The 72,089-nt window shown below is 37.9% G+C and overlaps 5 protein-coding genes and 1 pseudogene across 5 annotated transcripts; 1 reads left to right on the top strand and 5 right to left on the bottom strand.

Annotated features, from left to right (window-relative positions):
• Positions 1 to 9,788: 9,788 nt before the first annotated feature.
• LOC122124324 (olfactory receptor 12-like) lies at positions 9,789 to 10,733 on the bottom strand. The gene has a single exon (XM_042699049.1). The coding sequence runs from the start codon at positions 10,731 to 10,733 to the stop codon at positions 9,789 to 9,791; it is 945 nt and encodes a 314-aa protein (XP_042554983.1).
• An 8,816-nt stretch (positions 10,734 to 19,549) lies between these two features.
• Positions 19,550 to 20,497, bottom strand: LOC122124325 (olfactory receptor 12-like). Its single transcript, XM_042699050.1, has one exon. The coding sequence runs from the start codon at positions 20,495 to 20,497 to the stop codon at positions 19,550 to 19,552; it is 948 nt and encodes a 315-aa protein (XP_042554984.1).
• A 14,460-nt stretch (positions 20,498 to 34,957) lies between these two features.
• On the bottom strand, positions 34,958 to 35,905 carry LOC122124326 (olfactory receptor 12-like). The gene has a single exon (XM_042699051.1). It carries the CDS (start codon positions 35,903 to 35,905, stop codon positions 34,958 to 34,960), a length of 948 nt encoding a protein of 315 aa, XP_042554985.1.
• Positions 35,906 to 44,384: 8,479 nt separating this feature from the next.
• Positions 44,385 to 45,332, bottom strand: LOC122124328 (olfactory receptor 12-like). Its single transcript, XM_042699052.1, has one exon. The coding sequence runs from the start codon at positions 45,330 to 45,332 to the stop codon at positions 44,385 to 44,387; it is 948 nt and encodes a 315-aa protein (XP_042554986.1).
• An 8,669-nt stretch (positions 45,333 to 54,001) lies between these two features.
• LOC122124405 (olfactory receptor 9K2) lies at positions 54,002 to 54,994 on the bottom strand. Its single transcript, XM_042699156.1, has one exon. It carries the CDS (start codon positions 54,983 to 54,985, stop codon positions 54,002 to 54,004), a length of 984 nt encoding a protein of 327 aa, XP_042555090.1. The 5' UTR covers positions 54,986 to 54,994.
• A 4,603-nt stretch (positions 54,995 to 59,597) lies between these two features.
• On the top strand, positions 59,598 to 60,837 carry LOC122124329 (annotated as a pseudogene).
• Positions 60,838 to 72,089: the final 11,252 nt, after the last annotated feature.

Here is a 72,089-nt window from a genome sequence, read left to right on the forward strand (position 1 = left end):
CAAAATAAACCAAACAAAAAGCTGGTTCTTTGAAAAAATAAACAAAATTGATGGCCCGTTGGCAAGATTAATTAAAAAAAGAAGAGAGGAAACCCATATTAATAGGATTAGGGATGCCACGGGAAACATCACAACACGTACCCAAGATATCCAAACAATTCTAACAGACTACTTTCAAAAGCTATACTCTCTAAAGGAAGAAAATCTGGCAGAAATGGATGCATTTTTAGAGAAATACAAGTTACCCAAACTGAGCAAAGAAGAAGTTAACCAATTAAATAAGCCAATATCCTATAATGAGATACAGGAAGCTATCAAAAGTCTTCCAACAAAAAAAAGCCCAGGACCAGATGGATTCACAGCAGAATTCTATAAGACCTTTAAAGAAGAACTAATACCCATACTCCTCAAGCTCTTCAGAGAAACAGAGAAGGAGGGAGCTATCCCAAACTCATTCTACGAAGCCAATATCACACTCATCCCCAAACCAGGCAAAGACCCAACCAAAAAGGAGAATTACAGGCCAATCTCCTTGATGAACACAGATGCAAAGATCCTTAACAAGATTCTAGCTAACAGAATCCAGAAACACATTAAAAAAATAATACACTATGATCAAGTAGGCTTCATCCCAGAGACACAGGGATGGTTTAACATACGTAAGTCAATAAATGTAATCCAGCATATCAACAGAGCCAAGGTCAAGAATCACATGATTATCGCCACAGATGCAGAAAAGGTCTTTGATAAAATTCAACATTCATTCATGCTAAAAGCTCTGGAGAAAATAGGAATAGAAGGAACATTTCTAAAACAATAAAAGCCATTTATGACAGACCAATAGCCAATATTATACTTAATGGGGAAAAGCTACAACCAATCCTCCTAAAAACAGGAACAAGGCAAGGATGTCCACTGTCTCCACTCCTCTTCAACATAGTCCTAGAACCCTTAGCCAGGGCAATAAGGCAAGAAAAAGACATTAAAGGGATCCGCATAGGGAAAGAAGAAGTTAAACTATCCCTTTTTGCAGACGACATGATACTATACCTCCACGATCCCAAAAACTCCATCCCCAAACTTTTAGAAATCATAAGTCACTTCGGCAAAATAGCAGGATACAAAATAAACCCACAAAAATCAGTTGCCTTCCTATACACTGATAATGCACAGGAAGAGAGGGAAATAAAGGGAGCAACCCCATTCACAATAACCTCCCAAAAAATAAAATATTTAGGAATTAACCTAACCAAAGATGTAAAAGAACTATTTAATGAGAACTATAAAAAGTTAAAGAAAGAAATTGCAGAAGACACTAGGAAATGGAAAGACCTCCCATGCTCCTGGATAGGCCGAATTAATATAGTAAAGATGGTGATACTTCCAAAACTAATATACATATTCAATGCAATTCCTATTAAAATCCCAATGACGTACATCACTGAAATACAGAAAACAGTCCAAAAATTTATATGGAACAACAAAAGACCTAGAATAGCCAAAACAATTCTAGGGGATAAAGACAATATGGGAGGGCTATCCATGCCGAACTTCAAACTCTACTACAGAGCTATAATCACAAAGACAGCATGGTACTGGCACAAAAATAGACCCGAAGACCAATGGAACAGAATAGAAGATCCAGATATAAATCCACAGGCCTACAGCCAGCTGATATTCAACAAAGGAGCCAAAGACATACAATGGAAGAAACACAGCCTCTTCAACCGCTGGTGCTGGGAAAACTGGGCAGCCACATGCAGAAAACTAAAAGTGGACCCCAGCCTATCACCATGCACCAACATCAACTCAAAATGGATTAAAGACCTTAACATTAAACCTGAATCTCTGAAACTACTACAGGACAGAGTAGGAGAGACACTTGAACTAATAGGCACAGGAAGGAACTTCCTGAACAGAGTCCCAGGGTCACAACAAGTTGGAGAGAGACTCGACAAATGGGACTACCTTAAAATAAAAAGCTTCTGCACAGCTAAATCTATCGCAACTAAGCTAGAAAGACAACCAACGAATTGGGAAAAAATATTTACCAGCAATATATCAGACAAGGGGTTAACATCCTGTATATACAGGGAACTCAAGAAACTAATCCCTCCCAAACCTAACAAACCAATTACTAAATGGGCAAGGGAACTAAAGAGGGACTTCTCAAATGAAGAAATAAAAATGGCAAAGAAACACATGAGGAAATGTTCATCATCCCTGGTGGTGAAGGAAATGCAAATAAAGACAACCCTGAGATACCACCTTACCCCAGTCAGAATGGCCCACATCCACAAATCAGCCAACGACAAATGCTGGAGGGGATGTGGAGAAAGAGGAACCCTATTACACTGCTGGTGGGAATGTACACTTATACAACCACTTTGGAAAGCAGTCTGGAGGGTCCTTAGAAAGCTAAAGATTGACCTCCCTTACGACCCAGTCATGCCACTTCTAGGCATCTACCCTGAACAACAGGAACCAATATACAAGGACACGTGCACCTCCATGTTTATTGCAGCACTGTTCGCAATAGCTAGGCTATGGAAACAACCTAGGTGCCTCACCACAGATGAATGGATCCAAAAATTGTGGTATCTATACACAATGGAATATTATGCAGCCATTAGAAATGACAAAATAATGGCATTTGCAGGGAAATGGATGGAGCTAGAAGGAATCATGTTGAGCGAGGTAAGCCAAGAACGAAGAGACAAACGGTACATGGTCTCCCTGATAAGTGGATGCTAAATCCCAAAGGTTAGGTGATACGACAAAACTAACAGGACTTAAGAAACAAAGAACTCCCGCTCATCTTGTTGAACCACTACTAAATATCCCCATGCTGCTGATCACAAATATGGTATATAACATGTGAACACTGTTATATATTACAGACTGTGGTAGACAATTTGCTCCAGGGAAGTTAGAATGAACTTGTGACTTTGAAATTATGTAATCATTTAATCACAATCAAAAAAAAAAAAAAAGAACCTCGGGGAAGGGAGGGAGGGAGGGGATGGTAGGGGGAAAACAATGGAGGGGGTAACAAGGTTCAAGAGGAAGTGTACTCATAACCTCACTCATGTAACTGTAACCCTCTGTATAGTAGCTTTACAATAAAAAAAAAAAAAAAAGAGAAACCGTGAGACCTATGTTTCTTTGGATCTGGCTTGCTTCACTTAATGTAACTTTTCCCAAGTCTTTTAATTTTCTTTTTTTCTTTTTTTGGATCCGGTCGTGGGCCTGAACTCTCAGTCTGGGCATTGTCCCTCAGCTCTTCAGCTCAAGGCTAGTGCTTTACCACTTGAGCCACAGTGCCACTTCGGGCTTTTTTTTCCCGCTTATGTGGTACTGAGGAATCGAAGCCAGGGCCTCATGCATGCAAGGCAAGCGCTCTACCACTGAGCCACCTTCCCAGCCCCGTCTTTCAATTTTCTAACAAATAGGGTGGTGGCATTCTTTCTGATAAAGGCATAGAATTCCATTATATATATATTTATATATATATCACATTTTCTTGATCCATTTATCTACTGAAGGACATCTGGGAATATTAATTCTTTCTGGTATAATTGATCCACTAAAATTTCTACATGGCCTTCTGCTTATATTTCCTAAATGTAAGGAAATGAACTTTTGTATTTGTTCCTTTCTTCTTTCATTTTTTCCTTCTTGACATTTTCCCTTCTTTCTTTGCTATTTGCCTACCTTTAATTTGATGAATAAGTTTAAGTATAAATTCAAAGGAATACATGTAATTTCATAATTGTCATTACTGACATTGCTCCCTATTTTCCCTTTTTTTTGAGCTCACATATGCACATGGAGCTTCCTAAAATCTTGGCAGAAATTTTACATCCTATTTAGAAAAGTAATTACAAATATAAGAAGACACACACATGGCAAAGGGAAGGTATTTTGTACAGTTCAAAGACAGATTCACAATAAAATGAAAGGAAGAAATATGTACTTAAAAATATTTCAATTATATTTATCTAGCCTTGTGTTATTATTATGCCTAAAATGCATTTTTAAATTGAAACCAATGGAGACATTTTAATTCTAATTTTACAATGTAGGAATCTAAATGGAACTAAATAGTAAAATGGATCTAAGCAACTTAACTAGGTTACATTCAGTAATTTACAATAAAATGGCAAGGAAACATGCACAATAGTCAATCAATTCCATAATATTTGAATATTATATTATCAGTATAGACAATTGTATGAATTCATAGTAACAGGTTTATTCAAATGGTGTAATTATACCAAAATTATATATTTATAACATTTAAATTATATACTTTAAAAACATAAATTCTAAAATACATAAAATTTAAAAACATAAATTAGAATAGTAGTTTTATAACTTTTATTGTTATTATTGTAATAGTTGAACTAATTGGACATTGTTAGGTAGTTTGTGCATTTAGAAGTATGCTATAATCAAATTGGTTTAGGTACAATTGTTAATCCTCAAGAAAAATGGTTGGCCAATATAACTGCTGTTCAACATTAGATGGCAAAGAGCAGTACACAATTATCTGTAGCAAGAGAAGGACACAATTATCTGTAGCAAGGCCTCCTGACTATAAAACCGCATGTTTTCTTTAATTTATGTTTCACATGACCAAGTTTCTGGTTTCAGTAGAAGTACTGGAACACAGTTTAGGATTGTAGCCCAGGCTATATAGAAGACCGGGGTGTGGACAGGTTGAGCCTAATGTCAGGTGTCTATAATCCAAAGCATTCAGGAAAGAGCTGAAGGATTTTGCTTCAAAGTTAACATGGGCATAAAAGCTAGAAAACCCCATTTCTTCCTGTAGGATGAATGGTGGACTGTGTTTGCTGAAGATGTAGATAACTGGCTCTCAATATGAGGTCATCCTGAGAAAAATGCAAGGTGCTCTCCAAAAACAACTACAGCCAAAAGGGTTGTTGTTCAAGTGGTGAGAGTGCCTGCTAGCAAGTGCTAGACTCTTGAGCGCCTTTCAAGGGATGAAGACAAAAATCTAACATCTAAAAATGCTGATAGGAAGCATTCTCCATCATTTTTATTGCTTACCTAGTAAATGCCATACCATCTGTGAATTCAAGCACATTCCCCAAAATTAAAGAATGATGGGAGGCAAAAAGAACAAACCTTTTTCTTTTTTAATGGGATATTTTCCTGCAGCAGATTACATCTCCTTCCCGACTAGACTGAAATTTAGTAGCAACCCAAATGATAGATCATGTCTTACTCATACTGTGCTTCTCATTTCCTGTTGGAGTTCATGGAACCAATGAAGAAATAGACCTGGGATGAGTCCTTAGAGAAGAAATTCTCTCCTGGGGATGGAAACAATAGAGGTGGGCATTCCTTCCACCAGGGAAGGCATTGGCTGGGAATTCAATGTCCCTTTCCTTGGTAATGTATTTTATGTAATAATGGGGGGAGAAAGAAAAATAATCATAGATCACCTTGTAATTTCTGAATGTGCCAGATTGGTAGGTAGCATTAAAAAGGTAAAAGTGCTCTCAGGAGGATAACCGGATTAAAGTTCTACACAGAACACAGACACTGTTCGTTGAGAATTTCTCTATATTCCTGAGGTTTCATGAATCCTGAAATTCCTGGAAATGGGAGATATTCTGAACCCCAGGGAAGCATTTTCATTGATGGGCTCTCTCACACTGTTCTCCAGATTATAATTTATGCAGGGAATGGAATTGTATGCATTGTTGTTGAGCAATTGTTCTGGGTCTGTGGTCAAAAGTCCACAATCCAACAGAGGAGAGAAGTGGTGGAACACAGTGTTAGGGGTGAGGCCAATGTGTGTGTGGGGGGGGGGGCAAAGAGGGGGGAGGTTGGGGAAGGCAGAGCTATAGAGAGAAGAAGCCTGTGGCCTGGTGCAGTCATCATAGTCAATGTACATCTGTCAGAGTGAAACCAGAAGCTTAAGGGGATGAAAAATTTGGGAGAGATGGAGGAGAAAGATGGAAGGGGGCCTTGAGCAACATGCATTTCTCTCAAACTGACAGGTTGAATTGAAACCTATCTGCACAGCTACTTAAAGAAAGATTTTTAGGGCTGGGAATGTGGCTGGTGGAGTGCTTGCCCTGCATAAATGAAGCCCTGGATTTGATTCCTCAGTACCACTTAAACAGAAAAGGCTAGAAATGGCACTGTTACTCAAGTGGTAGAGTGCTAGCCTTGAGCAAAAGAAGTTCGGGGACATTGCTGAGACCCTGAGTTGAAGCCCCAGGTTGGAAAAAAAGATTTTTTTTTGGTGGGGGGTCCGGTCGTGGGGCCTGAACTCTGGGCTGGGCACTGTCCCTCAGCTCTTCAGCTCAAGGTTAGCGCTCTACCACTTGAGCCACAGCACCACTTCCGGCTTTTTTCTTTTTGCTTATGTGGTGCTGAGGAATCGAACCCAGAGCCTCAGGCTGCATGCCTGTTAATCTTAAAGGTTGAGAAAACACTAGCAAATGAATACAAATGACACATATTTTACAAAGAAAAGTTGATGTCAACAACAGATAATAATGATGACGTTAATTCTCTATTTTAAAGGAGTGGCATTTGTTTTTTAAATTTTTATTTATTTTTTATTGTGAAAATACTGTACAGAGGGGTTACAATTACATGGGCAAGATAATGAGTACATATCTTATCAAGCATTGTAGCCTCCTCCTTTGTTTCCCCTTCCCATCCCTTCCCAACCTCCCCCCCCCCCCCCAAGGAGTGGCATTTGTGTTGGGAAGGGGAAACTTGATTTTAAAAGGTTACAGGTATAACGTTTCATAAAAAAGAAAAATCAACAATTAATGTGGCATATGATGGGTGAAACACTACTTCATATTTAAATATAAGAGATGTCCCTCTTCCTTTGATTTTTCTGAATAGTGTTTGATGGTTGAGGTAAATATTTTAATCCTGCCTTCTGTGGTTATAGGATGTATGTAGGCAAATTATTAAGAAAATGGCTCTATAAATCACAAGTTTTCATGAGGAGAGGATATGATTTTGTGCTACAATTTTTATCTTGCTTAAGCTGTTATCTTCAAAGATGCAGGCAGTAAGATAATATATTTCAGAATAATATCATGCCAAGCAGAACATGAAATAGCACACAGGAATTGTGAACTAGAATATGAAGACTGGACAATGAGCAGAGAACAGGAGGCCCCTGTTCTCTGTAATTTTAGTTGCTTTGGAGGCTAAGATGACAGGGTTGCTGTTTAAAGCCAGACCAGGCAACAAGCTGGGCTGGAGGCGAAGCTCAAGTGGTAGAGTTTTAGCCAAGCATGTGTGAGAGACCTTGAGTTCAAATCCAAGAAAAGGGGTGATGAGAAATAGGTCATCACATTTATTTACTTATTTATTTTTTATACTTTAGAATAAAGAATCCTTGTTGGAAATGAAATGTTTTTCATTATTTTCCATGATCATTGAAGTTAGAAAATTCAATACTTCCCTCTTTACTGGCATTGTGAAGTTAAGCACATGACTTTTTCCCTCTAAGCTGTAGTAAACATACTAGCAAAACATGTCAATTGGGGAGAATACAAATTAATATAGTAATCAAGAAAAATAATATCATGTTTCTTTAAACAGTTAAAAATGCACTATTAATTCTAGTTATGTTTACTACTAGGAATAAAACCAAAAAATGAAATGCACATGACAAAAAGATACCTGCCTTCTACATATTTTAAATATTGATACTAATTTATATTATGTATATAATTATTTATTTACTAATTTATGCTAGTTTATATTAGTTGTGCAAAGTGTGAGCTCTAGTGATATTTTTGTAAATGCAAATAATTATAATTATCCATTCTAAAATTATTAATAGCTGTTTCCTTTCTTATTTTCTTATATATGTTACTTGGGTCTTATACAGAAATACAAAGGACTTTAATGATCTTCTTCTCTTCTCTTCTTCTCTTTTCCCCCTTTTTCCTCCCACTATTTTGATCCCACTAACCTACATTCTTGTTGAACTCTTCCTGCCTCTCTACATTAAGAATTCACATCTTTTAAAAAGACCATGTAGCACTTGTCCCTCTAAGTCTCAATTATTTTCCATCCATGAATAATATAGTATAACATAATATCAGTGTTCTTTAAACCTGATAATAATTCTTCATACTGCATTTATCATTTCTACTGACCAGTGATCTGTGATGTGCACCTACACTAATTATCTAACTTGTCTTTTGTAAATAATGCTGCAGCAAACAAGAATACGTTTATTGAAATATTCTTATATATAAACATACATATTAGTGGGCGTGTGTATATACAAACACAAGAAAAATAAGATAAATGTCCTATACCCTATCTCTATGTTTGGGGGAGTTGAACTTCAATTCAAGCTTTAATCATAAAGAAAAACAAACCTTTAACGTTAAATTTAAGTGAAGACACAATAATGATGACAGTACTTTCAAATTTGTTATGTTTCAGAGCTCACCCTAAGTCATTACATTGATTCAGAAGTAAACATTTAAAGGTTGCACAGTCATCTGACTATTCCACAGTTACTAGAATATGAATGCATAAAAATAACTGAATATTGAAAAGAAAACTAAAAATTTGGAGCCAGGCACTGGTGGTTGATGCCTATAATCCTAGCTACACAGGAGGCTGAAATCTTAGGATCATGGTTTAAAACCAGACAGGAAAGTCCTTTAGACTCTTATTAATCAGCAGGAAACCAGAAGTGGTGCTGTTGCTCAAGTGGTAAAGGCTTCACCTTGAACTGAAGAGTTGAGGGACAGTGCCCAAACCCTAAGACCCGCCCACTCAAAAAAAAAAAAGATAAAACCAAAATTTGGAAGCATGCTGGAGTTAGTTTCTTCCAAGTTAATTCAGCTGTTGACATCCAATTTCCTCACTTGAAAATAGCAATAAAAACTCCTGTGGTATATATTTTGTGCTTACTGTGTAGCAGGGTTTTATTTAGTTTTTAACCATATAATGTAATATTTGAGGCTCATGCAGGTGCTGTAGAATGCTATTGTCAAAATATATAATGTGAATGTGCCTCTTGTATCATGGGTCTGTGGGTCTGCTGTGAACATATGAGCTTTCTCCAAGGATGAAAGACTGGAAAGTTTGGAATTCTGTGCTGTTAATTCAGAAGTGTGCTAAATCACCATTACCCTTGCACTTTACAACACATACAGTGCATTTCAACTTGTAAGAAGGATAAATATTACACATGGAGAGATGCCTTTAATATAATAACAAGTAATATCTGTTAATCAATACCTTATCGGATGGTCAACAGTGGATCATGCCTATAATCCTAGTTACTCAGGTGGCTGAGATCAAGGATCACAGCTCAATTCAAAGCCATGCAGGGCAGATAGTCCATGAGACTCTTATCACCAATTAACCACTAAAAAGCCAGAAATAGAGCTGTGGCTCTAGCAGAGCTGAAGGCTCTGCCTTCAGCAGAAAAAGCTCAGGGACAATGTTCAGACGCTGAAGTCGAGCCCCAGGACGGAGTCCCTTCCTAACAGCCCCTATAAAAGTATTATTCCATTGATTCCTACTGACACTAACAATACAAGTAATTGTAGTTACTATATCAAAAAATGAGGGTATTTATGCTAGGAAGGCAAAATAATGATGTTGCATCTATATTATTAGAATTATTATTTTATGAAAAGAATTATATTTATTACAATAGATAAAATCTTTGATAGCCTATAATTTCATAAGAATGAGAGTACAACTATTACAAAATAAAATTTGTAAACAACATAATGGCTTTGGAAAGATCACTGAGAGAACCCTTTTCCACATGCGATTCTTTTCAGTGCTTCTTTCACATCTCTGTTTCTCAGACTGTAGATCAGAGGGTTCAGCATTGGTATTATAAGTGCATAGAACACAGCTACAATCTTGCTTTGCTCTGGAGAGGACAGGGCTCCAGGCTGGGTATACATGAAGAAGATAGTTCCATAGAAGATGCTCACCACGGCTATATGGGAGCCACAGGTGGAGAAGGTCTTTCTCCTTCCTTGGGTGGAGGGGATCTTCAAGACAGTGGAGAGGATGTACCCATAAGACACCACGATGACCGTGGTGGTGGAGATGATGAGAGCAGAGAGAATGAACAGCACCATCTCATTCACAAAGGTGTCAGCACATGAGATCTCGATCAGGGCAGAGACATCACAGAAGAAGTGGTCCAGTCTGTGTTCCCCACAGAAACGCAAGGTGAGAGCAAAACTTGTATGTATTGCAGAATTGATGCATCCACAGATATAGGATCCAGTGACCAGCTGAACACAGACTTTGTGGGACATGTTGACATGATAAAGGAGAGGAGAGCATATGGCTGAGAATCGATCAAATGCCATTACAGACAGAAGAAAGGCTTCAGTGGTGGCAAATAAAGCAAAGAAGAAAAACTGAGCCAAACACTCATTGTATGCAATTTTCTTTTCACTACTCAAGAAGTTGACTAACATTTTGGGAGCAATGACTGTGGAATAGCAGAGATCTAGACAGGACAAGTTTTTCAGGAAAAAGTACATGGGTGTTTGTAGCTTAGAGTCCATGGAAATGACAAGCACCATGCTGACATTGCCTACTACAATGGCCATGTAGATGACCAAGAAGATGAAGAATAAGAGGATCTGTAGCTTGGGAGCAGTTCTAAATCCCAGCAGAATGAACTCAGTGACCTCTGAGTAATTCCTACCAGACAAATTGTCCATAGTGTCGTATAGGCAAAGCTGGTGGAATGGAAAAGTGACGTAAATGAGTGACCCGACTGCTGGGTTTAGTACAAAGGAAAAACACGTAATGAAACAATGTTGATGACAATATTCTGCATTCTTATAATAGTGTCAGTATTTTATAAAGCACCACTGAATATAAAGAGTGTGTTACTGTTTTTAAAAAGTGTTACTATTTTTAAAATTTCTTCCTAATCAGGTAGATGTGATTGTTCCTCCTTTTCAGTTACTCTTACGTGCAAGTGATGGAGATCAGTTCTCAGAAAGGATGTTTGGGGAGAAATCAAGATTTTAGGAATGCGTATGGACTCAGTAGGAATAAATGATTTCTTCAGCATTTATCATGAGTCGCGATTAACTTCCTTCACTTAGTTAAAGTTATTTCAATTGATACAGTAATCTGCCTCAGAACATACAATTTAGCACCAAAAGATGATTAATATTTTATCAATTGTATAATTTAATATACTTCACAATATTAAATGAATTCGTAAGCTCAATGGTAACCTAGTTTTTCCATTTAGTGTAAAAAATATGGCATTCCAACATTTTTTTTTTTCAGTCGTGGGGCCTGAACTCTGGGCCTGGGCGCTGTCCCCCAGCTCTTCAGCTGTAGACCAGTGCTCTACCACCTGAGCCTCAGCCCCACTTCTGGCTTTTTCTGCTTATGTGGTGCTGAGGAATCGAACCCAGGGCCTCCTGCACACCACTGAGCCACCTTCCCAGCCCCAACGTATTTTTTATGGAAGTAGAACCCTATGACTTTGATCAAAGATTGTTTTTTTGTACATTTATCTTTCATTGTTCTTTTTTCCATTATTTTAATTCCTATAATGATATTAATTCTTTCTGGTACAATTGATCCACTAAAATTTCTGCATGGCCTTTTGCTTATATTTCCTAAATGCAAGGAAATGAAGTTTTCTTCCTTTCATTTTTTTGTTCTGACATTTTTCCTTCTTTTTTTCCCCCCTATTTTCCCACCTTTAATTTGGGCAATAAATTTAAGTATAAATTCAAAAGAATACATGGAATTTCATAATTTTCATTATTGACATTGCTCCCTATTTTTCCTTTTTTTGAACATACATATGCACATACAGCTTTCTGAAATCTTGGCAGATATTTTACTACCTATTTAGAAAAGTAATTACAAATATAAGAATACACACACGTGGCAGAGAAGGTACTCTGTACAGTATGAAGACAGTTTCTCGTTAATAATGAAAGGAAGAAATACGTATTTGTCACCAGACAGAGGTGAGGCTTAGTGAAGCTCCCCTTTAAATATAAGAACTTTCCACTTAGGGTCCTTGACTTCGATTGCAGAATAAGAATTTCTGGACAATTCACAATGGTAAGAAAACTTGGCAGAGCTTTATTAAGTAAACAAGCAAGGAAACAGACCAAAAAAGCAGACAAACAGAAGGGCAAAGGCACACTCTAGCAGATTGTGTGTGCTCTCATAGGGATATAAAGATGCAGACACACACAAGGAAACACCCAGGGAGACACACAGCTCCTTGGGCTGTTGGGTATTTATAGGGTAAAGGCAGGGGGTCTGGCTTTAAGTTATGCAGAGCGAGATGCTTTGTCTTGGCTTTAACTACACCTAGTGTTATTCTCTGAGTTTCCAGGTAAGAATGCATCCTGCCATTAAACAGATCCTTATCCTGGAAACAAGGAAACACCCTGCCCTGCTATACGCATTTTAGGGCATCCTGTCTGGCAATCGTGAATTCTTGGGTGAGAAATGCATCCCTTAGAAAAGAATGCATTCAGTTGCCTCTCTTTGAAGTAAAGATAGCATTTCTAAATTTTTAGATACCATATTTCTGAGTTGCCTACACCGGGCCTCAGTTTCCCTAAGTTATCCTGCTTCATTTCTCCCAAAATTAATTTTGTTCCCTTAATCTTTTTTTTTGGGGGGGGGGAGTGGTCCAGTCATGGGGCTGAACTCTGGGCCTGGGCGTTGTCCCTCAACTCTTCAGCTCAAGGCTAGTGCTCTACCACTTGAGCCACAGTGCCACTTCTGGCTTTTTTTCTTTTTATTTATGTGGTGCTGAGGAATCGAACTCAGGGCCTCAGGCATGCAAGGCAAGCGCTCTACCACTGAGCCACCTTCCCAGCCCTGTTCCCTTAATCTTAAGGGAAGTACATGAAGGAATATCTCCTATATTTGCTGTTAGCTGACAATACCTCATTTTTCCTAGTTCCAGGTTCATTTACACAAATTTCAATTATAGTTATTTGGTCTTGTGTTATTATTATTATAACTAAAACGTATTTTTAAGTTAAAATCAATGGAGATATTTTAATTCTAATTTTACAATGTAGGAAACTAAATGGAAATTATATAGTAAAATGTCCTAAGCAACTTACCTGGGTTACATTCATTAATTTACAATAAAATGGCAAGGAAACATGCACAATAATCAATCAATTACATAATATTCAAATATTATTTTACCAGTATAGAAAAACTGTACAAATTTATAGTAACAGGTTTATCCAAATGGTGTAATTATACCAAAATTATTTATTCACTTAAATTATATATATATTTAAAAACATAAATTCCATTTTAGAATAGCAGTTTTATAATTTATTGTTATTATTGTAATGGTTGAACTAATTGGACATTGTTAGGTAGTTTGTGCATTTGGAAGTATGCTATAATCAAATTGGTTTAGGTACAATTGTTAATCCTCAAGAAAAATGGTTGGCCAAAATAGTTGCTGTTCAACATTAGATGGCAAAGAACAGGACACAATTATCTGTAGCAAGAGAAGGACACAATTATCTGTAGCAGGGTCTCCTGACTATAAAACCGCATGTTTTCTTTAATTTATGTTTCACATGACCAAGTTTCTGGTTTCAGTAGAAGTGCTGGAACACAGTTTAGGATTGTAGCCCAGGCTATATAGAAGACCGGGGTGTGGACAGGTTGAGCCTAATGTCAGGTGTCTATAATCCAAAGCATTCAGGAAAGAGCTGAAGGATTTTGCTTCAAAGTTAACATGGGCATAAAAGCTAGAAAACCCCATTTCTTCCTGTAGGATGAATGGTGGACTGTGTTTGCTGAAGATGTAGATAACTGGCTCTCAATATGAGGTCATCCTGAGAAAAATGCAAGGTGCTCTCCAAAAACAACTACAGCCAAAAAGGTTGTTGTTCAAGTGGTGAAAGTGCCTGCTAGCAAGTGCTAGACTCTTGAGTGTCTTTCAAGGGATGAAGACAAAAATCTAACATCTAAAAGTGCCGATAGGAAGCATTCTCCATCATTTTTATTGCTTACCTAGTAAATGCCATACCATCTGTGAATTCAAGCACATTCCCCAAAATTAAAGAATGATGGGAGGCAAAAAGAACAAACCTTTTTCTTTGTTTTTAATGGGATGTTTCCCTGCAGCAGATTACATCTCCTTCCCGACTAGACTGAAAAATTTAGTAGCAACCCAAATGATAGATCATGTCTTACTCATACTGTGCTTCTCATTTCCTGTTGGAGTTCCTGGAACCAATGAAGAAATAGACCTGGGATGAATCCTTAGGGAAATTCTCTCCTGGGAATGGAAACCATAGAGGTGGGCATTGCTTCCACCAGGGAAGGCATTGGCTGGGAATTCAATGTCCCTTTCCTTGGTAACGTATTTTATGTAATAGTGGGGGAAAAAAGAAAAATAATCATAGATCAACTTGTAATTTCTGAATGTGCCAGATTAGTAGGTAGCATTAAAAAGGTAAAAGAGCTCTCAAGAGGATGACAGGATTAAAGTTCTATGCAGAAAACAGACACTGTTTAGTGAGAAACTGTTTTTTCTTCCCCTTAATATTCTTGAGTTTTCATTAATCCTGAAATTCCTCGAAGTGGGAGATATTCTGAACACTGGGGAAGCATTTTCCATGATGGACTCTCTCATACTGTCCTCCAGATTATAGTTTATTCACGGAATTTATTTGTATACATTATGTTGAGCAATTGCAGCATGTCTATGGCTGTATTTCAAAAGCCCACAATCCAATGAAGGAGAGAAATGGTGCAACACAGATGTAAAAGTCATGTTGTATTGAGGCCAAGGCCAATGGGAGGGAAGGTAGAGGAATTGAGAAAAGGAACAGGTGGGCTGGTACAGTCATCATAGTCAATGTACATTTGTAAGAGTGAAACCAGAAAACTTAAGGGGATGAGAAAATTTGGGAGGGATTGGGGAGAAAGACGGAAAGGTGCCACTGAGTAACATGCTTGTACTGACAAACTGTTATACTGAATTAAAACCCTTCTACACAACTACTTACAGAAAGATTTTTTAAAAGGATCTAATACAGATTTAAAAATGGCATAATGAATATTTCAATCAAGATGTAGATAGGTATAATCAGATAATGAAAAAAGGAGTGAGATTCTGAAAGTGAGTGGTTCTCTATCAAGGAAACTTTACTGACAACATTTGTAAAAATAGCATTTAGCACAATGAAATATACAGTTTTCTATGAAAGGAAAAGAACTACTGTAACTGCATTGTGATTTAGGTGAAACCTAATACCTTATTGTAATAGACAAGGCAGGGAGAGAAAATATTAAACAGAAAATCCATGGACATCACACAGCATGTATGATGAGGGAAGGAGCAGGGAATCCTGTAGAAAGACTCAGTGTAGAAAGATTAAGTCTTTACTAAGTTGGGAGGGACTTGATATTGTGAAGACAGAAATAAATATAACCCTCCAAACAAGTGAATTTTAAGATTAAGGAACATAATTCTATAAAGGGTGATTTAACTCTTAAGGAATAAAATGATCATTGCTGTATATATGAGCCTACAAAATATATGTTATTGTCTATATTGTTGAAGTCATATTTGTCTTTTGTTAAATGATATGATAATGTTTCTGGAAAATATGCATCATTCTCTAACCATAAAAACTAAATGATAGGTAGTTTTGTAAGGCAAAATTACACTACTCCTTATAAACAACAAGCTACAGGTATGTGTTAATCTTAAAGGTTGAGAGAACACTGGCAAATGAATACAAATGACACATACTTTACAAAGAAAAGTTGATGTAAACAATAGATAATAATGATGACATCAATTCTCTATTTTAAAGGCGTGGCATTTGTGTTGGGAAGGGGAAACCTGATTTTAAAAAGTTACAGGTATAACGTTCCATAAAAAAGAAAAATCAACATTTAATGTGGCATATGATGGGTGAAACACTACTTCCTATTTAAATATAACAGATATCCCTCTTCCTTTGATTTTTTTGAATAGTGTTTGATGGTTGAGGTAAATATTTTAATCCTGCCTTCTGTGGTTATAGATGTATGTAGGCAAACTATTACAAAAATGGCTCTATAAATCACAAGTTTTCATAAGGAGAGGATATGATTTTGTACTAAAACTTTGATCTTGTTTAGGCTATTATCTTCAAGGATGCAGGCAGTAAGATAATATACTTTGAAGTAATATCATGCCAAGCAGAACATGAAATAGCACACAGGAACTGTGAACTAGAATATGAAAACTGGACAATGAGCAGAGAATAGGAGGCCCCTATCAGTAATTATAGCTGCTTTGGAGGCTAAGATGACAGGGTTGCTGTTTAAAGCCAGACCAGGCAACAAGCTGGGCTGGAGACAAAACTCAAGTGGTAGAGTTTTAGCCAAGCATGTGTGAGAGACCTTGAGTTCAAATCCAAGAAAAGGGGCAATGGGAAATAGGTCATCACATTTATTTATTTATTTATCTATCTATTTATTATTTATACTTGAGAAGAAAGTATCCTTGTTGGAAAAGAAATGTTTTCGTGATTTTCCATGATCATTGAAGTGATACAATTCAATACTTCCCTCTTTACTGGCATGTGAAGTTAAGCACATGACTTTTTCCCTGTAAGCTGTAGTAAACATACTAGCAAAACATATTGGTTGGGGAGAATGCAAATTAATATAGTAATCAAGGAAAATTATATCATGTTTCTTTAAACAGTTAAAATGCACTATTTGTTCCAGTTATCTCACTACTAGGAATAAAACCAAAAGAAATGAAATGCACAGGACGAAAAGATACCTGCCTTCTATATATTTTTAAAATTTATACTAGCATGTATTAGTTCTGCAGAGTGTGAGCTTTCATTGTGATATTTTTGTAAATGCAAATAATAAATTTTCATTATAATTATCTACTCTAAAATTATGAATATATGTTTCCTTTCTCATTTTCTTATATATTTTACTTGGTCTTATACAAAAATACAAAGGAGTTCAATCATTTTCTTCCCTTCTCTTCTTCTACCTCCCACTGTTATGACCCCACTAACCCACATTCTTTTTTTTTTTTTTTTTGGTTGGTCTTGGGGCTTGAACTCTGGGCCTGGGCACTATTCCTCAGCCCTTCAGCTCAAGGCAAGTGCTTGAGCCACATCGCCACTTCCGATTTCCAAGTGGTTTATTGGAGATAAGAGTCTCACGGACTTTTCTGCTGCTTTGAACTGTGATCCTCAGATCTCAGCCTCCTGAGTAGTTAGGATTACAGGCGGGAGCCACCAGCACCTGGCTAACCCGCATTCTTGTTCAACCCTTCCTGCCTCTCTTACATTAAGAAATCTCATCTTTAAAAAAATAATCATGTGGCATTTCTCCGTCTGAGTCTGAATTATTTTGCATTATAGGAGTTTCTCTAGTTCCATCCATTGCCCCATAAATAATATAGTTTCATTGTTCTTTAAACCTGAAAATAATACTTCATTGTGTAGGAATGTATCATTTATTATTTCCACTGACCACTGATCTGTTGATTGGCACCTACACTAATTATATAACTTGGCTTTTGTAAATAGTGCTACAGTAAACAAAAAATGTTTATTGTAGTATTCATTTATAAAAACATATATGTGTATGTGTTTGTATAAAACACAAGGAAAATAAGATTAATGTCCTGTACCCTATCTTAATGTTTGAAGACATTGGTGGACTGAAAATGAACTTTGAGTTTTAACCATAAAGAAAAATAAACCTTTGATGTTAATTAAATTTAAGTGAAGTCACAAAAACAATAACATACTTTCAAATTTGTTATGTTTCAGAGCTTACTCTATGTCATTACATCAATTCAAAAAACAAACATTTCAAGGTTGTGCAGTTATGTTTTCTTTTTTATTATTAGTAAGTTTTTTATTATGAAAACACCATACACAGAGGTTACAATTACATAAGCAAGATAATGAGTACATTTCTTATCAAGTATTGCAGCCTCCTCCTTTGTTTCCCCTCCCATCCATTCCCTCCCATCTCCCAGCCCCCACCCCCCAAAGTTGTAAAGTTCATTTTTCGACAAAATGTCTTGTACATCTCATTGTATCCCTGCTTAAACAATTTGTTTTTTCCCTTCCCCTCCACAAATTATAACAACATCAAATACAGTGAAAACAGGGGTTATAACATGGGGGAGGGACAAACAAAGCAACAAAGAAATCATCTTATAAAAGTGTTAGAAGCAATAGCAAGAAAGAAAAACCATTTGAGTCCTTATCTTGGGGTTCATTTCGCCTAACATCAACTTATCTGATCATTTCTGCTTGTCTCAGACATATACTAGTTATTGCAAATAAGGGAAACCATGGGACCTATGTTTCTTTGGGCTTGGCTTACTTCAATTAATAGAATTTTTTCCAAGACTTTCCATTTCCTAACTAATGGGGCAATGTCATTCAGGTACTAGAATATGGATAATAGAAATAACTGAATACTGAAAATAATACCAAAAATTTGGAAGAATGCTGGAGTTAGTTTCTACCAAGTTAATTCAGCTGTTGACATCCAATTTCCTCACTTAAAAATAGCAATAAAAACTGCTGCAGTAAATATTTTGTAGTCATTATGTATGCTTTATTTTTTACCATATAATGTAACATTTGAGGATCATGCAGATCCTGTAGAATGTTATTGTCAAAAATTTTTAGCATGAATTCGCCTCTTATACCATATACTTTAGGTCTGCCGTGAACACATGAGCTTCCTCCAAGGATAAGGAGCTCTGGAAACGTTGGAATCCTGTGCCTTAAGTCAGAAGTGTGCTAAATCACCATTGTCCTTCCATTTTTCCACACACACAGTGCATTTCAAGTTGTAAGAAGGTTTAGCTACTGAAGTGGCTGAGATCTGAGGATCACAGCTCAATTCGAAGCCATGCAGGACAGATAGCCCATGAGACTCTTATCTCCAATTAACCACTAAAAAGCCAGAAATAGAGCTGTGGTTCAGGGAAAGTGCCCAGGCCAAGCCCCAGGACTGGGTCCCTCCTGCACACCTCCTGTAAAAGAATGCTTTCATTGATTCCTACTGAAACTAACAATACAAGTAATTATAGTTATTATATCAAATATAAATTTATGCTGGAAGCCAATAAAAGAATGTGTGGATCCATATTATTAGAATTATTTCATACAAAGAAAATTATATTTATTACAATAAATCTTTTTTATTTATTTATTTTTTTGGGTCTGGTCATGGGGCCTGAACTCTGGGCCTGGGCGCTATCCCTCAGCTCTTCAGCTCAAGGCTAGCACTCTACCACTTGAGCCACAGTGCCATTTCCGGCTTTTTTCTTTTTGCTTATGTGGTGCTGAGGAATCGAACCCAGGGCCTCATGCATGCAAAGCAAGCACTCTACCACTGAGCCACCTTTCCAGCCCCATTACAATAAAATTTTTGATAGCCTATGATTTCATAAGAACAAGAGTACAACTATTACAAAATAAAATTTGTAAACAAAATAATGCATTTGGAAAGATCACTGAGAGAATCCTTTTCCACATACGATTCTTTCCACTGCTTCTTTCACATCTCTGTTTCTCAGACTGTAGATCAGAGGGTTCAGCATTGATGTTATAAGTGTGTAGAACACAGCTACAAACTTGCTTTGCTCTGGAGAGGACAGGGCCCCAGGCTGGGCATATATGAAGAAGATAGTTCCATAGAAGATACTTACCACGGCTATATGGGAGCCACAAGTGGAGAAGGTCTTTCTTCTGCCATGAGTGGAGGGGATCTTCAAGACAGTGGAGAGGATGTACCCATAAGACACCATGATGACCATGGTGGTGGAGATGATGATGAGAGCAGAGAGAATGAACAGCACCATCTCATTCACAAAGGTGTCAGCACATGAGATCTCGATCAGGGCAGAGACATCACAGAAGAAGTGGTCCAGTCTGTGTTCCCCACAGAAACGCAAGGTGAGAGCAAAACTTGTATGTATTGCAGAATTGATGCATCCACAGATATAGGATCCAGTTACCAGCTGAACACAGACTTTGTGGGACATGTTGACATGATAAAGGAGAGGAGAGCATATGGCTGAGAATCGATCAAATGCCATTACAGACAGAAGAAAGGCTTCGGTGGTGGCAAATAGAGCAAAGAAGAAAAACTGAGCCAAACACTCATTGTATGCAATTTTCTTTTCACTACTCAAGAAGTTGACTAACATTTTGGGAGCAATGACTGTGGAATAGCAGAGATCCAGACAGGACAAGTTTTTCAGGAAGAAGTACATGGGTGTTTGCAGTTTGCAGTCCATGGAAATGACAAGCACCATGCTGACATTGCCCACCACAATGGCCATGTAGATGACCAAGAAGATGAAGAATAAGAGGATCTGTAGCTTGGGAGCAGTTCTAAATCCCAGCAGTATGAACTCAGTGACCTCTGAGTAATTCCTACCGGATAAATTGTCCATAGTGATGTGTAGGCAAAGCTGGTGGAATGGAAAAATGACGTATTGGAGTCACCAGACTAGTTGATTTAGTATTAAGGAAAACCATATACTGAATCAATGTCGATGAAAATATTCTGAATTATTATATTAGTGTCAGTATTTTATAAAACACCACTGAATAACAAGAGTGTGTTACTATTTTAAAATTTTTTCCTAGTGAGCTCAGTGTGATGGTTGCTCCTTTTCAGTTATTCTTACCTGCAAGATGACGCCTTGAAAAGGTACTTTAAGAGAAATCAAGATTTTAGAAGTGTATATAGAATCAGTAGTAATAAATTATTTTTCCAACATTTATCCATGCTTGAAGTTTCCTTGCTTAGATGAAGATATTTTAAATAGATACAGTAATGTACCTCAGAATACATAATTTATAAATATAGTACAGTAAATATAATTGACACAATATATTATAGTATGATTAATATTACCTGTATAACATTATGTACTTCACAATGATAGAAGAAAATCAATGTATTTTATTTTATTTGTAAAGTGTAGACAATTTTTCCATTTAATGCAGAAAAATGGTATATGGCATTATAACATATTTTTATTTAAGTAGAGCCTTCAGGTCCTCAGCCAATATCCACTATTTTATACATTTTTCTTTCATTGTTCTTTTTTCATGATTGTTATCCTCATGCTTATATTAATTTTTTTCTGGTATAATTAATCTACTAAAAATTCTTTTTGTTATAATTATTCTACCTGGCCTTTGTTATATATATGTAGTTTCAGATTTCTTCCTTTATGCTTTCATTTTTAAAATTCCTGGCACTTTTCCTTCTTTTCTTCCTATTTGTCCACCTTTCATATGGTGAATAAATTACATTAAAATTCATAAATATAAATTGGCTCTTAATTCTTACTGCTGACATTTCTCCCCATTTTCCCTTTATTTGGACATGGAGATGCTCAAGGAGGTTTCTAAAATCTTGGCAGAGATTTTGCTTCCTTCGGAAGAAAAGTAATTACAAATACAAGGTAACATGCATGTGGCCAAAAGAAGGTACATGGTACAGCTCAAAAACAGTATCAAGGGAAAAAAATTAAAGGAAGAAATCAGTACTTACACAAATTTCAATTATATTTAGTTAGCCTTATAATTGTGACTAGCATGTATTTTTAAGTAATATATAATGGAGATATTTTTATTCTAATTTTACAATGTAGGAAAGGAAATAGAAACTAAGTAATAAAAAGCCTTAAGCAATTTCACTAGGTTACATTCATCAATTTACAATAAAATAGCAAGAAAACATCAACAATAGCCAATCAATTACATAATATTGAAATTTTTACCTTTGTAGAAAACTGTACAAATTTCTGACAACAGGTTTATTCAAATGGTGTAATTATAGCAAAATTATATATGTAAACAAAGTGTATAATTTTAAAAATGTAAACTGTGTATTAGAATAGCAGTTTTATAACTTCTTTTTTGTTGTTGTTGTTGGTCATGGGACTTGAACTTTGGGCTTAGATGCTGTCTCTGAGCTCTTCAGCTCAAGGCTAGTGCTCTACCAATGGAGCCACAGTGTCACTTCCAGTTTTCTGGTGGTTAATTAGAAATAAGAGTCTTATGGACATTTCTGCTGGGGCTGGCTTTGAACTACAATCCTCAGATCTCAGCCTCTTGAGTAGCTAGGATTACTGGAGTGAACCACCAGCTGTGGCAGTTTTATAAATTCTGTTGCTATCATCATTGTAATTATTGTGTGAATTTTGATATTTTAAGACAATTTGTACCTTTGGAAGTATGCTATAATCAAATTGGTTTAGATACAGTATTAAATCTTAAGAAAATGGTTGCCAGATATAATGGCTGGTTAACACTAGAAAGCAAAAAGATGGACACACTTACCTGTAGCAGGGCTTCTTTACTATGTACCTGCATGCTTTCTTTAAATTTATGTTTGACACAAATAAGTTTCTGGTTTTAATTGAAATGTTGAACACAGTTTAGAGATATTGAAATGCAGTTTAGCAATGTAGCAAGCTCTGTAAAAGAATACGGGTGTGCAGTGGTCCAGCCTGGTGCCACATGTCTATAATCCAAAGTAGTTAAGAAAGAGCTAAAGGATCGTGAGACAAGGTCCACATGGGCATAAAAGTTAGAAAACTCCATTTCCACCTGTAGGATGAATGGTGGACTGGGTTTTCTGAAGACCTAGCTAGATAAGTGGCTCTCAATGTGAGATCATCCTGAGAGAAATGCAAGGCATTATTCAAAAACAACTACAGCCCAAAATTGTTGGTATTCAAGTGGTGAAAGTGCCTGCTAGCAAGTGCAAGACTCTTGAGCTCCTATCAAGGGATGAAGACAAAAACATCTAAAAATTCAAGTAGGGGGCATTCTCCATGATTTTTTTGGGGGAGGTCCAGTTGTGGGGCCTGAACTCTGGGCCTGGGCGCTGTCCCTCAGCTCTTCAGCTCAAGGCTAGCGCTCTACCACTTGAGCCATAGCACCACTTCCGGCTTTTTTCTTTTTGCTTATGTAGTGCTGAGGAATCGAACCCAGGGCCTCATGCATGCAAGGCAAGCACGCTACCACTGAGCCACCTTCTCAGCCCTCTCCATGTGTTTTATTGCTTATCCTTGTGAAAGCCATATCATCTGTGAATTTAAGCACATTCCCCTAAAGAAAAAAATCCCCTAAAGAGAACAGAAAGAAACAAACCTTTGTTTAATGCGATGTGTTCTGCAGCAGATTACATCTCCTCCTGGACGAGACTGAGACTGAAACTTGGTAGCAATCAAATGATAGATCATGTCTTACACTTACACTCTTACACTTATTTCCTGTTGGAGTTCATGGAATCAGTGAAGAAATAGACCTGGAATGAGTCCTGAGAGAAATTCTCTCCTGGGGATGGGAAGCAAAGAGGTGGGCATTCCTTCCACCAGGGAAGGCATTGGCTAGGAATTCAGTGTCCCTCTCATAGGTAACATTTTAGGTCAGGATGGGAAAAAGGAAGAAAAGTAATCAGAGACCAATTTCTAATTTGCAAATGTGCCAATCTTGGTGACATTAAAATGGTAAAAGAGCTCTCTAGAGAATAACAGGACTGACATTCTATGCAGAAAATCTAAAACAGAAACTGTTAGACAAGAAATTCTTTTTTAAAAAATCTTTATGAAAATGAATTCCAAAATTTTTGTATGTTTTTTGTTGTAAAAATACTGTACAGAGGGGTAACAGTTACATGAGCAAGGTAATGAGTACATTTCCTATCAAGCATTATTACCTTCTCCTTTGCTTTTCCCCTACCATCCCTTCCCTCCCACCTCCACAACTACATCCCCCCCTTCCCTCCCTCCCCCCCTGGCTAACTTGTAAAGTTCATTTTTCTTTTTTTTAAATACATATTTTTAATTGTGAATATATTGTACAGAGGGGTTAGAGTTACATGAGCAAGATAATAAGTACATTTCTTATCAAGCATTGTTGCCTCCTCCTTTGCTTTTCCCCTACCATTCCTTCCCTCCCACCTCCTTAGCTACACCCCTTCTCCACTACACCCCCCCCCCCACCTAAATTGTAAAGTTCGTTTTTCAACATAGAGTCTTGTACATCTCATTGTTGCTATGGGTCAATCTGTATCTCTATTTAAACAATTTGTCTTTTCCCTTCCCCTCCCCTAATTATACCAGCACCAGATACAGTGAAAACAGGGGTTATACCATGGGGGAGGGACATATAAAGCAACAAAAAAATCACATAGTATCTTATAAATACATTAGAAACAATAGCAAGAAAGAAAAAAAAAACACTTGTTGGGGTTCATTTCGCTTAACATCATCTTAGCTGACCTTTTCTGCTTGTCTCAGACATATACTAAGGTTCATTTTTCAACAGTGTCTTTTGCATCTTGTTGTTACAATGGGTCAACCTGTATCCTTATTTAAGCAAGAAATTCTTTTTTTTCCTTTATATTCCTGAATTTCATTAATACTGAAATTTCCCCAAGTAGGAGATGTTCTGAACACCAGGGAAGCATTTTCAATGACGGGTTCTTTCACACTTTCCTCCAGTTTATAATTCATGGGCCAAGTTGATTTGGACACATTATTGTTGAGCAATTGTGGCTGTACTTCAAAAGCCCACAATCTAATGGAGGAGAGAGATATAAAAGCCATGTTGTGTTAAGCATGAGGCCAAGGGGAGGGAAGGCAGAGGCATAGAAGGAAGGAGCCAATGGGCTCACAATGTACATATGTGAGAGTGAAACCAGGAAACTTAAGGGGATGAGAAAATTTGGGAGAGATGAGGAGGAAAGATGGAAGGGTGCCATTGAGTATCATGCATTGTACTCACAAACTGACAGGTTGGATTGAAACCTTATGCATATAACCATATAAAATGATGCTTATCGAAATGAACTCCAAGAAATGGAAACAAGATATTATTTTCATTGTGCTGCTTGGAGTCATTTCTTCTTCTTCTTTTTAAAATCTCTTTGGTTTATTCCCTGTTATCACTGTTTTTGGTTTCTGTGTACTTTGTCTTGTATACAGGTTTATCTGATTTGGTAAAGAAAAGAGGAATCACAGAATTGGTGGGACAAAGGGTGAAACAATTCAACAGTGATACTCACTAGACACTATGTTGGAAATGAACATTACATCAGTGGTACTCACTAGACACTATGTTGGAAATGAACATTACAACTTGGAGGGGTGGGGAGTGAGAGGAATGTGGGAAAAATGATGGTAACGGTAACACTGTTTAAAAGAAAACGTGTTCTTTACCTTGCTTATGTAACTGTAACGCCCTCAGTACATCACCTTTACAATAAAATTTAAATAAAAAATAAGAATAAGAAAAAAAGTTTAAGTAAGCTGATGCAAATTTAAAAGTGTCATATTATGAGCATATAAAACAAGATTTAAATAGAAATTATTGGAAAATAAAAACTCAAGTAAGTTTCTGAAGGTGGATGCATCTTCATGATCAAGGAAACTTTCCTGAGAACGTTTGTGTAAATAGCCTTGAGCAAAATGAAATAAACAGTGTGAAATATATTTCTTTAATCTTCACCATGAACAAACTTTTCTGAGGACATTTGGATAGATAACATTAAGCAAAATGAAATATGCAGCAAATTAGAATATACATTGTGATTTGGGTGAAACCTAATTCCTCACTGTAATGGTCAAAGCAGAGAGAGAAATTAAACAACAAATCCATGGATATCACACAAATATGTATGAGGAGGAAAGGAGTGAGGGAATCCTGTAGAAAGACTTAGTTTGGGAGGGACTTGGTGTTGTGAAGACAGAAGGAAATGTAATACTATAGAATGGTATGTTTCAAGATTAAAGAATATGATTCTATAAAGAAAGATTTAACTCAAGGAATAAAATAATTATTGTATATATGGGTCTATAAACAATATATTGTTTTCTATAAAATTATGGTAAAGTCCTATTTCTTATCTGTTAAGTAACAGAATAATGTTTTCTGAAAAAAATGCATCATATGCTTACGATAAGATAACTAAATGATTCTGCTAGGCAAAAATACACTACTTATAAAAGACAAGCTATAAATATTTGTTAATCTTTAAGGCTGAGTGACAGCTGGCAAACCAACACAAATGACACGACATATGTTTTTCAAAGAAAGGTTGATAAGAAGGTAGATAAGAAGGTAATAGCCCAGAGAGTGCCAGTGGCTCATACTTGTAATCCTAGCTGTTAGAGCAAATTAGACTTTGCCAGAAAACCATACAGACATCCAGGTACAAAGAACAAAAAAGGTTTATTGCTGGTAAAGGGACTGGCAAGACCCTTTCTCACAAGAGAGGAGTGAGAAGTGCTGGCTCCTGTCTCAGGTGACCTTTATAACCTCCAAGATTTGGGGAATTTTGCTGTCTTATATGGGTATAGCTGCCCCAAAGGAGTGACCTCTCAGGTGACCCATATGACCTATGAGATTTAGGGGATCTTATTACCTTATATGGTTATAGCTACCCCAAAGGAGAGTGCCCTCAGGGAAAGGGGGTAGGTAAAGGCTAATGCCTTTACTACTTGGGCTTAGTATTGCCTAGGGAAAGAGCATGCTAAGCTATCAGAGAGGAGGCTTCTGGATAATAATAGCTAATTAGGAGGCTGAGATCTGAGGATCACAGGGTAAAGCCAGCCTGGGCAGAAAAGTCCACTCAACTCTAATCTTCAATAAACTACTCAGAAAAAGCCAGAAGTGGCTCTGTGGCTTTAGTGTTAGAATGCTAGCCTTGAGCACAAAGAGGCTCAAGGACAGTGCCCAGACCCTGAGTTTAAGCTCCAGGACTTGCAAGAAGAAAAAAACAGATAATAGCAATGGTATTAATTCTCTATATTAAATGAGTTGCATTTCTGTTGGAGAGGAGGAAGCTTGACTTTAGTAATGATAGCTATATTGTTGTGATGTAATTGATCAGAGAAGCCACATTTTCAAGGATTGAATCTTGGAGTCTTTATTACACAGCAGTCTGCAGGCAGCCCACTGTCAGTAACAAAGACCTGCAGCCCATAAATCCACTTAACAGGGTTAGGAAACTGGCCAGAGAAGAAAGAAAGAACAAAAACAATACCAACAAATGCTATGGTGACCGGAGAAGAACCAGGAGACAGGACACCAGATGGAACAGGGAGACGTGGCATGGTGTAATGGTGCCTATGCTCTAGCTCTAGGCCTAAATAGGGTGAGGGCAGGGGCACAGGAAATTCCTAGTCCTGTCACCAGACAGAGATAAGGTTTACTGAAGCTCCCCTTTAAATATAGGAACTCTTTGTAAGGTCCGCTCTTGGATGGCTAGCAGACTCCACCCTCCTCGCAGCAAAGTCTCCACCCATTACCTGCGTTACCTAGGCAACTGGGACACCTGGAAGAGGTCACATCTGCATCCGCTGAGGTCACATCTGAATTTGATGTGGCCACACCTTTCTCCGCCCATACCCTACATAAGGCCTAGCCCAGGCCCAGACTCTCTCTTTTTCTCGCTCTGTTCTTTTCTAGCTCTTGCTCTTCTTTTCTAGCTCTCTCTCTGCTCTAGCTCTTCCCTCTCTCTTTCCCAGCCACGTGGAGTGCCAACCTTGCCTGGTCCCAGCAGGTCTACTGGATAAACCTACCCCTTACCCGAATACCACGTGAGTGCTACTGTTCTTACCCCTCTCTCTGCTCTTTTCTAGCTCTTTCCTCTCTTTCCCAGCTCTCTCCTTCCCAGGCCTTTCCCAGCCACGTGGAGTGCCAACCTTGCCTGGTCCCAGCAGGTCTACTGAATAAACCTACCCCTTACCTGAATACCACGTGCGTGCTGGTGCTGTTCTTACTCAGCTACCTCTTTTTAAAAACCTAACATAAATGGTGCCGTGACTCGGATAAAGGCTTATAGTCAGGAAAGCTGGGATTTCTGTTTTTTTCCTCTTTTTTCTTTTTTTGTTCTTCCCTTTTTGCTCTGAGGAATACCCACAGTTCTGACGGCCTTTTGCGAACCAGTCTGTCTGCGGCGGAATCAGTGCATCGATACCATTGCTGCCTTCACATCCACGTCCACACCACTTCTCTACTCTGGTGAGTGAAACTACTCTACGGCTCTCTGTTACTCAGTCTCTGTCCAGACGTGGCGCCACGCCAGAGAGCTCCTACGGCCTTTAGCTGAAAGGCCGGTCACCTCTGAAGCCGAGGACGCTTGGTTTTGGGGGCTTGGCCATTTCTCTCTAGAGGGCTCTGGGGGAAGTCGGGACGCCGCTTCTGCCTGGTCAGCTCTCCTTCACTCACCAGACTGACTCTACTCATTTAATGGGGTGCTACGAATCACACCTGAGCCGTGAAACCCCTTTGAAATGTCTCCTGCGCTCCCTGGAAAGCCAGAGAGCCTCATTTTTATGCCATTCTCAGAAGTACAGTTTTTGCTACTGCAATGGTAAATGATCAGAAGTCTGTTTACTTTCGGGCTCTCTTTGCTCTCTGCCATTCATGGGCAAGTTTCTACCCTTTTTTTTCTACAACTTTTTGGCTTGTGCCTTGAAGAGTGCGACGCAGGCTGGGTCCCAGGGACCACCCTCTAGGTTCCCTCTCAAAGGCTAGCCAATGTAGGCTTAATCTATTCAGGCTTTCTTTGCATTCTTTCAGAAATTCGCCATCTTGAATTCGCCATCTTGGCCACGTGGTGGGTTAAGGGTTTGGCCCCATCTGACCCTTAACCTTCCACTAAGTTTACTACTTCATCTATTCTAAGGTGCCTTGCTAACAAGTTGCTCTTTTCACAGGCCCTGGTAACCGAGGCCCAACCATCTAATGTGCTTTGTTAGCAAAGATGTCTAAACGTCAAAATTTTAGGTTTTGAGTTTTGCCTTTTTTGTTCTGTGTTGTGTATTCTACTACTGACTACATGGTACTAAAATACTGGGCATACCTATGCTAAAATTCTCATCACATCTAATGAGTTTTGTCATTGCAGAATATTTGTTGGTCAATTCTTGATAAGAACCAGGTAAGCTCTACTTATTCTACTTGATCTCCTTGTTGCTTTAATTGGAAATAATAAAGGGCTTTTGAGGCAAAGACTGCAGTTCAAAGCCAGCCCAGGCTGAAAAATCCCTAAGACTCCATCTCCCAGCTAAACTCTGCAAGTGGTACTATAACTCAAAGTGGTTCAGTGCTAGCCTTGAGCAGAAGTGCTCAGGGACAGTGCCCAGGCCTTGAGTTCAAACCTCCTTAAATACTAGTGGTACTATAACTCAAAGTGTTTCAGTGCTAGCCTTGAGCAGAAGTGCTCTGGGACAGTGCCCAGGCCTTGAGTTCAAATCTTGAATACCAACTGGGACAAGCCATCCCAGCAATGAGCACCTAGACTCAGCCAGTCTGGGGAACAAGGGAACATGGAGAAGAGTAAGAGGAGATAATGTCACATCAGCTACTTTGTGCCTGCCCTTTCAAAATTAACCAGAGCCTGGAGGTCAGTGGAAGTAAGAAGCCTACCCAGCCAATGTCTATACCTGTCTACCTATTAATGGAACAGGAATTTATATTCTTGCCTTTGTCCCCTGACTTCTCTACCTAGTCGCCAGATGTCAGAAGTATCTAGGGACATTTCTACCAACATTTTCAGCCCCAAGTCCTTCCTCTTGTCATTTATTTGCTGCTTAGTATTTTTTTTTCCAGCCCCTCAATGCTCATCAGACTTCTCCAGACTTCACCTAAGGACTCACACCACCAAGGGACAGCTGGTGCTCACTGCCTTCTCTGGGAGGAGACCAAATTCCAGCCTTTTACCCCTATTGTCGACGCCCCTTGTCAGCAGGAAGTAGCCAGAGAGAATCCGCGCCCTATTTCATGATTATTAAAAGGCTGGAATGTAAGGTCCGCTCTTGGATGGCTAGCAGACTCCACCCTCCTCGCAGCAAAGTCTCCACCCATTACCTGCGTTACCTAGGCAACTGGGACACCTGGAAGAGGTCACATCTGCATCCGCTGAGGTCACATCTGAATTTGATGTGGCCACACCTTTCCCCGCCCATACCCTACATAAGGCCTAGCCCAGGCCCAGACTCTCTCTCTTTCTCGCTCTGTTCTTTTCTAGCTCTTGCTCTTCTTTTCTAGCTCTCTCTCTGCTCTAGCTCTTCCCTCTCTCTTTCCCAGCCACGTGGAGTGCCAACCTTGCCTGGTCCCAGCAGGTCTACTGGATAAACCTACCCCTTACCCGAATACCACGTGAGTGCTACTGTTCTTACCCCTCTCTCTGCTCTTTTCTAGCTCTTTCCTCTCTTTCCCAGCTCTCTCCTTCCCAGGCCTTTCCCAGCCACGTGGAGTGCCAACCTTGCCTGGTCCCAGCAGGTCTACTGAATAAACCTACCCCTTACCTGAATACCACGTGCGTGCTGGTGCTGTTCTTACTCGGCTACCTCTTTTTAAAAACCTAACACTCTTCACTTAGGGTCTTTGACTTTGTTCGCAGAATAAGAATTTCTGGACAAGTCACAATGGTAAGAAAACTTGGCAGAGCTTTATTAAGTAAGCAAGCAAGGAAACAGACAGACAAAAAAGTAGACAAACAGAAGTACAGGGGCACCCTCTAGCAGATTGTGGGTGCTCTCATAGGGACCCAGACATAAACACATGAAGAGAAAGACAGAGAGACAGACATATAAACAAGGAGACAGCCAACGGGCTCCTTGGGCTGTTGGGTATTTATAGGGTAAAGGCAGGGAGTCCGGCTTCAAAATGCAAAGCTAGGTATTTTGTCTTTGCTCCAACCATACCTGTGTTATTCTCTGAGTTTATAGGTAAGAATGCATCCTACCATAAAACAGATCCTTATCTTTGAAACAAAGAGATGCCCTGCTGTCTGTATTTTGGGGCATCTGTCAGGCAGTTGTGAATTCTTGGGTGAGAAATGCATCCCTCAGGAAAGAATGCATTCAGTTGTCTCTTTTTGGAGCATAGATAGCATTTCTAAGATTCTGAACACCATTTCTGAGTTGATTTCACCAGGCCTGTTTCCTTAAGTTATACTGCTTCATTTCCCCTAAAACGACTTTTGTTCCCTTAATCTTACGCACAGCAAGGAATATTTCCTGTATCTGCTGTTAGCTGACTGTACTTCATTTTTCCCTAGTCTGTCTGGCTTCATTCCCAGGCACTGGACTGACAGGTCCAGGAAGCCATCAGCCAAGTGCTAGGTATGCCCATCACCTGAGGTCAGGGTGTTGCATTCGCACCCCTTTCTCCCTCAATTTCCCCTCACCTCCCATGAAGACAAGATGCCAGACCTTAAATTGACATACTCAAGTACCAGCAGAACTTTTCCATCTAGGAAAGATAGGCCTCATCCTTCCATATAGGGTATACTTAGAGGCTAATCAGAGGCTGGTGATTCAAGCCATTTAGGGAGTTAATCAATGCAGAACCAGAGCCTTCTCTATATCAAAGCTTTCCTAAGGCTATGGCCTGGGAAACCCTCCTAGTTCACCTTGAGCTAGGCATCTATATTCAATGAATAGCACTGGGCAGAGAATTCCTTCCACCCAGAAAGAGGCACCAGGATGGCTGCAAGAAATGACTTAACTCAGCCTCCTCACTTCAATATCAAGTTACATAAAAATTAAAAATCAGTATTTAATATCTCATATCATGGGTGGAACACAAATATAACAGATTTCCCTTTTGTTTTGATTTTTTTTCTGAATAGTGTTTAGTAATTTCTAATTAATCCTACCTTCTGTGGTTCTAAATGTATGTAGACAAAATATTAAGGAAATTGCCCCATGAATCACACTTTCATAAGGGGAGGGATATGGTTTTTGTATTAAAACGTAATGAATTATTTAGGTTTTTAATTTGCAAAGAGGAAAGAAGCAGGATGGTATGTTTTGGTATAATATCATACCAAGCAGAATATGAAATAGCTCATAGAAAGTGAGAACTAGAATATGAAGAAGACTGGATGACCTGCAGAGCACTGGTTTGCTATCAGTAATTTTAGCTGCTCCAGTGATTGAGATTTAGAAGGTTTCCATTCAAAGCCAGACCAGGCAACAAGCTGGGCTGAAAGCTTGGTAGAGCTCTTGTTAAGCAAGGGTGAGAGACCTTAAGTTTAAATCCAAGAAAAGGGGTCATGAAAAATAGGCCATTGAAGGATTGACCCCACTCTATTGTCACAGGTCCATACAGAACTGTGTGATGTGCTGGCAGGGCAATCCTCCTAAGCCCAGCTGTAAACACCCCATTGTGGGCCCAACTGAAAAGCCCCCACCTCCCTTGACCTAGTGGCTTTTTCATTAGCCTCTGCCTCCTTGCTTGGACCTCCTATAAAAACCCAGCTCCTGTCCCACCTCTCTGGCACGACCTCCAAACCCTCAGGAAGGTCTATACCCCCCCCCCCCCCCCTGCTGTTTCTCAATAAACAGTCTTCGCCTGTTGATGATGGAGTTGGGTCTATTCCTTTTCTGTTCGCCTCCATTTTCCCGTCAGTCATCACATTTATTGACTTTAGAATAAAGTATCCTTGTTGGAAAAGAAATCTTATACATTTTTTTTCTAAGATCATTGAAGTTAGAAAATTTAATAACTCACTCTGCTCCAAACTTTACTGACATTGTGAAATTAAACATATGACATTTTCCCCTAAGCTGTGGCAAACATATCAATTGGCTAGAATGCAAATTAATATAGTAATCAAGGAAAATAGTATCCTGTTTCCTCTAAACAGTTGTCAAACACACTACTAGATCCAGTTACCTTACCACGAGGAATAAAACCAAGAGCAATGAGATGCACATATTGGAGAGATTCCTACATTCTATATATCTTTAAATTTTTAATAGTACATATTAATTGTACAAAGTGAGAGCTTCTATTGTAATATTTTAATAAATGCAACTAATGTATTTTGATTAAAATCACCCAACTCTAACATATTATTATGTGTGTCTTTTTTCATTTTTCTTAAAAAATGTACTCAGATTTTATATGCACATCTAAAGGACTTCAATTATCTTCTTCCTTTCTTTTTTCCCTCCTCCCTCCCACTGTTGTCACCCCACTAACCCACATTCTTATTCAACCATATATTTATATTCAGAATTCCTATTCTTAAAAATATCATGTGGCATTTGCTCCTCTGAGTTTGAATTATTTTGCATTATATCTAGTTCCATCCAATGCCCTAAAAATGATATAGTGTCATTTTTCTTTAAAGCTGGTAATAGTACTTCATTGTGTAGGTATACCACATTCATTTTTTCCAATGACCACTGATGTGTTGATTGGCACCTACACTAATTATATAACTTGGCTTTTGAAATAGTGCTACAGTAAACAAGAATACGTTTATTTTAGTATTCACACAAATTTGCATATATACATATGTAAATAAACACATATGTAAATATACACATATATACATATACACATATGTACATATATATGGTTTGTGTGTGTGTACACAAACACAAGAAAAATAAAATAAATGCCCTGTACCCTATCTCTATGTTTGAAGATATTGGTTAAGAGTGAAAATGAACTTCAATTCAAGCTTCAGTTGTAAAGAAAAATAAACCTTTGATGTTAATTAAATTTAAGTGAAGACACAATAACTATGGCAGTACTTTCAAATTTGTTATATTACAGATCTCACTCTGTGTAATAACATCGACTCAAAAAAAAACCATTTTGGGCTGGGAAGGTGGCTCAGTGGTAGAGTGCTTTGCCTTGAATGCATGAGGCCCTGGGTTTGATTCCTCAGTACCACATAAGCAGAAAAAACCAGAAGTAGCGCTGTGGCTCAAGTGGTAGAGTGCTAGCCTTGAGCTGAAGAGCTAAGGGACAGTGCCCAGGCCCAGAGTTCAGGCCCTTTGACCAAAGTAAATAAATAAACATTTCAAGGTTGCACAGTTATGTTTTCTGACTATTCTACAGGTACTAGAATATGGGTATATGGAAATAACTGAATATTGAAAATAAAACAAAAAATTTGGAAGCAGGCTGGAGTTAGTTTCTATCAAATTAATTCAGCTGTTGTTATCCATCCCCCCCTCCTACTCCCCAAATAGCAATAAAAAAAGCCTGTGGAATCTATTTTGAGGCCCTTATATATCTGGGTTTGTTTTTCTTTTTTTACATATAATGTAACATTTGAGGATCATGTAGAATTATGTCTTAGACTGTTAATATCACAATTTATAATGTGAATACTCCTCTTGTATCATACAGTAAGTATGGGTCTGCCACAAACACATGATAAGAGGCTCTGGAAACTTCGGAATCCTGTGCTTTTAATTCAGAAGTGTACTAATCAGCATTGTCCCTGCATTTTTCCACACACACAGTGTATTTCAACTTGTAAGAAGTATAAAGTTTATACATGGAGAGATGCCTTTAATATAGTAACTGTATAATAACAACAAGTCTTATCCATTAAGAAATAAATTACCAGCTGGTCAACAGTAGATCATGTCTATAATCCTAGTTATTCAAGTGGCTGAGATCTGAGGATCACAGCTCAATGTGAAGCCATGCAGGGCAGATAGTCCATGAGACTCTTATCACCAATTAACCACTAAAAGCTGCGGCTTTAGCAGCTGAAGGTTTTGCCTTCAGCAGAAAAGCTCAGGGAAAGTGCCCAGACCCTGAGGCCAAGCCCCAGGACTGGGTCCCTCCTGCACACCCCCTATAAAAGAATCCTTTCATTGATTCCTACTGAAATTAACAATACAAATATTTATAGTTATTATATAAAATTGAAGATATATATACATATATATATATATATGCTAGGAAGGCAAAATAATGATGTGTGGCTCCATATTATTAGAAGTATTATTTCATAAAAAGAAAATTATAATGCAAATGATAAAAATCTTTGATAGGTTATACTTTCACATTTTTGTATACATACAAAATAAACTGTGCACAACACAGTGGCTTTGTAAATATCACTGAGAGAACCCTTTCCTACATACAATTCTTTTCACTGCATCTTTCACATCTCTGTTTCTCAGACTGTATGTCAGAGGGTTCAGCATTGGTGTTATAAGTGTGTAGAACACAGCTACAATCTTACTTTGTTCTGGAGCAGACAGGGCTCCAGGCTGGGCATACATGAAGAAGATAGTTCCATAGAACATGCTCACCACAGCTATATGGGAGCCACAGGTGGAGAAAGTCTTTCTCCTTCCATGGGCAGAGGGGATTTTCAGGACAGTGGAGAGGATGTACCCATAAGACACCACGATTACTGTGGTGGTGGAGATGATGATAAGAGAAGCAAGAATGAACAGCTCAATCTCATTCACAAAGGTGTCAGAACATGAGATCCCAATCAGGGCTGGAACATCACAGAAGAAGTGGTCCAGTCTGGGTTCCCCACAGAAACGCAAAGTGAGAGTGAAACTTGTGTGTATTACAGAATTGACGGTTCCACAGATATAGGATCCAGTGACCAGCTGAACACAGACTTTGTGGGACATGTTGACATGATAAAGGAGAGGAGAGCATATGGCTGAGAAACGATCAAATGCCATTACAGACAGAAGAAAGGCTTCGGTGGTGGCAAATAAAGCAAAGAAGAAAAACTGAGCCAAACACTCATTGTATGCAATTTTCTTTTCACTACTCAAGAAGTTGACTAACATTTTGGGAGCAATGACTGTGGAATAGCAGAGATCTAGACAGGACAAGTTTTTCAGGAAGAAGTACATGGGTGTTTGCAGTTTGGAGTCCATGGAAATGACAAGCACCATGCTGACATTGCCTACTACAATGGCCATGTAGATGACCAAGAAGACGAAGAATAAGAGGATCTGGAGCTTGGGAGCAGTTCTAAATCCCAGCAGAATGAACTCAGTGACCTCTGAGTAATTCCTACTGGACAAATTGTCCATAGTGTCATATAGGCAAAGCTGGTGGAATGGAAAAATGACATTAAGTGAGTGGCCCAACTACTGGGTTTAGTACAAAGGAAAACACACAATGAAGCCTGTCGATGAAAAGATTATTATATTAGTGTCAGAATTTTATAAAACGCCACTAAATATCAAGAGTATGTTACTATTTAAAAAAAATTTCCTGATGAGTTCAATCTGATGGTCCCTCCTTTTCTATTCTTACCTGCAAGGGATGGAGATCAGCCCTGTGAAAGGTTGTTTTGGGAGAAATCAAGATTTTAGAAATGTATTTGGAATCAGTAGAAATGATTTTTTTCCAACATTTGTCATCAATTGCCATTTAGTTTCCTTGCTTAGATGAAGATATTTCACATCGATTCAGTAATCTACCTCAGGGTACACAATTTATAAACACGGTATAATAAATATTATTGACACAGCATATTATATTATCATTAATATTACCTGTATAGCATAATGTCCTTCACATTTTTTAAAAGTGATAGAATTTTTCCATTTAGTGTAGAAAAATGGCATATGGCATTATAACATGTTTTTTTAAATAAGAAGAGCCCTGAGGTCCTCAGCCAAGATCCACTATTTTGTACAGATATCTTTCATTGTTCTTTTTTGATTATTGTCCTCCCTATGATGATATTAATTCATTCTGGTATAATTACTAAAAATTCTTTTTGGTATAATTATTCAGCATGGGCTTTTTTTGATATTACTTAAAGGAAAAGAAATGTAGTTTCAGATTTCTTCCTTACTGCTTTCGTTTTTTTTTTTTCTTCCTGGTAATTTTCCTTCTTTTCTTCCTATATGTCCACCTTTAATATGGTGAATAAATTACATTATAAATTCATAAGTATAAATTGAGTCATAATTCTTATTGCTGACATTGCTCCCCATTTTCCTTTATTTGGACATGGCAATGCTCAAGGAGGTTTCTAAAATCTTGGCAGAGATTTTGCTTCCTTCTGAAGAAAAGTAATTACATATACAAAATAACATGCGAATGGCAAAAAGAAGGTACATGGTACAGCTCAAAAACAGTATCAAGGTAAAAAATGAAAGGAAGCAATCAGTACTGACACAAATTTCAATTATATTTATTTAGCCTTATTATAATTATGACTAGCATGTATTTTTAAGTAATATACAATGGAGATATTTTGATTCTAATTATACAATGTAGTAAAGTAATGGGAAACTAATAAAAGAAATTTAAGCAACTTAACTAGCATTGCATTCAGTAATTTACAAGAAAATGGTAAGCAAGCATCAACAATAATCAATAAATTATATAATATTGAAATTTTTACCTATATAGAAAACTGTACACATAAGCCGGGCTGTAATCCTAGCTACTCAGGAGGCTGAGATCTGAGGATCGCGGTTCAAAGCCAGCCCGGGCAGGAGAGACCGTGAGACTCCTATCTCCAATAAATCACCAGAAAACCGGAAGTGGCGCTGTAGCTCAAGTGGTAGAGCGCTCGTCTTGAGCTGAAGAGGCCCCACGACCGACAAAAAAAAAAAAAAAAAAGAAAACTGTACACATTTATTCAAATGGTGTAATTATACGAAAATGTTTATAACATAAGTTATATATTAAAAACATATTATATATTTTAAAAGCATAAATTCTATATTAGAATAGTAGTTTTATAACTTTTATTGTTATCAATGTAATGGTTGCACTAATTTTGACATTTTAAGGTAGCTTTGTACCTTTGGAAGTATGCTATAATCAAATTGATTTAGATACAATATTAAGTTTCAAGGATTTACTTGACAGAAACAGTGGCTGGTCAACATTAGAAGGCAAAGAAATGGACACAGTTATTTATGGCAGGGCCTCTTGTCTATAAATATGCATGTTTTCTTTAAATTGATTTTTCACACGACCAAGTTTCTGGTTTCAGTAGAAATATTGAAACACAGTTTAAGAATGTAGGCCAAACTATATTAAAAAAATGGGGTGTGAACAGGTAGAGCCTGGTGTCAGGTGTCTTTAATCCAAAGCATTCAAGAAAGAGTTGAAGGATTTTGGTTCAAAGCTCACACGGGCATAAAAGTTAGAAAACCCATTTCTACCTGTAGAATGAATGATGGACTGCATTTGCTGAAGAAGTTGGTAAGTGGCTCTCAGTGTGCACTCATCTGGAAAAAATGCAAGGTGCTCTCCAAGAACAACTACAGCCAAAAGGGTTGTTGTTCAAGTGGTGAAAGTGCTTGCCAGCAAGTGCAAGACCCTTGAGCTCCTATCAAGGGATGAAGATAAAAACGTAAAAATTCAAATAGGAGGCATTCTCCATCATTTTTATTAGTTGTCCTTATAAATGCCATGCCATCTATGAATTCAAGTACATCTCCCTCCCACTAAAAAAAAAAATCATGAAAGTAAAACTAAAGAAACAAACCTTTGTTTAATGGGATGTTTTCCTACATCTTCTCCTGGACTAGACTGAGACTGAAACTTAGTAGCAACCCAAATGATAGCTCATGTCTTACTCTTTCTGTGCTTCTTGTTTCCTTTTGGAGTTCATGGAATCAATGAAGAAATAGATCTGGGATGAGTCCTAAGAGAAATTCTCTCCTGGGGAGGGAAATCGAAGGCATGGATATCCCTTCCTCCAAGGAAAGCATTGGCTGGGAATTTAATGTCTCTCTCTTTGATAACATACTTTATGTCATAATGGGAGAAAAAGGAAAAATAATCAGAGAAAACTTCTACTTTGTAAGTTTGTGAAAGTTGGTAACATTAAAAAGGTAAAAGAGCTCTCTGGATGATAACGGGACTGAAGTTCAGCAGAAAATCTAAAATAGACACTATTCAATTAGAAATTCTTTTCCCCCTTCTTATTTTCCTGATTATCATTAATTCTGAAATTCTCAGATGTGGGAAATGTTCTGAACACCAGGGAAGCATTTTCAATGACGGGCTCTCCCACACTTTCCTCCAGTTTATAATTCATGAACCAAAATAATTTTTATGTCATATTGTTGAGCAATTGCTCTGTGTCTGTGTCTATGTCCATCGCTGTACTTCAAAAACCCACAATCCAATGGAGGAGAGAAGGAATAAAATAATCATTGTATATATGGACCTATAAAATATATATTATTTTCTAAAAATTTACAGTAAAGTCCTATTTGTCATCTGTTAAATGATAGTATTATGTTTTCTGAAAAATATGCATCATTTGCTTATCATAAAATAACAACTAAATGATAGGTAATTCTGTTAGGCAAAAATACACTACTTATAGAAACAAGCTATAAATATTTGTTAAACTTAAACGCTGAGTGACAGCTGGCAAACCAACACAAATGATGTATATCTTTCAAAGAAAAGTTGATATAAAAATAGATAAGAAGATAATAGGGCTGGGCACCTATGGCCCAATCCTGTAATCCTAGCAACTCAGAAGGCTGGGATCTGAGGATCAAAGTTTGAAGCCAGCCTAGGCAGAAAAGTCTATGAGACTCTTTCTTATCTCCAATAAACTTCTTAGAAAAAGCCAGAAGTGATGCTGTGGCTCAAGCGGTAGAGTGCTAGCACTGAGTATAGAGAGGTCCAGGGACAGAGCACAGGCCCTGAGCTCAAGCTCCAGGAATGGCAAAAACAAATACAAAGATAATAGCAATCACATTAATTCTCTATTTTAAGTGAGTTATATTTCTGTCAGAAAGGAGGAAACTTGACTTATTAAAGTCATAATTGTAACATATAACTGTGGCTATAACAAGTTACATAAAAATTAAAACTCAGTATTTAATATGGTATAGGATGGTTGAAAAACCACATCATATGTAAATATAGCATATTTTCCTTTTCCTTTGAATTTTCTGAATAGTGTTTGATGATTGAGGTAAACATTGTATTCCTGCCTTCTATGGGTCTAATGTTTGTAGCCAAAATTTTAAGAAAATTGCTCTGTAAATCACAAGTTTTTATAAGGGAAGGATATCATTTTATTTTATTTTTTTTGGGTCTGGGGCCTGAACGCTGGGCCTGCCCGCTGTCCCTCAGCTCTTCAGCTCAAGGCTAGCACTCTACCACTTGAGCCACAGCGCCACTTCTGGCTTTTTTCTTTTTGCTTATGTGGTGCTGAGGAATTGAACCCAGTGTCTCATGCATGCAAGGCAAGTGCTCTACCACTGAGCCACCTTCCCAGCCCAGGGAAGGATATCATTTTAAACGTATTGTCTTATTTAGGTTTTTAGCTTTCAAAGATGAGGGCAGCAAGATAATATACTGTGCAATAATATCATACCAAATAGAACGTGAAATAGCACATGGGAACTGTGAGCTAGAATCTGAAGACTGGACAATGAGCAGAGCATTGGTGGCTCATATCAGTAATCTTAGCTGCTTTGGATTGAGATTACAGGATTACTATTTAAAGCCACACCATGCAACAAGCTGGGCTGGAGGCAAAACTCAAGTGGTAGAGTTCTAGCCAAGCAAGTGTGAGATGCCCTGAGTTCAAATCCAAGAAAAGGAGTGATGAAAAATGGACAAGAGTCTCATATCTAACATATACTTAGAACTCAAAAAATTAAATCCTCCAACAACAAATCCTCAAAGAAACAGCTGACTGATAAACAAGTGGGCTAAAGACTTAAAGAGAAACTTCTCTGGAGGAAATAAGAATGGCCAATAGACACATGAAGAAATGCTCAGCTTCTCTAGCCATAAAAGAAATGCAAATCAAAACAACATTGAGATTCCACCTCACCCCAGTTAGAATGGCTATAATCAAGAAATTGAACAACAACAGATCCTGGAGAGGAGGTGGCCAAAAGGGAACCCAACTGCATTGTTGGTGGGAGTGTAAACTTGTTCATCTACTTTAGAAAGCAGACCCAGCAATTCCACTTCTGGGCATTTACCCAAATGATCACAAACAAGGTTATACTAAAGCTACCAGCACAACTATGTTTATCACAGCATTATTTACCACAGCTAAGATATGGAAGCAACCCAGATGCCCCTCAGTAGATGAATGGATCAAGAAAATGTGTTTATATATATATATACATATTGGAATTCTCTGCCTCTATCAGAAAGAATGACACTGCCCTATTTGTTAGGAACTGGAAAGACTTGGAAAAAATTATATTAAGTGAAGTAAGCTAAGCCCAAAGAAACATAGGTCCCATGGTTTCCCTTATTTGCAATAACTAGTATATGTCTGAGACAAGCAGAAAAGATAAAAAGCTATGTACATATGACATATAAGATAATGCTAAGGGAAATGAACCCCAAGGTAGAGACACAAGTGCTTTTATCTTTCTTGCTGTTGCTTTTAATGTATTTATAATGTACCATGTGATTTTTTTTGTTTCTCTTATATGTTCTTCCCCCATGGTATAACCCCTGTTTTTACTGTATTTGATTCCAGTGTCCTGCATCTTGTATATACATTTTTCTAATTTGGGGAGGGGAAGGGAAATAGCAAAATGCTGAAATAAGGATACAGGTTGACCCATTGTAACAATGAGATGTACAAGACACTATGTTGAAAATGAAATTTACAACTCAGGGTGGGGGGGGAGGGAGGTGTTGAGGAGGTGGGGAGGGAAGGGATGGTAGGGGAAAAACAAAGGAGGAGGTAACCATGCTTGATAGGAAATGTACTCATTACCTTACTCATGTAACTGTAATCCCTCTGTACACTATTTTTACAATAAAAATATATACAAAAATAGGTTATCACATTTATTCATGCTAGAATAAAGTATCCTTGTTGGAAAGAAAAATTAAAAAAAAATTTCAATGATCATTGACATTAGAAAATTCTGTACCTCTCTTTGCTCCAAACTTATTAACATTGTGAAGTTAAGCACATGATCTTATTTTTGCTAAGCTATAGTAAACATACTGAAAAAATACATCAATTTGTGGAATGCAAATTAATATAATAATCAAGGAAAATAGTATGTTATTTCTTTAAACAGTAAGAAAAATATACTATTACTTCCAGTTATATAACCATGAGGGGTATAATGAAAAGAAATGAAATGGCCATATTAAACTCATACCTGCATTTTACATATCTTAAAATTTTTACTACAATATATTAGTTGTGCAAATTGAGAGCTTTTATTGTGACTTTTTTGAGTTTGTTGCAGGGCTTGAACTCTGGGCCTGGGCGCTGTCCCTCAGCTCTTCAGCTCAAGGGTAGTGCTCTGCCACTTGAGTCACAGTGCCACTTTTCTGTTTATGTGGTGCTGAGGAATCAAACACAGGGCTTCATGCATGCCAGTCAAGCACTCTATCACTCAGCCACCTTCCCAGCCCCCATTTATTGTGAATTTTTAAAATAAGTGCATATAATGTATTTTGTTTATTATCATCTACTGTAAAATTATTTTTATCCATTTTCATTCTCATTTTCTTGTAAATTTTACTCAAGTACTAAACACACATATAAAGGGCTTCAATCATCTTCCCTTCTCTTCTTCTCTTTTCCTTCCTCTACCTCCCAGTGTTTTGACCATACACCCAGATTCTTGTTCAACTCTTTCTTCCCCTCTTACATTAAGAACTGACATTTAAAAAATCATGTGGCATTTATCCCTCTGGGTCTGAATAATTTTTATTTTCAGGATGTTCTCTCATTTCATCGAATGCCCATGAATAGTGTAGTAACATTCTTTAAAGCTGATAATAATACTTCATTGTGTAAATGTCTCACATTTGTATTTTCCACTGACCATTGATTGATCTGTTAATTGGCACCTAGACTAATTACATAACTTAGCTTTTGTAAATAGTGTTGCAGTAAACAAGAATATATTTGTAGTAGTATTCAAATACATAGACACACATATAGGTATATATATCTACATATGTATATATATACATATATAACTAAAGTACACAATCTATACATATATATACATATATAATATAATATAATACACCCACACATTAAACCCAAGGAAAGCAAAATAAAACTCTCATATCCTATCTCTATTTTTGAAAAAATTGGTTAAGGGTGAAAATGATCTTGAATTAGAGCTTCACTCTTTACCATAAAGAAAACTTTTATATTAACTAAATTTAAGTATAGGCACAATAATGATAACAAATTTGTTTTGTTACAAGACTTACTCTGTGTCTTCACCTCTATTTTAAAAATAAACATTTCAAAATTGTGCAGTTGTGTTTTCTGACTATTCCAAAGGTACTAGAATATGTATATATAGAAGAAAATATCTGAATGTGGAAAATAAAATAATAAAAAATTAGAAATAAGGTTCTCACAAATTAATTCATCTACTGACATTCCAATTTTTACCCACTTTAAAATGGCAATACTATAATGTATGCTACACATTCCATGGTTATTATGTATGAGATTTTTTAACCATATATTACAACATTTGAGGATAATATATCTCAGTAGACTGTTATTGTTAGAATTTTTCACATGAATTTGCCTCTTTACAGTACACTGTGGATCTACTGTGAACACATGTGTTTCCTCCCAGGATGAGAGCATCTGGAAACATTGGAAACCCGTACTTTAATTCAGGGTGTTCTTTATCGTCATTGCCCTTACATTTTGCCACAAACACAGTGCATTTCAAGCTTATAAAAAGATACAGATTTGATGTTGGTATAATTTGAGGAGGAGAAGGGAAAAAGCAAATTGTTTAAATAGGGATACAGGTGGACCCATTGCAACAATGAGATGTACAAGACGTTATGTTGAAAAACTAACATTACAAGTTTGTCATGGTGTTGGGGGGGGGGAAGCAGGAGAGGAGTCATGGGAAGGGATGGGAAGGGGAAACAAAAGAGGAGGCAACAATGCTTGATAAGAAATGTACTCATTACCTTGCTCATGTAATTCTAAACCCTCTGTACAGTATTTTCACAATAAAAAAATAAAAACATACAGATTACACATGGAGATATGGATTTATGTATTAATTGTATAGTAATGAGTAATGTCATTCAAGAAGCAATATTTCAGCTGAATGCAGGTAGCTCATGCCTGTAATCCTAGCTACTCAGGAAGGTGAGATATGAGGACTGCAGTTCAATGTGAAGCCAGCCTGGGCAGGAAAGTCCATGTGGTTCTTCATCTCCAATTAACCACCAAAAAGTCATAAGAGAAGCTTAGGCTCTAGTGATAGAGAGCTAGCTTTGAACACAAAAGCTCAGGGAAAGCACTCAGATCCTGAGTTCAAGTCAGCCCCAAGTCTATTTCATTACTTCTTACTTAAATTAACACTAACAGTAATTACAGTTACTATATAATAAAACGGGGATCTATATGTTAAGAAGGTAAAATAATGATGTGTGAATCCATATTATTAGAATTATTATTTCATAAAAGTGAGAATATTATATTTGTTAGCATAGCTAAAAATCTGGACATCCTATAATTTCATAAGAACAAGAATAGAACTCTTACATACATACTTTGTCCACAATACAATGGCTTTGTAAATATCACTGGGAGGACCATTTCTCATATATGATTCTTTTCACTGCATCTTTCACATCCCTGTTTCTCAGACTGTAGATCAGAGGGTTCAGCATTGGTATTATAAGTGTGTAGAACACAGCTACAATCTTGCTTTGCTCTGGAGAGGACAGGGCCCCAGGCTGGGCGTACATGAAGAAGACAGTTCCATAGAAGATGCTTACCACAGCTATATGGGAGCCACAGGTGGAGAAGGTCTTTCTCCTTCCTTGAGTGGAGGGAATCTTCAAGACAGTGGAGAGAATGTACCCATAAGACACTACGATTACCGTGGTGGTGGAGATGATGATGAGAGCAGAGAGAATGAACAGCACCATCTCATTCACAAAGGTGTCAGCACATGAGATCTTGATCAGGGCTGGAACATCACAGAAGAAGTGGTCCAGTCTGTTTTCTCCACAGAAACTCAAGCTAAAGGTGAAATCTGTCTGTACTATGGAATTGATGCAGCCACCAAGGTAGGATCCAGTTACCAGCTGAACACAGACTTTGTGGGACATGTTGACATGGTAAAGAAGAGGAGAGCATATGGCTGAGAATCGATCAAATGCCATTACAGACAGAAGGAAACCTTCTGTGGTGACAAACAGAGCAAAAAAGAAAAATTGAGTAGCACAGCCATTGTAGGAAATTTTCTTTTCATTACTCAAGAAATTGACTAAAGTTTTGGGAGCAATGACTGTGGAATAGCAGAGATCCAGATAGGACAAGTTTCTCAGGAAGAAGTACATGGGTGTTTGCAGCTTGGAGTCCATGGAAATGACAAGCACCATGCTGACATTTCCCACCACAATGGCCATGTAGATGACCAAGAACACGAAGAATAAGAGGATCTGGAGCTTGGGAGCAGTTCTAAATCCCAGCAGAATAAACTCAGTGATCTCTGAGTAATTCTTATTCAGATCACTCTTCATAGCCCTTGTTTACATAGAACTGGGTAAATGGTAAAAATGAAAGAAGTGAGCAATAACAATACTTGTTTTGGTTAAAAAAAAATCAGTAACAACAACAAAGCTTGTAACTCAGCGTGGGAGATGATTCCTTGTACAGATCATATTAGTTCCAATGTTTTATAAAACACAAGTGAACAAATTAATATGTTGATTTACATACACACATATGTTATCTTTTAATAGTGGTACAAAGGAGTTGCTGTTCAACAAAGAAGTTTATGAGTATAATGCATCTTGATCTACATTCCCTTTTCATCTTCCCCCCCATCTCTCCCAACCCTACCACTTCTCTCAATTTTCTTAATTTTGTATGATACACATTGAATTTTATGTCTGTATTCTCCCCACTTCTCTTCTTCCATCTACTCCCTCCCCTTAATCCCACTCTTCTGTTGCTGATATTTTTGAAATATTTTTAGTGATGAGTTCAAACTGATTGGCAAGCCTTTTCAGTCATAATTACTGGAAATCAATAGAGATCCAACCGTACCTTAGGGAAATGCAGATTCCAGGACAATATCTATAGTCCTGAGAAGGATTTCCTCTTTGTTTCTTTCCTTCCTTCTTTCTCTCTCCCTCTCTTCCTTCCTTCCTTTCTTCCTTCCTTCCTTTCTTCCCTCCTTCCTTCCTTCCTTCCTTGCTTTCTCATTTGTTGCCATTGAAAGTCACCTCTCACAGCTATATACATTTGCATAAACACTATAATCTACCCTGCAAGATAAGATGCATGTGAAGAATACATCATTGAGTTGTCTCAAAATTGTCCAATACAAAGCAAGTTCAGTTATAGTCTCAGTTCATTTTTAATGGTTATTTGGGCCTATTATATACTAAAAAATACCATTCTGTCTTCATTTTTATATGAGAAAGAGGATTTCTGATGCTGACACAATCATCTTTGACTATCATTGTCATATCATTATTTTCCCATGATTTTGTCCCTGTTATGGTTTAAATTCTTACTAACCAAATTGATTTGCTGAAAACAGTGATGGCTTTTGCTTTTATTTTCCTCTCCTTCCTTTCTTCCTGTTTACTTACTTCCTTCATGCTAATTTTCTATATTTCCTTTTCTCCCAACACCTACCTTAATCTTTTCATTAATTTTTATTTAATTTTTGTCCATATTTTATTAGCATCAATCCACACATTTTAAGAAAAGAAATACAATTGAATATTGCTAAAATCTTATGCAGAGACATTTCTTTCATTTTATAAAGAAACCTAATCACAACCACAAGGCTATATGCATATGGAAATTTGAAGGGTCACATGATAATGTGAGGTACTTACAAATAAAAAAATTCATGCAAGGTATGTGTATTTAAGCACGTTTCAATTATATTTATTTAGGCAAATGCTATTTCATACCATGATGAAATATTAAGTAAAAGACAGTGGAATTATAGACAGAGAGAAATTTATTCCTATATCTTTGTATTAACCAGGATGGCCTTAAATAGCTCCCAAGAGCAGACAAGATCTGGAGCATTCAGTATATAGTATGGCTGTGAAAGAGATCTTTACTATTTAGGAAACAAAGATGTTAAAACAAATTTAAGGGATTTATGCAGAATTGTGAGATTGAGAAGCATGCTTGATTCTTGTTCACATCTCAAATGAGAAATAAAGCATAATAAATTAAATCACATGCTATTGCAATGTCTTGTCACTATATATCTATATTAATTTTAACTATACATTTTTATTTAAAGTACATAAGTACAGTGACCATATTGAATTATAAATATACTAGCAAAATGAATCTTACAATTTTATTGTCATTTCTATGACAAAATTTTGTTCACATGGTAAGGTAGGTAAGAATTTGGAATTTGAAATTCTTCTAAGATCAGATTATATAGGGTAGAATAGTCAACACTCTTGAAAAGAAAAAAGATTAATACTGATGCAACTTAAAAAATGGCAAAACCTCCCATGCTCCTGGATTGGAAAGATTAACATCGTGAAAATGGCAATACTTCCCAAGGCTATCTACAAATTCAACGCAATACCTATCAAAATTCCACCCTCATTCTTCAAGAAAATAGAAGAGGCAATCCAAAAATTCATATGGAACAATAAAAGACCCCGAATAGCAAAAACGCTCCTCAACGGAAAGAACACGGATGGAGGAATATCAATACCAAATTTCAAACTCTACTATAAAGCCAAAGTAATCAAAACAGCTTGGTATTGGCATAAGAACAGACCTCAGGACCAATGGAATAGAATTGAAAACCCAGAAATGAACCTACAGACCTATAGCCATCTAATCTTCGATAAGGGAGCTAAAACAATAGAATGGAAGACAGACAGCCTCTTCAGTAAATGGTGCTGGCAAAACTGGTTAACTACATGTAGAAAACTAAAGCTAGATCCTTATATATCACCCTGCACCAGAATCAACTCCAAATGGATCAAAGACCTTGAACTCAAAGCAGACACTCTGAAAACATTACAGGATGGAATAGGAGAAACCCTGGGTCTCCTTGGCTCAGGCCGAAATTTTCTGAATAGAGACCCGGAAACACAACAAATCAAAGAAAGGCTGGACAAATGGGATTGTATAAGGTTGCAGAGCTTCTGTAGGGCAAATGACATAGCTAGCAAGATCAATAGAAAGCCCTCGGACTGGGAGAAGATCTTTACTAGCCATACAACGGACAAGGGTCTCATATCTAAAATATACTTGGAACTCAAAAAATTAAACCACCCAACAACAAATCCTCAAAGAAACAACTGCCCAATAAGTAAGTGGGCGAAAGACTTAAAGAGAAGCTTCTCTGAAGAAGAAAGAAGGATGGCCAATAGACACATGAAGAAATGTTCAACGTCCCTAGCCATAAAAGAAATGCAAATCAAAACAACATTGAGATATCACCTCACTCCAGTTAGAACAGCAAAAATCAAGAACTCTAACAACAACAGATGCTGGAGGGGATGTGGACAGAAAGGAACCTTACTTCATTGTTGGTGGGAATGTAAACTTGTTCAACCACTTTGGAAAGCAGTATGGAGGTTCCTCAAAAGACTCCATATAGAGCTCCCCAATGACCCAGCAATCCCACTTTTGGGCATTTACCCAAATGATCACAAACAAGGCCACACTAAAGCTACCAGCACAACTATGTTTATTGCAGCATTATTTACCATAGCTAAGACATGGAACCAACCCAGATGCCCCTCAGTAGATGAATGGATCAAGAAGATGTGGTATATATACACAATGGAATTCTATGCCTCCATCAGAAAGAATGACATTTCCCCATTTGTTAGGAAATGGAAAGGCTTGGAAAAAATTATATTAAGTGAAGTAAGCCAGGCCCAAAGAAACATAGGTCCCATGGTTTCCCTTATTTGCAATATCTAGTATAGGTATGAGTCAAGCGGAAAAAGTCAGAGAATGTGATGTTAGGAAAACGAACCCTCAAATATGTATTTTAATGTTTTTGTTTCTTTCATGCATGTGTTTCTAACGCATTTATAAGATTATTTCTTTGTTGCTTTGTATGTCCCTCCCCCACAGTGTAACCCCCGCTTTCACTATATTTGATGTCAGTATAACATGTGGAGGAGATGGGGACAAACAAGTCGTTTAAGGATTCAGGTGGACCTGTTGCAACAATGAGAAGTACAAAATGTCATGTCAAAACCAGCTTTACAATGTCGGGGGCGGGGGGGGGGGGGGGGGGGGGGGAGGGTATGATTGGGTGGGAGGGAGGGGGGAGGCTGGGAAGGGAGGTGAAGGGTCAACAAAGGAGGAGGCTGCAATGCTTGGTAAGAAATGTATGCATTATCCTGCCCATGTAATTGTAACCCCTCTGTACAGTATGTTCTCAAATAAAATAAAATAAAATTTAAAAAAAAAAAAAAAAAGAAGATTAATACTGATGCATACAAAGGGTTGGTCAAAATAAGCTTTAAAATTGTATATTAATTACAAAGTGCATGTTTTTTTTAAATAGGCTCCTGTTTTCATCAGAAATATCGAAACAAAGTAAAGAAATATAACAAATACTATCTAAAAGGAACAGTATATAGAAAAAAGTGAAAAAAAATGAAAGTACTGGATATTCTAAGAAATGATTATGTCTTTCCTTAGTAAACATGAGAACACAGTGACTTCAAGTATATCCATAAAGAGACAAAAATATGAAAAGAATCAAACCTTTGTTTAAAGTAAGTTTTTCCTCAACAGAGATTATTTCCTTACTCATCAGATCATGACTCAAATTGGATAACATGGATAAAAACCAGCAAAATTGAAGCGTATCTCTTAATACTATGCTTACTTACTGTATTTTGGCTTCATGAGCTAGTTCATTGTTCAACTAAAAAAAATAACCCTGGCATGAATCCTGAGAGAAATTCTCTCCCGGGGAGGGAGACCAAAATGGTATCATTCCCTCCACAAGAAAAGCCATTCACTGGGGATTAAAGTGCCCCTCATCAGTAAAATATATTGTGTAATGCTGCAATAAACATAGTTGTGCTGGTAGCTTTAGTATGGTCTTGTTTGTGATTATTTGGGTAAATGCCCAAAAGTGGGATTGCTGGGTCATAGGGGAGCTGAGACAGAAAACTGTCAGACAAGTTGATGTTAGGTGAAATGAACCCCAAGATAAGGATTCAAATGGGTTTTCTTTATTGCGATTGTTTCCAACATATTTATAAGATGATTTCTTTGTTGCTTTGTATGGCCCTCCCCCATGGTATAACCCCAGCTTTCTCTGTATTTGATGTTGGTATAATTTGTGGAGGAGAAGGAAAAAAAAATTGTTTAAATAGGGATACAGGTAGACCTATTGCAACAATGAGATGTACAAGATGTTATGTCGAAAAGTGAACTTTACAACTTTGGTGGGGTGGAGGGAGGTGGTATGGGGCGGGGTGGAGAGAGGAAGGGATGGTGTGGGGAAACAAAGGATGAGGCAACAATGCTTGATAAGAAATGTACTCAATCTCTTGCCCATGTAATTGTAACCCCTCTATATGGTATTTTCACAATAATGAAAAAATTAAAAAAAAATATTGTATGATGCAAAAAGAAAGGGAGAATTCACTAAGTGATAAATTTCCCAAACTATTGGAAATTTTAAAGGGCTCTCCATAGGACCAAATAACTAATGTTTTACACAGAATAAACTAATAAAACAGATACCATTGGATAAGTGCTTGGTGTTGCTTTTATATTTCATTTACACAGAACATTATTCAATCATCTCATGGGAATGGATTATAGCCCTTATTATTTTAGAAATTTTTTCCTTGATGCTACTGTAGATACACTAGGCTGATATTAGTCAGAGGAAAATTAACACAAGTAACAGTGAATAAAATAACTGGAGTGAAAACTGGCTAATCAAAGAGCACAGAGGATAGCTAGATGCATACCATGCCGGCATCTTTGAATTAAGGTATAGGAAGAAGGGGTAGTTAAAAAAAAAAAAAAACAACTTCCAGAGATCTGGGTGTTTCTCTTAAGTGTGAGAATCAAAGTGATTTGCCTTCAGATTCCTAAACAAAACCCAGAAATCCTATTGTGTATATTAAAAAGTAAGAAAGTACCTTCTTCATAAGTCCTCCACTCTTGCAACACTGGGATTTTTGTTATATGGAAATCTCTATGTGAACTCAAAATGTTTAAGTGCAAAAGACTGATTTTGTCGGCCCCTAATCTAAAATTTACAAAGATTCTACAAATGACATTTGAAGAAAGAAGGATGATCCAGAAACAGTTTCAAGACTTTCCATAATCATAGAATTTTTGGCATTTTATTATACTATTTCCCAATTACTAGGGTGAAAATTTTAATTTTCCCTGTGCATATAGCCTGCCAAAACACTGCAAAACATACTAGCAAGGATAGTGCAATATTCTATAAAGAAATCCTCAGAAAAGATAGCATGTGACCAAACATTTTTCTGGAAATAACTGACCTGTTATATTGGAACAAACACCAAGCTAGTGGGCAGGATGATTTGAATAAAACCTGCACAACCCATGTTTGTGATTTTAATATTCCTCAGATATTTACTGATCTAGTACATTTAAAAATATCACATAAGGTTAACTCATATAAAGTTTCTCATTAACATTGTTATGATTAAAGTGTTCTATTGCAAAAGTAATGTTGATCAACAGAGAGATACAGGGTGGAGAAAGAGAAAAGTTTCTAGGACTGGGAATGTGGCTTAGTGGTAGGGCTTGCCTAGCATACATGAAACCCTTGGTTCTATTCCTCAGTACCTCCTGAACAGAAAGAGCTGGAAGTTGTGTTGTGGCTCATGTGGTAGAGTGCTAGCTTTGAGCAAAAGAAGATTAGGTTCAGTGCCCTGAGTTCAAGGCTCAGGACTGGAAAAGAAAGAAAGGAAAGAAGGAAGGAAGGAAGGAAGGAAGGAAGGAAGGAAGGAAGGAAGGAAGGAAGGAAGGAAGGAAGGAAGGAAGGAAGGAGAGAGGGAAGGGAAGGAAGGAGGGAAGGGAAGGAGGGAGGGAGGGAGGGGGAGGAAGGGAGGGAAAGAGAGAGTGAGAGAGAAAGAAAAGAAAGAAAGAAAGAAGAAATAGCTTCTGTTGATGAGTAAGGACTAGAGGATGGGGGTTAAGCTAACATGGAGTATGAAGGAGGTTGAAAAGGTCAAAATATATTATTTGCAACTATGGAAATAGAAATTGTTGTATCCTGTTGAAATTTCTTGGGGTCATGGGGAAGGAATAGTGAGAGATATGGTGAAACTGATTTTCAATGTAAATGTGTGGAGATGTCACCAGGAAATCCCCCCCCCCCCATATAACTCATATAAACTAATTAAAAATAGATCAAACATTCTGTCCACTATTATAAAAGCCATTTCTACAGAATTTTGAAGAGTCAGTGTTTGGGTTCTAAGTGCCACCCAGGTTTGAGGGTACATGAATTTTTAACTGCTCCCAAGGAAGTTCATGTAACATGACACCTGGACATGGATCTGATGAACCCCAACATGAGCTGGGAATGGGGTAAAGGAGAGCATCTGTTAAGGAAATTCTGCTGTATTCCCTGAAAGTATTCTATTCTCTGAGTGATAAAAAGTATGATCAATGCTGTGCTGTCTGTCCAGAGGGAAATTGTTTTCTTAAAGGAGAAAAACTGCAGCTACCACTGAGCTACATTCTCTATTCTGCTCATTTAATTTTTTCAGTTTGTGCCACCATCAGACTCATTCACCTTCAAAACTATGAACAACACACTTTCTTTTGTACACTATTGTTTTATTAATCAGTTTATTACATACTACCTGCTCCTTTTTCATTAACAGTGCACATGACCCCCCCCCAAATAAACAATATGACCCACTGCAGTAATCCCCCTATTCCAACCTTATTCCTTTTAAAAATTTTATTTTTTGCGCCTGCCCTGAGACTTGAACTCGGGGCCTGGAGACTGACCCCGAGCATCTTTTGCTCAGCGCTAGTGTTCTACCATTTGAATCACAGCTCCATTTTTAGCTTTTTTTTTGTAGTTTATTGGAGATATGAGTCTCCCAGACTTTCTTGCCCTGGCTGGCTTTGACCTTGGCTATTCTCAAATTTCAGCCTTCTGAATAGCTAAGTTTACACATATTATCCCCGGGCACCTGGCTTAGCCTCATTCTAAGTGTCTCTTGCACATCTCCAAAGAGAACTTACCTGATTACAGTCATGTTAATTATGTTAATTATGGGGATGTTAATTGTCTAACCTAATTGTAAACTCCTTAATGACTAGTTAGTTATCCCTGTTCCTACCACAACACAGAACACTTGCAGAGGTATTCCAAGGAATTAATGAAATACATATTTATTTTTAAAAAACATGTCAGAGGAACAGAGGATTAAATTTTAGGTCATACTATTTTGTTGACTTCTATACCTCTATCAAATATTTCTCAGGTATAATTGATACAAGGAAAAGCACTGAAGATCCCGATTGAGTGGATGAACATGTGGCCATATCTGTTTTTCTCTATCTTCCAGTTTGGTTCTTTGAATTAGTTTCCTGCAATCAGTAGTGTCAATGGGCAATATCTAAGAAACTCCAGAACAGCTGGCATACTTGGTATAGCTTTCTAAGTGGTTGTACATAATGAAGTTTACCATGTTTTTCTCCTTATAAATACCACATATAAAATAATTTACCAAGGTGACCTTTGATAACTATATAACCTGATGATAAAGTTATAAAATACAAAAGACTTTTATTTAAAAATCATCTGATCATTGTCAGTTATGAATGATTACATATAGAAGGGAATGGCAACACAAAAGAATAATGAGTGCTAGATAAAGTATTGTTTAGCATCATAACACAGGGAAATATTGTCCAATATATGACATAAACACTGCTTCTATGAAATATAATTATTGGTGGGGGAGGGATCACTATGAAAATACTCTGCCAAGGCCAAGGACATTTCCCACACCCAGAATATTCAGGGTTAAGGATGTCGTAGAGGATATTAAAAAAATAACATTCTGTAAGAATACTTGACCCTAGACAAAGCTACTGGTAGCATTTTTTTTTAAAATAATAGTGGAGAGAGGAAGACATCAGTGAGCATACCATGTGTGAACTAAAGACACACCACAGCAACGATAGCGTGGCTGGAGGGTCACAGAACCATCCTTTTCTTCTCTAACAGTTTTCTGAGCGCTTCCTTGACGTCCTTGTTTCTCAGAGAGTAAATCAGAGGATTGAGCATAGGCGTGACGAGGGAGTAACACAGAGAGGCCATTTTGCTCAGTTCAGGGTACCTGTCGGGCGTGAGATACATGAAGAAGACAGCGCCGTACAGCACGCCCACCACTCCCAGGTGGGAGCTGCAGGTGGAGAAGGCTTTCTTCCGCCCCTCGGTGGAGCGCATCCTTAGAACCGTGGACACAATGTACAGATAAGAGACGATGATTACGAAAACGGTTGGCAAAATGATGAGGCCGGAGAGCGAAAACGATACCACTTTCTGGACAAAGAGGTCCGAACAAGACAATCTCTGCAGCGGGCGGGTATCGCAGTAAAAATGATCAATGGCTCGCGAAGCGCAGAAGGAGGCAGTGAATGTCATGCTGGTCTGCAGAACCGAGCTGACGCAGCCACAGAAATAGGAGCCCGCCACCAGCTGTGCGCAGAGACGCGTGGACATCTGGACAGAATAGAGCAGGGGGCTGCAGATGGCAAGGAAGCGGTCGTACGCCATGGCTGCCAGGAGAAATCCCTCGGTCACGATGAAGAGTGCAAAGAGAAACAGCTGGGCCACGCAGCCTGCAAAGGAGATGGACTTGCTCTCCGACCAAAAGTTGGTCATCGCCTTGGGTGCAATGACAGACGAATAGAAGAGGTCGATGAAGGACAGATTGCCTAGGAAGAAATACATGGGTGTGTTCAGACGGGGGTCGATCATGATAAGAGTCATCATGCCAACATTCCCCAAGAGGATCACGGCATAGATGAGTACAAATAGCAGGAAGAGGAGAAGATGGAGCTCGGGGCCGACCCTGAAGCCTACAAGAACGAAGCCAGTCATTTCTGAGTGATTACTTGTTCCCCTGTCGCTCATGGAAGAAACCTGACAAGAAGCAGAAGGCAAAAATAAAGACATGAACGTATTGATCCTGGTACGACAAACACTTCTCTACCATATTTAGACTTAGGAAGGCTCTGTAATGATTCTTCATTTTAGTCTCTGAGAAATTGTACAACTTAAATGCAGTTCAACACACGCAGTTCAATGTTATTTTAAGTTTTTCATTCCTAGAAGCAGTAAACATAAAATTAGGCCTTTCTCCCCCTAGGCTTCCAATGCCATGTTTTCAATATGCTTTTCAATAACACTTTATACTCCCTCCCTCCACAGTGCCACAATAATTCAGTACCATAACACACGAACTGGAAAAGAACATAATTGGCAGCCAGGATACAGTTTATATAGCCTAGATTTAGCAAAATTTGCTAAACTTAAGTTTAGCAACATTTGGAGAGCTGTTGTATTTACACTCTCAAATGTCTCTCCAAGATGTACTATACATTTTTTTTAATAAAGAAAATTCTCCTACCTTCTTAACCACAGGGTTCTATTTCCTTAAGAAGAGGTCCTTAAAAGAGTTACTTTAAAAATAAGCATGGCCAGGTGCTGTTGGCTCATGCCTATCATCATACCTACTCAGGAGGCTGAGAACTGAGGATCACAGTTCCAAGCTAGCCCAGACAGAATAATCGGTGTGACACTTACCTTCAATTAACCATTAAGAATGCAGAAATGGTAGCATGCTAGCTCAGAATTTTTGCTAGTTATTTGGAAATGGAGTCTCAACAAATTTGCTGCATAAGCTGGCTTTGTGCTATGGTCTTTCAGTCTCAGCCTCCTCAGTAGCTAAAGATTACAGGTATAAGCCACTGGCAACGAACTGGCTATGAAGCACCATTTTTAAAAACAATACATTGGATTCATGTTTCTTTAATACTGCCTAGAGTCAAGGCAGAGATTGCTTTAATTTTCAAGAGTTATTCCTGTCAAATGCATTCCAGCATCATATTTTAAAATTAATATTGAATATCCACTATTCCTCAGGTGATAATAACTTCCTTAGGATCAAACTCCACTTATTTCCTTGTCATTTAGTTTCTGCATAAGGCTCTAGATTTGGCAAATTATACTTCACCAGTACATATTTGCAGTTTACATAAAAGTTAAATGTCTATTATAAAATGATAGAATTTGTCACAGTATAAACATTAAGAAATTATTCTCAGAAGACATTATATCTAGAAAAAAAAAGTGGTACTCGGCACAGACAACCAAACAACTAGTGACATACTCTTTGTCCAAATCTCAAATCTTTAAATCTTTTTTACCTGGTGTTGTTTGATATTTTGTCAGATTCTGTAAAAAATCAACCCATAGAATTCCAATATTTCTCTCTTTTTTTCCATTTTGGTTCTAGAAAGGGTAAACAAAAATGTTTATTAATGAATAAATGGTAAGTACAGGTACTGAAAAAGAATCATTCTGAGATAATTTGAATCTTTTCCTCTTGAAACACATTTATGTTTCATTTTTAGAATCTTCCTTCCTAAAGAGACTTGACCAATATTTGCTTTTTTCTTTAGTAGTTGATTTCTTGCGGATATCTGTAGTCTTCAGAGAAGAGTCAAGGTGAATTTTATAAACTATGCTTTGTCAAAATGGAATTGCATTCAGGGACCATATTCTGTAGTGAAGAATCAAATAGAAGAATATTCTGCATCTTGCATGCTTAGATGCTTCTGTGATTTGAGGAAGGAGAACAGCTTGCAGTAGATATGAAAGTAAAGGTGCCTCTGTATATTGAGTCTCAAATTACCTGCTGAATTATTCACTATGGATTTTCATAAGGGCTCTGGATTTGGTACAACTGTGAAAGTTATTCAAGTAATTGCAACATTGAGATTTCTTCCACCGTTTGGGAACCATGCTAGCTCTTGGAGTGGGAAAGTTAAGTCAATTCTGAAGACAATGAGCTTCTAGTAACAAGTCCATGAAGTCCACAGAGGATCTAGGTTTTTGTTTGTTTGTTTTTTATTGTGAAAATACCATACAGAGGGGTTACAATTACATGGGCAAGGCAATGAGTACATTTCTTATCAAGCATTGTTGCCTCCTCCTTTGTTTCCCCTTCCCATTCCTTCCTACCACCACCACCCCCACCCCACCCCCAGCCAAAGTTGTAAAGTTTGTTTTTTGACATAATGTCTTGTACCTCTCATTGTTGCAATGGGTCCACCTGTATCCCTATTTAAACAATTGGCTTTTTCCCTTCCCCTCCACAAATTATACCAACATCAAATACAGTGAAAACCGTGGGGAAGGGACATACAAAGCAACAAAGAAATCATCTTATAAATATGTTAGAAACAATAGCAAGAAAGAAAAACAATTTGAGTTCTTATCTTGGGTTCATTTTGCCTAACTTCAACTAATCTGACCGTTTCTGCTTGTCTCAGACATATACTAGTTGTTGCAAATAAGGGAAACCATGGGACCTATGTTTCTTTGGGCTTGGCTTATTTCACTTAATATAATTTTTTCCAAGTCTTTCCATTTCATAACAAATGGGGCAATGTCATTCTTTCTGATGGAGGCATAGAATTCCATTGTGTATATATACCACATTTTTTTAATCCATTCATCTACTGAGGGGCATCTGGGTTGCTTCCATATCTTAGCTATGGTAAATAATGCTGCAATAAACATAGTTGTGCTGGTAGCTTTAGTATGGTCTTGTTTGTGATCATTCGGGTAAATGCCCAAAAGTGAAATGCAAATCAAAACAACATTGAGATACCACCTCACCCCAATTGGAATGGCTATAATCAAGAACTCTAATAACAACAGATTCTGAAGGGGATGTGGACAGAAGGGAACCTTACTACATTGTTCAACCACTTTGGAAAGTAGTATGGAGGTTCCTCAAAAGACTCCACGTAGAGCTCCCCATGATACCCTTATCTCCAATTAATCACTCAAAAACTGGAAATGGCACTGAGGCTCAAGTAGTAGAGCGCTAGCCTTGTGCACAAGGACGCTCAGGGAAAGTGCCCAGGCCTTGAGTTCAAGCCCCACACCGACAAAAGACAAACAAACAAACAAAACCTCCCATAAACTACTAGAATGAAAGGCTCAGTAGACACACCATAATAATATTGGGTAAATTCCATACCTTACCTACAACAATAGAAAGGTTAAAACAAAAGTAATGAAGAAACCTCAGAATTAAATGACAGTGTACACCTTTACAACAAAATAAAATTAACATTAAAGAAATAAATGACACTGTAGACAAAAAATGAACATCTACAGATCAAATGAAAATCTACAGATTATTATACCTACAGCTTCAAAATATATAGTCTTTTAAGCATCACAAGAAACTTTCTCAATAGATAACAAAGCAAACAAGTGTTTTTTTTTAAAACAAATGACACTTACCATCAGCTCACTTATCCCACATACGGAGCTGTATGTATTACAAGGCTCTACTTGAACTGATCATGCAAGCCTTTTCCATAAGAATTATATTTGTTCCTCACATCTATAGAGAAATGTAAATAAGCATATATATTAACCAATTGATTTTAGTGTTTTCAGTAATGATTATGATTTCTTACCTCAGACACACTGAAACATATTTGGACTCACATATATCCATGAAGAGGCAAAAACAGAAAAGGTAGAACCAAATGTTTGTTTAACAGGAAGTCTTTTGCAACAAAAATTGTATTTCTTCATTGTTCAGATTATACTTCTTAAAAGTAAAGGCATGTTTATAGAAATCTCCGTTGCATTTCTTGTGTTCAAAAAGAGATAAGGAAGGAAGAAAAGAAGGAAGGAAGGGAGGACAGATGGAAGGAAGGAAGGAAAGATGTAAGGACAGAAGGAAGGAAGGAAGGAAGGAAGGAAGGAAGGAAGGAAGGAAGGAAAGAAGGAAGGAAGGAAGGAAGGAAGAAGAAATGTAGAGAGGAAGAAAGAAAGATAATAGTCTGATTACATTGCAAGACATAAAAAAAGAAGAAATGCCACTCTTTTGGCAGATAAACTGCAACAGACAACGTATGTCACTATAGAGAGAATAATAATGAGAGAATAATATAAAGTTGAGATGTGAAAAGATAGTGTTTGGTCAGGATCTGAAAGATTTCTTGTTACATGTGAAAGATTCAATGTCATGTGTTAATGTTCTACAGCAAATTACAAAGCTAAACTGCTATTAAAATAAACCAGGATCATCAGTCAAACTCAATTGTCATCCTAAAATTCTGAAGTCTGTGTTCCTTCATGTTATATCATCAGTAAAATACACCTTGTGGAATAGATGGCAATGTCTGTATTTCACCTTGCTCTAAAGGAGGTGGCTGATAATGGCAATTAGCTGATGACAAAATCATGAAACCAAAGTGAAAAACAAATGTCTCTTGAGATCACGGTGGTGGTGGGGGGGGGGGGGGATGGGGAGGGGCCATTCTGCTGGGATTTAGAACTGCTCCCAAGCTACAGATACTCTTATCCTTAGTGTTCTTCGCAATGTCTTGGAAACAATATAAAATCACATTCTTCCAAGATGGTTCCCCAATATTTTTTGGGTTTTTGTGTGTGTAATTTTTTAACCAAAATGAATAATCTGATCATAATTCCCTTCATTATTTACTATTCCTCCATCTCTTCCTACACATTGATTATGAACAGTGACCTGAATAAGAATGACTCAGAGATCGCTGAGTTTATTCTGCTGGGATTTAGGACTGCTCCCAAGATCCATATCCTCTTTTCCTTAGTGTTCTTGGTCATCTACATGGCCATTGTGGTACCGAATGTCAACATGGTGCTTATCATGAACTCCAAGATGCAAACACCTATGTAATTCTTTCTTTCTTTTTTTTTGTCGGTTGTGGGGTCTGAACTCTGGGCCTGGGCGCTGTCCCTCAGCTCTACACCTATAGACTAGTACTCTACCACTTGAGCCTCAGCCCCACTTCCAGCTTTTTCTGCTTATGTGGTGCTGAGGGATCGAACCCAGGGCCTCATGCATGCAAGGCAAACACTACCACAGAGCCACCTTCCCAGCCCCACCTATGTATTTCTTCTTTAGAAACTTGTCCTTTCTGAGTGGCCCTGTGACACAAAGAGGTCTTGAGTGAAAGAGCTCAGAGATGGAGTCCTGAGTAGAAGCCCCAGGACAGACTGAAAACCAAACCAAAACAGCTCTTGTCCTATCTGGAGCTCTGCATTGCTCCCAAAAAGTTAGTCAACTTCTTGAGAAAGAAAATTTCATATAATGAGTGTTTGGCTCAGTTTTTCTTCTTTGCTTTATTTGCCACTGCAGAAGCCTTTCTTCTGTCTGTAATGGCATTTGATCGATTCTCAGCCATATGCTCTCCTCTCCTTTATCATGTCAGCATGTCCCACAAAGTCTGTGTTCAGCTGGTAACTGTGGGTGCATCAATTCTGTAATATATACAAGTTTTGCTCTCACTTTGCATTTCTGTGGGGAACACAGACTGGACCACTTCTTCTGTGATGTCTCCTCCCTGATCGAGATCTCATGTGCTGACACCTTTGTGAATGAGATGGTGCTGTTCATTCTCTCTGCTCTCATCATCATCTCCACCACCACGGTAATCGTGGTGTCTTATGGGTACATCCTCTCCACTGTCTTGAAGATTCCCTCCACCCAAGGAAGGAGAAAGACCTTCTCCACCTTTGGCTTCCACATACCTGTGGTGAGCATCTTCTATGGAATTGCCTTCTTCATGTATGCCCAGCTTGGGGCTCTGTCCTCTCCAGAGCAAAGCAAGATTGTAGATGTCTTCTACACACTTATAATACTAATGCTGAACCCTCTGATCTACAGTCTGAGAAACAGAGATGTGAAAGATGCAGTGAAAAGAATTGTATATGGGAAAGAGTCTTCTCAGTAATATTTATGAAGCCATGATATAGTGGACATATCAAAGATTTGTATATGTTTAATTAAATATTTATTCAGCCATGCAGATAATGTTTTAATAATACAAGTACACACACTCTTACTTTACAATCTTGAAATGCATGAAAATTCATATAGTTTTGTTTTTATGACATGGTAATTATAGTTCCATTTTAACTTTGCCTTGATTAAAAAGTAAACATTACCAGTCGTTAAATATATATGGTGTCCATATAATCATTGAAATAATGTTATCTTTGTGTCTAGAATTGTAGTAGTGGTGAAGAGAATGATAATGGTTATATAGAATGTTTTTAAGTAATTATTTTATGAAATGCTTATTTCATGTTTTTTTCAGGTATTCAGATTCAGATTCTGGAAACTATAATCATTGGAGTTAAACATGCTAGTAAAAATAAAGCCAAAATAGATCATTCAAGAAGTATTTCTTGATGGGAGTGCTGTTGGCTCATGTCTGTAATCCTAGCTACTTAGGAGACTGGGATCTGAGAACCACAGTTCAAAGCCAACCTGGATTGAAAATCTGTGAGACTCTTATTTCCAATTAACTACCAAAAACCTGGAAGTGGAGCTGCAGCTCAAGTGATAGAGCACTAGCATTGAGACAAAAAGCTTAGGAACAGTACCAGAGCTCTCAGTCCAAGCCCCTGGACCAGCACACACACACACACACACACACACACACACACACACACACACACACAGAATTCTTTATATAATAATTTTGATGAATACTCTATAGGTTTTGTTTACCCAACTTCATAACATTTGACTCTGACCTAACTCTACTTTTCTGCTATGGAAGTGTGGATTATTTCTTCATGTGCTCCTACTATTGCGTTTTACTTTGCTTTATATTTGTAGCATAGATTTTCTTGAAGTATCTCACATAATGCTAGATTCATTGTTATAAATTTTTTTCATTTATGATTGTCTAGGAAGGTCTTCATTTCTATTTTAATTTTGAAGAATAACTTTTCTGGACATATCATTCTAGATTAACATTGATTTTAGAGTATCTATTGCCTTGGCTTTTAGGGTATCAGTTGAGAATCTACTGCTCTTTTTATGAGCACACCCGGAAATGTTACATGGCCTTTCTGGCATGTAGTTTTTAATATTCTTTCTTTGTTCTAGATTCTTTATAGTTTAACAGTGCTATACCACGAAGGGGTTAATTTCTGATTCATTTCATTCCACTGTTGTAGTAAAAATCTCCTGTTTCTGGCTCATCTATATTTTCCCCAAGATTTGGGAAATTTTCTGCTATGATTTCACCATAGCCTATAACTGTTCTTATCCTGTTCCAACTGTAACCATGATGATATAATAGTGGCTAATTGCTCTTGTATACTTCATTTATTCTTTCTGTTTTTATTGTGAAAATACTGTACAGAGGGATTACAATTACATGGGCAAGATAATGAGTACATTTCTTATCAAGCATTGTAGCCTCCTCCTTTCTTTCCCCTTCCCATCCCTTCCCATCCTCCCCTTGCCCCCCCACCCAATCCTCCTTGCTCCCCCTCCCCCCCCCCCACCAAAGTTGTAAAGTTCATTTTCGACATAACGACTTGTACATTTCATTGTTGCAATGGGTCCACCTGTATCCCTATTTAAACGATTTGTTTTTCTCCTTCCCCTCCACAAATTATACCGACATGAAATACAGTGAAAGCAGGGGTTATACTGTGGGGAAGGGACATACAAAGCAATGAAGAAATAATATTATAAATATGTTAGAAACAATCACATGAAAGAAAAAAAACATTTGAATACATATCTTAGGGTTCATTTCCTTAACATCACCTTATCTGACCTTTTCTACTTGACTCAGACATATACTAGATATTGCAAATAAGGGAAACCATGGGACCTATGTTTCTTTGAGCCTGGCTTACTTCATTTAATAGAATTTTTTCCAAGTCTTTCCATTTCCTAACAAATGGGGCAATGTCATTCTTTCTGATGAAAGCATAGAATTCCATTGTGTATATATGCCACATTTTCTTGATCCATTCATCTACTGAGGGGCATTTGGGTTGGTTCCATATCTTAGCTATAGTAAATAGTGCTGCAATAAACATAGCCGTGCTGGTAGCTTTAGTGTGGTCTTGATTTAAAGCATTTGGATAAATGCTCAAAAGTGGGAATGCTGGGTCATAGGGGAGGATTTATGTGGAGTCTTTTGAGGAACCTCGATACTACTTTCCAAAGTGGTTGAACAAGTTTACACTCCCACCAACAATGCAGTAAGGTTCCCTTCTGTCCACATCCCCTCCAACATCTGTTGTTATTAGAGTTCTTGATTTTAGCCATTCTAACTGGGGTGAGGTGGTATCTCAATGTTGTTTTGATTTGCATTTCTTTTATGGCTAGGGATGTTGAACATTTCTTCATGTGTCTATTGGCCATCCTTCTTTCCTCTTCAGAGAAGTTTCTCTTTACGTCTTTAGCCCACTTATTTATTGGGCATTTTTTCTTTGAGGATTTGTTATTGGGGGATTTAATTTTTTTTGAGTTCCAGGTATATTTTATATATGAGACCCTTGTCCAATGTATGGCTAGTGAAGATCTTCTCCCAATCCATAGGCTTTCTATTGATCTTGCTAGCTATGTCTTTTGTCATGCAAAAACTCTGCAACTTGATGCAATCTTATTTGTCCAATCTTTCTTTGATTTGTTGTATTTCCAGGTCTCTATTAAGAAAATTTCGGCCTGTGCCAAGGAGACCTACAGTTTCTCCAATTCCATCCTGTAATATTTTCAGAGTGTCAGCTTTGACTCCAAGGTCTTTGATCCATTTGGAGTTGATTCTGGTCCAGGGTGATATATAAGGATCTAGCTTTAGTTTTTTACAAGTAGTTAACTAATTTTGCCAGCACCATTTACTGAAGAGGCTGTCTTTCTTCCATTCTATTTTTTTTAGCTCCCTTATTGAAGATTATTTGGCTATAGGTCTGTAGGTTCATTTCTGGGTTTTCAATTCTATTCCATTGGTGCTGAGGTCTGTTCTTGTGCCAGTACCAAGCTGTTTTGTTTACTATGGCTTTGTAGTGGAGTTTGAAATTTGGTATTGATATTCCTCCTGCAGTGTTCTTTCTGTTGAGGATCGTTTTTGCTATTCGGGGTCTTTTATTGTTACATATGAATTGTGGATTGCCTCTTCTATTTTCTTGAAGAATGAGTTTGGAATTTTGATGGGTATCGCATTGAATTTGTAGATAGCCTTGAGAAGTATTGCCATTTTCACGACGTTGATCTTTTCAATCCAGGAGCATGGGAGTTTTTGCTAGTGTTTAAGTTCAGTTTTGATTTCCTTTTTCAAGTTTTTAAAGTTTTCATCATAGAGGTCCTTCACTTCTTTAGTTAAGTTAATTCCTAGGTATTTTATTTTTTGTGAGGCTATTATGAATGCAGATGCCTTCCTAATTTCAGCCACACTTTTCTCATTGTTGGCATAAAGAAAAGCCATTGATTTTGGGGGGTTAATTTTATACCCTGCTACTTTGCCAAAGTTTTGAATCAACTTGAGTAATTTGGGAGGGGAGTCTATGGGATTCTTTAAATACAAGATCATGTCATCTGCAAAGAGGGAGAGTTTTATTTCTTCTTTCCCTATTTGGATCCCCTTTATATTTGCATCTTGTCTTATTGCTGTAGCTAGGCATTCTAATACTAGATTGAAGAGATGTCGAGAGAGGGGACATCCTTGCCTTGTTCCTGAGTTAAGAGGAAGTGGCGTTAGTTTTTCACCATTAAGTATGATGCTGGCTGTAGGTTTGTCATATACAGCCTTTATTGTATTGAGGAATGTTCCATGGATTCCTAATTTTTCCAAGACCTTCATCATAAAGGGGTGCTGGATCTTGTCAAATGCTTTTTCTGCATCTATTGAGATAACCATGTAGTTCTTATCCTTGCTCCTGTTGATGTTATGAATTATATTAATTGATTTGGTATATTGAACCAACTTTGCATCCCTGAAATGAATCCTGTTTGATCTTGGTGTATGATTTTTTGGATGAATTGTTGAAGTCGGTTGACCAAAATTTTGTTGAGAAGATTTGCATCAATGTTCATCAAAAAATGGGTCTATAGTTCTCTTTCTTTGATGAGTCCCTGCCGGGTTTTGGGATGAGACCTATGATGGCTTCATAGAATGTGTTCGGTAGTGAACTTTCTCTTTCAATTTCATTGAAGAGTTGGCGAGTATTTTTGTGCGCTCTGTTTTGAAGACATTGTAGAATTCTGCTGTAAAACCATCTGGTCCTGGACTTTTCTTAGATGGGAGGTCTCTCATTGTTGTTTCTGTTTCAATGCTTGATGGGCCTGTTAAGATGGGTTAACTCATCTTGGTTTAGTTTTGGCATGTCAATATTTGCTAGGAAAAGGTCCATTTCTGCCAAGTTCTCAAACTTGTTAGCATAAAGTTTTGAGAAGTATTCCCTTATAATGTTCTGAATCTTGGTTGTTTCTGTGGTGATGTTTCCATTCTCATCTCTGAGTTTATTTATTTGGGTGTGTTCTCTTTCTGATAAGATTTGCTGAGGGTCAATCAATTTTGTTAATTTTTTCGAAGAAGCAACTCTTCATTTTGTTGATTCTTTCCATAGTTTTTATGGATTCTAATTCATTTAATTCTGATTTAATTTTAATTATTTCTTTCTGTCTACTGGATTGAGGTTTATCTTGATGCTCTTTTTTGTTGGAGTCTCTGGTCTGCTTGTGGTGTTTGATTTTCCTGTGGCTTGGTTGGTTTCTTAAGTCAGTTTGTTTTAGCAGGCAGAAAAATGTTCTGTTTTACCTAGGATTATGTGATCCTCCTCCCAGGCTAGTTCAATGCGAGGGAGATCTGCTTTGAGTATCTCAAAAGAGGGAGTTGGCTGTTTCTTCAAGTTTGGAGATGCTGTGATGAGGCTAGGTTCTGGATAGAGTTGAGGCCTTTCAGCAAACAGTAGCTGTTCCCTGAGAGGCTGGATTGTAAGAGACTCACAGAGCCCAGCCTGGAGCCATTCTCAGGGTTTATGTTTACTGAATTTCAATTGATTGTCAAGGCTGCTAAAGGGAGGGGCAGCCTCTGGCTCTGTTTGCCCAGTAAAGAGAGCCACTCCTGGGGCTGGCGGCCTGAGCTGGGTGACTTTTCCCTGGGTGGAGCTGAGTCTGGCAGGTCAGGTTAGGTTCTTGTGACCAGCTAAATGACTCTAGTTTTCTTCCAAGGCCTGAGCTGGAGCTCAGCCGGGCCTTTGTCAGTATCAAAGATGGAGATCTCCGGTAGTGGGGGGGGAGGGGTGGCCTTCTTTTTTGAGGAGGTTCAGATGTCTCATTAAATTGTTGGTTTCAGATCTCTCCAATTTGTTGATGTAGGAACTCAGATCTATAAGTTTGCCTCTGAGTACTGCCTTTGCTGTTTCCCAGAGCTGGTAGTTTGTATGTTTATTTTTGTTGAATATGATGAACATTTGAATTTCCTTTCTAATCTCTTCCATGACCCATTGGTGATTCAACACTGTTGTTCATGTATGGACTTCTTTGCTTCCTTAACTTGATGTTCAGTGTTTATTCTCAAATCACTTAGTTGATTGGTTATGGTTTCCTTGGACTCCCATTCATTCTGTTGGGTTGCATTCAGCATTCCCTTTGTGGTCTCCCTGACTTCCTTCAGCTCTTTGTTAATGGATTCCATGAATGGCTTTAGTGATCTTTGTGTATTCTCATCTTGCTCTCTCAATTCCTGTGTTACTCTTTGCTTAGCTTCCTCACGTTCACGCCATTCCTGTAGTTCTCTTTGAGTGCTCTCAGCCTGTTCATGCCATTCCTGCCTTTCTCTTTGAGTGTTCTCAAGCTGCTCATGCAATTCTTGTACAGTTTTTGGGTATCTTCCTCATGCTCATGGTGTTCCTGTACTAACCTCTAGTTTGCCTCCTCTCTCCCTATCACGCTCATACAGAGTCCTTTTTATATTTTCAATCTTTTCTTGTATTGACCTTTGGTTTGCCTCCTCTCTCCCTATCACACTCATACAGAGTCCTTTGTATGTTTTCAATCTTTTCATTTATCATGTTTACCAGCAGTGTTTGTAGAACTATTTGGGAACTCTCCTCTGGATTATTCATTATCTGTTCTGTCCCCTGATTATCATGAGTGGGAGTTGAGATACCCAGACTTGCCATTTTTCTTGTTTTCACGGCTTACTCTGCCCATTTGGGATTAAAGTAACACCAGTTTTGTGATAGTACACTATCTTAAGGTAAGCATCAACCAAAACCTGTAGTTGCACTGTCAAAAGTCTGCAGATACAATCTAGTTCAACAGATATATCTATTCAACATCAAACAACTATATATTAATGGGCTATGAACTGCAAAGAAGAATTTGGCAAACCAGAAATGATTAGGTTTAGGGAGAGATGTGGGTAAAAATAGGAATAGAGAGATATGGGAAGGCTCAGGGAGAGTTAACTTGACTAAGTCCTAATCTCAAAGCGGGAAATAGGTTTGACAGGATGAAAGTAGAGAGAGAGGAAAAAAAGAAGAAAGAGACAGAGAAAAAAAGGAACAAGAAAAAATAGAAAAGCAAAAATTAAAAATTAAAAATTGCAATGGTCAAAAGTTATGCAGAAATGAAAACGAAATATTCAGAGAAGAACGTGGATATAATGAGTGAAGGGGAGGGATATAAAAGAGACGGGGAAAACTAAAAAATAAAAATGCTTAACATATTCTATTGGTATAAAGAGGTAGTACTGCTATTAAGGAATTTCAGTCTAAGAGGTTTTGAATTGAGTAATAAATTTCTGGATTAAGTGTGTATACAATGGGCGATAAGGTCTAATAATCACCTATGGGTATATTTGAGGATGTGCAGAACAGCAATTAAGTCACACAAGGAAGAACGAAAGAGAAGAAAAGGTGAAAAGAATGAGAAAGAAAGAGAAAAAAAATCAGAAGTTCAGTAGAGCTAAACAAAAAAAATTGTTTAAAGAAAAAAGAAAGAAAGAAAGAAAAAAAAATGCACACACACATATATCCCTAAAATAAAAATTATAAAAAGAAGAAAGAAAAAAAAAGTTACTAGAAAACAATTTTTTTAAAAAGGTTAAATTAAAAATTAAAAAAAGATTTAGAAAAATTTTTTTTTATAAAATGTACAAAAAGAAAAAAAAGTTCTTTGATTTTTTTTGGAGGGATGGGAAGATACTGTATCTCCCTTGTGTCCGTAGCCAGCCTTTTGTTGGAGTCTCTGGTCTGCTTGTGGTGTTTGATTTTCCTGTGGCTTGGTTGGTTTCTTAAGTCAGTTTGTTTTAGCAGGCAGGAAAATGTTCTGTTTTACCTAGGATTATGTGATCCTCCTCCCAGGCTAGTTCAATGCGAGGGAGATCTGCTTTGAGTATCTCAAAAGAGGGAGTTGGCTGTTTCTTCAAGTTTGGAGATGCTGTGATGAGGCTAGGTTCTGGATAGAGTTGAGGCCTTTCAGCAAACAGTAACTGTTCCCTGAGAGGCTGGATTGTAAGAGACTCACAGAGCCCAGCCTGGAGCCATTCTCAGGGTTTATGTTTACTGAATTTCAATTGATTGTCAAGGCTGCTAAAGGGAGGGGCAGCCTCTGGCTCTGTTTGCCCAGTGAAGAGAGCCACTCCTGGGGCTGGCGGCCTGAGCTGGGTGACTTTTCCCTGGGTGGAGCTGAGTCTGGCAGGTCAGGTTAGGTTCTTGTGACCAGCTAAATGACTCTAGTTTTCTTCCAAGGCCTGAGCTGGAGCTCAGCCGGGCCTTTGTCAGTATCAAAGATGGAGATCTCCGGTAGTGGGGGGGGAGGGGTGGCCTTCCCTCCTCTGCTCCCTGAGGAGGAGTGAGGACATTAGGCTTCTACTCACGCCGAGTCTTGGTTCCTGGGTCATCTCTGGTCTGCAAATTCTAGGATGAAGATGTCTGCTCCTTGTCGGTTCTTGCTGGGGTTTAGTAGAATCCACTAGGCCACCATGACTGGCTCCTTCATTCTGGACTCTCTATGTTGCAGGTATGGTGGCTACGGCCGCCGCTGCCACCACCACTGCCACCGCAGCGGCGGCTGCTGGCAAGTGCTCAGATCTGTCTCCATGCCTGGATTTTCCCTCTCTGGCCTAACTCTCTGTACTGTGATGGCACACTTGGTGTAATTCTCTGGCTTAGAACTGTTCACTGGAACACTAAAACTGCTTTCTATGCGAGAACTTGTCTAGCCTTCACCTTCTACACCATCTTCCTGGAAGACCCATTTATTCTTTCTTATTTTATTTCTTTGCTATCATCTGTATGATAACTCATTAACCTTATATTTAAGCCCTGTCATTATTTCTGCTGCTTGATGTGACCCATTGGTGAGGATTCCAACTGAGTTTTTTATATTTGTCTTAATGAGCTCATTTCTATGCTCATTTCTGTTTGATTTGTCTACAGAGTGTCTTTTTATGAAATGAGTCTTTTATATCCTGCATTATCTTCCTTAATTCATTAGGCTACTTATTTGCCTCCTCTCGGAACTAATTGATTATTTAAAAAAATTATCTTGCATTGTTTTGACATGTCACCCACTCTGCTCTCTTTGGAAGTCATTAGTAAGACTTATGAAAGTTTGGTTTAGGTGGTAGAGTTCCAGCTCAGCAATGAAGTCCGACAGCCAAATGAGCTTTTTCAATGAGCTCAAACTTCAAGATCCCTGATAAACAAACAAACAAACAATAAATAAATTTTCACTGCCACGCAGTCTTCCCTGAGGGTAACAGAGGATGTTTGCTGTTCATTCTGATCAGAACTGTCTTCTTTGTCTTTGTGGGCTATACTATATATGCCTTAGAGACACTGCCCACCCCCACTCCTTTCCTTTGTGTTGCTAGGCACCCAGTGTGAATGAGTGCTGTGTGGCTGGTACCATTTGGAATTCTTTGCACTCTCCCTGCATACTAGTGTGAATCAAGGAGGAATACAAGAGTTTGCCAGCAATGATTTACTCTGGAGCAATGTGCTTTGCACACTCCAGAGGTTCATGCTGGTTGTTACAACCTGTCAGTATCTCCAGTGATTTTGTTAAGTGTACTCCCTGCTTGATTCTCTGTTTTGATTAATGTATATCAATTGCAAAAGGAGTTTCAATGTGATATTTCCAGGATGCATCTAATATCCTTTGATCAAATGTACTCTTACTTTTTCCTTCCCCACTCTTTGGAATAATTTTAATAGGTTTTATTATTCTATTTTCATATGCATATAAAAGAACCTTGATCATATTACCCTCCTCTTTTCTTTTTACCTTCTTTGCCTCCTTCTGGTTTCCACCCCTGAAAAATCCTACAAACAAAAAGATTTATGGTCCTGTCATTCCTCCTTGCCTTTTGTGCAGGGAAGGAAGATTTTATGGGGTCAAAGCTACATGGGCTGGGAGAGATGGTAGAGTTGTAAGTCTGCACAACCTATCACTTAAGATTCTGGTTTTCTAAGGCCCAGCTCCCCTAGGCTATCATGCAACACCACTGCTGGCTTCCTCAGAAACCCTCAAAAAGGGTTTCCTAAGAGGGATTCCTAAGAATCCCTCTTAAAGGGGATATGACCTCCAGTCACTAATGTGTCACAGGCTGAAGCCTCACTGTACAGAATTCTCAGTGTTTGTCTTCAGGGATTTTTTTCTGCTACTAAATTAGGTCTCAAAGCAAAATATTCCTGTTGGCTCCTAAATACAGGAAAATGCAGGGGGTTTTGATTTCAAGACCATCAAGCTCAGCCAAGGCCTTCTCAAAATTGGTTCCTTACTATTGCATCACAAACATCTCCTGGGAAAGACAGAAAATGTCTCCAGAGCTAGTGTGCAATGCTCATCCCCACTACCTTGTCTGCTCAGACCACCGCCTTGTTCAGTTCTGAATTCTGTGCATGGGCTGTTCTTTCTAAACTGTACTTGGTAGATATAACGTTGCCAATCAGTGAGCTACGTTTCTACAATGTTCTTTTTGTACTCAGTTCCATAGTTTCTGTCCAAAAACATAAAAACAATTTTCCAAAGTATTGAGGCAAGTATATTTTCCTGTAAATGCTTCAATGAGATCATGTCAATAATTTTAAAACAGTGTGATTATTTTCTCAAGGTATGCATTGTATATCAGGATTTTCTGACCTCTTAGCTCCTCCTCCTCCTCTTCTTTCTTCTTCTTCTTCTTCTTCTTCTTCTTCTTCTTCTTCTTCTTCTTCTTCTTCTTCTCCTTCTCCTTCTCCTTCTCCTTCTCCTTCTCCTTCTCCTTCTCCTTCTCCTTCTCCTTCTCCTTCTTCTTCTTCTTCTTCTTCTTCTTCTTCTTCTTCTTCTTCTTCTTCTTCTTCTTCTTCTTTCTTCTCTCTTCTTCCTCTTCCTTTCCTTCCTCTTCTTCCTCTTCCTCTTCTTCCTCTTCCTCTTCTTCCTGTTCCTCTTCTTCCTCTTCCTCTTCCTCCTCCTCCTCCTCCTCCTTCTCCTCCCCCTCCTCTTTCCCCTCTCCCTCCTCCTCCCCCCCTCCTCCTCCTCCCCCCTCCTTCTCCCACCTCCTCCTCCTCCTCTTCCTCCTCCTTTTCCTCCTCCTCCTCCTCCTCCTCCTCCTCCTCCTCCTCCTCCTCCTCCTCCTCCTCCTCCTCCTCCTCCTCCTCCTCCTCCTCCTCCTCCTCCTCTTCTTCTTCTTCTTCTTCTTCTTCTTCTTCTTCTTCTTCTTCTTCTTCTTCTTCTTCTTCTTCTTCTTCTTCTTCTTCTTCTTCTTCTTCTTTTCTCTTCCTCCTTCTTCCACCTCCTCTCCTCCTCCTCCTCCTCCTCCTCCTCCTCCTCCTCTTCCTCCTCCTCTTCCTCTTCCTCCTCCTCCTTTTCTTCTTTTTGTATCATGTATCATTAGGAATTGAACACTGGGCCTGTAGCATGCTATGTAAGTGCTCAACCCCTTGAGTTATGCCTTCAAGACTTTTCTTTTTGTATTTTATTTTGAGATTGAATTTAGCTAATTTTGAGTAGCCAGCCTGCTGGAACTCACAACTCCTTCTGCTTCCCAAGTAGTTGAGATTACAGGTATGTACCCCTCTGCTTGGCTTTTCAACTAGAAAGTTTCATCTCTCACTTTATGTATATATTCCAGATAATCTAAAAAAACTTAAAAAGAAAAAAACCACTTAGGTGAATATTTAGGAGAATATAGAATATAATGGGGTAGAAAAAAAATAACTTTCCTAAGCAAAGGAGAAAACC

This window comes from Dipodomys spectabilis, unplaced genomic scaffold, assembly GCF_019054845.1.
Source record: "Dipodomys spectabilis isolate Male_0828 unplaced genomic scaffold, ASM1905484v1 ptg000234l, whole genome shotgun sequence".
Lineage (NCBI taxonomy): Eukaryota > Metazoa > Chordata > Mammalia > Rodentia > Heteromyidae > Dipodomys > Dipodomys spectabilis.

What these genes read in the sequence shown, in the direction of transcription:
- LOC122124324 (XM_042699049.1), bottom strand. Translation starts at nt 10,733, where the DNA reads ATGGACAATTTGTCTGGTAGGAATTACTCAGAGGTCACTGAGTTCATT.
- LOC122124325 (XM_042699050.1), bottom strand. Translation starts at nt 20,497, where the DNA reads ATGGACAATTTATCCGGTAGGAATTACTCAGAGGTCACTGAGTTCATA.
- LOC122124326 (XM_042699051.1), bottom strand. Translation starts at nt 35,905, where the DNA reads ATGGACAATTTGTCCAGTAGGAATTACTCAGAGGTCACTGAGTTCATT.
- LOC122124328 (XM_042699052.1), bottom strand. Translation starts at nt 45,332, where the DNA reads ATGAAGAGTGATCTGAATAAGAATTACTCAGAGATCACTGAGTTTATT.
- LOC122124405 (XM_042699156.1), bottom strand. Translation starts at nt 54,985, where the DNA reads ATGTCTTTATTTTTGCCTTCTGCTTCTTGTCAGGTTTCTTCCATGAGC.